This window comes from Pelodiscus sinensis, chromosome 5 (genome assembly GCF_052426305.1).
Source record: "Pelodiscus sinensis isolate ZL-2025 chromosome 5, ASM5242630v1, whole genome shotgun sequence".
Lineage (NCBI taxonomy): Eukaryota > Metazoa > Chordata > Testudines > Trionychidae > Pelodiscus > Pelodiscus sinensis.
This window is the reverse complement of record NC_143056.1, coordinates 132,160,914-132,231,805: the sequence shown is the minus strand read 5'-3', so window position 1 is coordinate 132,231,805 and position 70,892 is coordinate 132,160,914. Positions and strand designations below refer to the sequence as shown.

Sequence of the window (70,892 nt, the reverse complement as noted above, 5' to 3'; positions counted from 1 at the left end):
CTTCAATGGAGCTGTGCTGATTAACACCGCCTGGAGATCTGGCCAATGACTCCAGTGGAGACACATTCATGTACACAGGCACGGATTTTAGTCTAATGGGCAGTGTCGTTGTTATGGTTACACCATTAAGTATCTCTGTCCATGTCCATCAGACATAGCACAGGGCAGAGAGGCCATGAGCATCCTCAGTAGACACAGACTGAGGACTGTCGCAGGTTTAAGGAGGCCCAATTTCCCTATGTGACATCACTACAAGCCAGGGGAGAATGCACATTCTCTTTTCTCAACCTCAACAAGGTTGCTAGGCAAGGATAAAAGGAAACTCTCCATGTGGGAGGCTGGGTAGGTAGGGCCCATCTCTATTTCAGGAACTACCAAAACTTGGGACCAGTAGGAAAAGAATTGCTATGTGCAATGCTGTCATGATTATGAGGGTTAGCCAGCAGCCTGGGGATTAAGGGGTTAACTACACCTAGCCAGGTGGAGTGACCAGTAGGAATGTAGGTGGGACTTTCAAACTGGGACAAAGGAATTTGGGTTTTTTTCCTTTCTCCCTTTTGTCTCTCTGGGTGTGTTCTCTGCAGCTACAGAGAGGGACAAGCATGTCTCTCTCTTTTCAAGACACCATTCTTCATTTTCTGTAAGTAGGGTAAAGTTTAGGTAGTTTCATTAGGCTTTATTGTTTTAAGGGTTGGGTATGGGATCTGAGATCTGGCACTGTTTAAAAGATGTGGCTTTTGGCTTTTCTTTGTAACTAAGTTCTAGGCCCATGGAGTTTCTCCAGGAGTATATTTTGTTACCGTCCTATCTAGTCATTATACTTGCAACAGGAATATTGTTGTAATAATAAAAGTTCTTTCTTTTCTTTTTATTAACCTGGAATTGTGTGCCCTGATTTTTATTTTAGGGGTGAGATTTCCCAAATGATCTTTCCCCTGATTTCTTTATCAACATTTGGGTGGTGGCAGCGGAAGTTTTGTTCCCAAGATCTAGGTTTTTAAGATTTTGGGGGAAGTTTTATACCAAAGCCTGGTAGATAAGGCTTTGGGGTACCTAAGCTTTACCCTACTTACAGAAAATGAAGAATGGTGTCTTGGAAAGAGAGAAACATGCTTGTCCCTCTCTGTAGCTGCAGAGAACACACCCAGGGTATGTCTACACTACCCCGCTAGTTCGAACTAGTGGGGGTAATGTAGTCATCCGCAGTTGCAAATGAAGCCCGGGATTTGAATTTCCCGGGCTTCATTTGCATGAAGCCGTCCAGCGCCATTTTTAAATGCCGGCTAGTTCGAACCCCGTGCCGCGCGGCTACATGCAGCATTGAGTAGCTAGTTCGGATTAGGCTTCCTAATCCGAACTAGCTGTACTCCTCGTGGAAGCCTAATCCGAACTAGCTACTCCGTGCCGCGTGTAGCCGCGCGGCACGGGGTTCGAACTAGCCGGCATTTAAAAATGGCACCGGCCGGCTTTATGCAAATGAAGCCCGGGAAATTCAAATCCCGGGCTTCATTTGCAACTGCGGATGACTACATTACCCCCGCTAGTTCGAACTAGCGGGGTAGTGTAGACATACCCCCAGAGAGACAAAAGGGAGAAAGGAAAAAAACCCAAATTCCTTTGTCCCAGTTTGAAAGTCCCACCTACATTCCTACTGGTCACTCCACCTGGCTAGGTGTAGTTAACCCCTTAATCCCCAGGCTGCTGGCTAACCCTCATAATCATGACAAATGCACAGAAGCTGCCGGTGTTAGAACTGGGTGATGAAATCCCTGGCTATGAAGAATCCTATACTGGAAAGATCCCAGTTTCGAGGGGCAGAGAAATTGAATTGTCCCCTCTTTCATAGAATTCTCTCTCTCATGCAAAGACACTTCAGCAAGAGAGGAGACCATCATGTAGCGTAGGGGTGGAGTCCAGTCTAGGAGCCGGGAACATGGCCAAAAATGTTGCAATATGGTATCTGATAGACTCCTGTGGCATTTGTGAGCCAAACTTATGTTTTTGGACAAAAGCATTTGGTCTTCACAAACCAAAAAACAAACTGTTTCTTTGTTGATCAGTTTGACTCACTGAATAACACGGGAGGCAAGAGTGGGACAAATTAATCCCCAGGGCCTGAGTCACTCTGAAGGTGTCTTTGGTTCCCTGAGCACATTAATTGGATGTGATGACCTCCTGAGAGTCTGTATTCCCACTTGCTTCAGCAAGCTTCTCCCATAAATCACAAATCTCAGTATAAAACTTCCCACATGCTCCAGGCAGTTTCTTTCTCTTTTCAGTCATACACCCGTACAGAAACCACGGTGGTCAGCAGCTATGGAACTCAAGAACGTCAGCATCACAAATTTCAGCCTGAGCTCTTACCAAATGAGCTAAAGGATTTAAAAAAAACCTTTGGTTGGACAAAAGGGGGCAATTACATTGTCACAGAATCCAGTTCTTTCCTTGGGTTTTCCTACCAACTAAAGAAAATGCCATTTTCAGATGTTGAGACTCATAATTAGGACTGTGAACCAACTTTTCCTCAATCCGAAACGCCGAGCCACAGAGCTCCCCTTGCCCAAAGAGACGATAGAGACTGATATACATTTGTTCTCACCCCTTCTTGAGCTAAGGAATAATCTCATCACACTGAGACGGTTTTCACCTTGATTCTCTCACAAGTCATTGTATGCTGCTCGGATAAATGAACAGAAGAGTCTGTGTGTGGAGGGCGCGATTGACCTGTGTGTCTATGTATGTGTATGGAAGGCATTGTATGGAACACCTAGACTGACCAGCTGGGAACATCAGTCTTTCTCTGTGCTCGTACTGGTATCCATTGTGAACCCGGACTCCTTTTTCTTCACTTATTTAAATCACAGAGATTGGATAAGTTGCCTGAGCCATCGCCAGACCATTTTACTGTAGCTGCCTGATTTCGGCTCAGAGGAGATGGAAGAGGGAAATCTCTCAGAGGGAAATCTCTCAGAGGTTACTGAATTCATTCTCACAGGACTGACAGATCGTCCAGAGCTTCAGCACCCCCTGTTTCTTTTGTTCCTACTCATTTATGTTGTCACCGTGGTGGGAAATGGGGGGATGGTCTTGTTAATCACGACTGACCCCCGACTCCACACCCCCATGTACTTTTTCCTCAGGAGTTTATCTTTCTGTGATTTCTGCTATTCTTTTGTAATTTCCCCAAGGATGCTGGCAAATTTCTTAGCTGATAGGAAAAGTATTTCTTACACTGCCTGTGCTTTGCAAATGTATTTCGATATCGCTTTTCAAGAAACTGAGTGTCTCCTGCTGGCTGTGATGGCCTATGACCGTTATGTGGCCATCTGTAACCCATTGCTCTATATGGTCACCATGTCCAGGCAGCGTTGTAACCTACTGATGGCTGCATGCTATGCTGTGGCATTGGTAGACGCAATCATTAACACATATTTTATATTCCGGCTGTCATTCTGCCACTCCAACATCATCAATCATTTCTACTGCGACATGCCCCCACTGCTGGCGCTCTCCTGCTCTGACACCAGCAGCAGTGAGATTGTAATGTTTGCATCCACGTGCTACATTATAGTGACCAGTGTTGTCATCATCCTCCTGTCTTATGTCTGTATCCTCGCCAGCATCCTGAAGATCCGCTCTGCTGAAGGCCAGCGCAAAACCTTCTCCACCTGCACTTCCCACTTGACCGCAGTGATCATGTTTCATGGCACCCTCCTTTTCATGTATTTACGACCCAGCTCCAGCTATTCCATGGGCATAGACAAAATAGCCTCAGTGTTCTACACGTTGGTGATCCCCCTGTTAAATCCCCTCATCTACAGCCTAAGGAACAGGGAGGTGAAGGGGGCCCTAAGGAAATCCATGAATAAACTCCTAAGCAATTCTTGAATCTTTTTTTCTTAGTCCCCTTGTTGCTGTAGGATTGGTTTTATGATGTCATTGCAAGAGTGAAATGTGTGCTTTCTACAGTTGTATCAAAGGGAGGTTTGCACATCCTCTTAGCTCTTTCTGTGCTCTGTGTGTTAGTTATAGAGATTGTTTGTGTCCATGCACAAGGAGAAGAAAGGTGATTTCCTCCACAATGTCCTTTTTTGTAAGGTAAGGGCACAGCAAAACAAGTAAGAGCCAGGGTAACATTTCCAAGAGACAGCATGGTGTGGATGCCTACTTTGCATAGTGTTCTCTTTTCCCAACTAAATGAACCCACATCTTTCAGTCTTCTCTAATACTGACAATGTGAGAAATAGATTCTGGAGGCACTGATTTCAAAGCCCTTTCTATATCTTGGAACTAAGGGTACATCTAAACTACATGGCTCTGTTGACGGAGCCATGTAGATTTGTTTGTTTGGCAAAGGGAAATGAAGCCACGATTTAAATAATCGCGGCTTCATTTAAATTTAAATGGCTGCCCCGCTCTGCCGATCAGCTGTTTGTCAGCAGATCGAGGCAGTCTGGATGCTCCCCTGTCGGCATGAAAGCCCTTTATCGACCTCCCCAGTAAACCTCATCCTACGAGGCATAACGGGGAGGTCAATAAAGGGCTTTCAGGTCAGCCCAGGAGCGTCCAGACTAGCGCACTGAGCCGACAAACAGCTGATCAGCTGTTTGTCGGCTCAGCGCAGCAGGCATTTAAATTTAAATGAAGCCGCAATTATTTAAATCGCGGCTTCATTTCCCTCTGCAGATCAGCCTAATCTACATGGCTCCATCGACGGAGCCATGTAGTTTAGACACACCCTAAGTGGCCAGGGGATTGGACCCTCAGAATTCCCAGACAGAGTGATCTTAACTTCTATAGGCAACATTAATGAATTGACGAGAGGCTCCCATATTTGTTGACGCTCACAGTAAAGTAGATAAAGCAAAATGCAGGACAATGTAGCACTTTAAAGACTAACAAGATGGTTTATTAGATGATGAGCTTTCGTGGGCCAGACCCACTTCCTCAGATCAAGGTTTGATCTGAGGAAGTGGGTCTGGCCCACGAAAGATCATCATCTAATAAACCATCTTGTTAATCTTTAAAGTGCTACATTGTCCTGCATTTTGCTTCAGCTACCCCAGACTAACACGGCTACATCTCTACCAGTAAAGTAGATAGATACTTCACTCCCGATGTTCCATGTAATTCCATGCACTGTAAATACAGTGTTTTTAAAATGACTTTATGTTTTGCAATTACTGTTTCATTTTCCACATTCCTTGATGAAAAATTAACATATTTTGAAACAACAACAACAATGTACAATCTGTAATTGCCTCTTCTCATTCCAACTGTTTGGAAAAGCATTTTTCAAAGCACTACTAATGCAGAGCATATATGGACAAATGTAAAATAATGGATATTCAATTCTTTCAGCCTAACTCAAGAAGTATAGTCTTCCTCCTTTTTTCCCTGCTCTTGGCATCAATACCATCTGAAGGAAATGGAGAGGCATATTGGAACGGGGGAGGATTCTGGTTCAAAGGCACAAGCCTGCAAGACTGGAAAAGGAGGTGGTGAGATAAATCTTTGCTTTGAATTAATTTAGTCTCTTCAGTTAGGTGTTACTGACATTTTACCTTTTATTTCTTTGTAACCAGTTCAGATCTTTATGTCTTATTATTGGTAATCACTGAAAATCTTTCTTTCTGTAGTCAATAAATGTGTTGGATCATTTTATCAAAGCCACTTTGTTTTGGTATCAAAGTCTTTAGGAACCTCTACCTGGGACCAGGATTTCCACCTGTCATTTTCTGTCAATAAAAAGACAGACTTTACGCACACTGGTGATCTCCAGGAGGGCGCTGGACATACAGGACACACAATCTATTGGGCATAGCTGTGCCCTGTGACCTAGAGGTTAGTGCTTTGTGTGGTTGTATTGAAAAGCAGCATGTGATACCCTTGTTCCAGAACCTCCTAGAGGTAGACCCCAGAGCCTTAGTTATGTGTTATTTTCATAGCCCAGGTGTCCTCCCGCAAGGTGCTAGCAGACACATTAGGAGAGAAGAAAGCCATCTCCTCCTCTGTCTATGAGACTCCACTCTGGTTTCCCAGTACATTAGTGGTGGTACAGTGACTGCTGTTTCTCTGTCCCTTCAGAGGCAGTGAAGAGAGAGGGAGAGGGACCTCGGGATATCCGGTCCTTCCATTTATACTCCTGTCCTCCCTTTCAGTCACATTACCAGCTAGATACCAGTGACAAAATGTCTATGTGAATGGATCTTTATGGCTCCTTTTTCCTCATATTTTTGAGCTTCTTTTATTTCCCTTCTACCACAATGATGCTATTTTCTGCTTCAATACAGAATTCACACATTCCTTGGTTTCAGACAGACCTGTTTTCTGACAACAGTTTGTAACATGAGTTAATAATAGCATACAGTATCCTCGTTTTTCCTCACATACCGTATTGCCACTCGTGATTTCTCAGGATGATACCAATAAACCAATTATAGTTTTCAGATGATATATTCCCAGGGGGATTTTTAAAAGATCTCAACAACAACAACAACAAACTCAAAGTTTTCACACAAAGAAATTAAGCCCCTCCACAGGCTTCGCCCTCTGAAACACAAGACACAAACACATCAGCCATTGAAATTTTTGACCCCTAAAATGTGAGAGGCCCACTGCATGTATAGCACAACAAAAATTTCTAGCCACGACCATAAATTTGTCTAGGTAGCACAATCATTGCTAATTTGTGGAAACGGCTCTTGATTTGAACGACCCTTCAAATTCCATTGAAATGTGATAATATCCTATCGCAATAAAACTCTTCATTCCCATCCTCGCGCCTCAAAGGAAACACAGCAATAGCTCATAGCATGTTCAATCTGCCTTTCACTTGGAACATCCCCCAGGTAGCCAGCTGTGGAGTGTGCCAGGCAGGAGTTAACCTGCATTAGAATCTTGTTCAATTCTGGTCTGATCTCTGTGAGGTCTAGATCTAGTCCCAAATCCCAGAAAAAGCCCTTCCAAGGGTGCCTAGGACAGGGGTCAAATTCAGCAGAGCCAGGGCTCTTGCATCAATGACATTTGCTAAATTTGAGGTCCCTCTGCTCTTGTTCTGTAATGGTTTGTCTACACAGCAAAGTTATTTTGAAATAACAGCCCTTATTTTGAAATAACTTTACTAGTATCTACTCAGCCAAACCGCTATTTTGAAATGCATGTTGTGTGGAGACGCGTTATTTTGAAATAACTTATTTCGAATTAACTATTTTGAAATAAGATATTTTGAAATAACGCTGTAGTGTAGCTATACCCTCAGGGAAGAACACAGCCCTTCAGCAAGGGGAAAGGTTTAAACAAGTAAATATTCCCCTCTCCGAACCCTCACTGGGATTTGTTGAGGACTGAAGACGGTTTCAGTGAAGTTGTACTGCCTAGTGCAATGGCCCTAGAGGGCAGGGGCATGAAGAGCGTTTTCTCTTCCCTAGCATGACCAGATTGCTGGAGAAGGACAGGTGCTTGCTGCTAGCACAGACTCCAATGGACCCATTTACTTATTTATTGGGCAGTAACAGCAGGGCACCCTCCTCTCCCAAACACCCCTTCTGGTTCGGTGTCTCTACACTTTAAAGCAGTGGTCTCCAATCTTTTTATACCCAAGATCACTTTTTAAATGACAGACCAAGCCAAGAGCTACTGCCCTGCCCTTCCTTGAAGCCCCGCCCTCTCTATTCTCCTCCTCTCCATCACTTGCTATCCCCAATCCTTATACTGCTACTTTAAAAAAAATCCCACCATTCCTCACAGCTCTTCACCTGTGCTGTTGCTCGGTGAGTAGCTGCTCCTCAAATGAGGAAATCTAATGTAAATGTACTGCACAGGTGCACAGTTCAGAGAGGGCTCAAGAGCTACTCTTAGAGCCTCTGAGATCTACCGGTAGATCACGATCTACTGGTTGGTGACCACTGCTTTAAAGAATCCCTGCCCTGCTATCGGGCCGTACCCCAGGGAATCCTACCTGGAGGAAGTGGTTTTGCCTTTCCAGCTTCCTTCTGACCCTAGCTCTAGCCACAACCATAATCAGTTGGGCCACTAAGTATTTAACAACCCTTTTACCCCATCTAATTGTAGGCCACTCTCTCAGTGGCCTGACTGTCTCTTCAAATCCTGGCACAGGAACCCTAGGAACAGCAGCCACACAGCACCATGTCCCTTTAACCAAACTGCGTCAGGTTCCTGGCCTACTGCACCATGTACCCAAACTTCACTGATGCTTCATCTTTACCTCAAGGCAAATGGAGGTTGAGGCCCAGCAGCCAGCCAGGAATGCCTGCTCACTCCCCCAGTTCTGCCAGCACTGAGCTGTCCATGGTGCTAAAGTTTGTTTTAGGCATCCAGGAGTTCAAAGGCACGAGGCTGATTTATACCACGTGAGGTTCTAGACTGGGGTGGGAAACCTTCTTTGGACCGGGAGCCACAGAAAATCAGTCGGGGGCCACACACAAATTAAAAGCAAAAAAAAACCACCTCACTGTGGCCCCCAATTGAGGAGACACCCCACATTTCCCTCGGACATCAGAGCCTTGCGGGGGAGGCCAGGATAGTAGGTTTTGTGTGCTCCAGTCCTCAGGGGTGCCGCTGCATGCAACCCTCAGACCTGAGCTCCCCCATGTCTGTTCTACACCATTGACATCTATGACTCTATGTCAAGTTACAGAGATTTTCCATTGATTCCTGATTTTTAATACAACCGTCTGAGAACACACAACATTGGACCTCACCCTCTAATTACAGGTAGAACATCTCAATTAGAAACCCACCCAGCCTTGATTTGGTAAGTGGTATTAAATCCACCATGACTCTTGGCCTGTTTCCCTGTTCGTGGTTGAAAACATGGTCAGGTTCAAAGCCATTGAAGACGTGGCCCTTTGGCTACAATGGGGCTGTCCTGATTCACACCAACTGGAGATCTGGCCAATGACTCCAATGGAGAGACATCCATGTACACTGGCAGGGGACCTGGTCTAATGAGCAGCGTCTGTGCGATGGTTTCACTACTGAGCATGTCTGTCCACATCCACCAGACCTAGCTCAGTGCGGAGAAGGGCTGAGCTTCCGCAGAGGGCACAAGCTGAACAATGTAGAAATTCTAAGGAGGCCCTGTTGGCCTGTGTAACATCACTACATCACATTCTCTTTTTTCCTACCTCAACAAGGCTGCTGGGCAGGGCCAAGTGGCTACTTTTGGGAAAATCTCCATGTGAGAGGTTGGACAGACAGGGCTCAGCTGTATTTCAGTAACTGCCAAACCCTGGGAAGTGAAGGAAGAGAATTGCTATGTGCAATTCCCAGGAGCGGCCAGTGTTATAAGTAGCACATCTCACAAGATGAGATCCAGGAAGGATACTGTACAGGCCAGATGCCAGCAGTGATGGGTGGAGGAACTGAATTTTCCCCTCTTCCATGGAGATATCTTTTCTTTGGAAAGTGTCAGCTTTCCACCAACTTATCAATCTCGCTTCCTCCCCAAGCCACTGTTGTGGGACACAGGTGATGTTCCAGGGCAGTTCAGCAAGAGGGAAGGCCATCATTCAGCATAGGTCATGCAGTGCAGTCTGGGAGCCTGAACCTAGCCACAGTATGGGGGGATGTGATATCACAAGGACCCCTCTCATATTTCTGAACTGAACAACTAAGTATGGACAAACCACAAAACACATTTTCCATTTTTGTTCCGATTTACTTAATGGAACGGATCACAGCTCCACCTTCCTGGACCGGAACATAATGGGATGCCATAGATCCCTAGCCTCGAAGTAGATAAATCTGACACAATTTGCATCATTTTGTAACAAGAGGAGGAAAGAGTAGGCCAAATTAATCCCAAGGGCATGCGTTACCCCCATGATGGCTTTGGTTCCCTGAGCTCATTAATGAGGTGTTGTGTCTCCCTGGGCTCGGGTTTTCCCAGGTGCTTAAGGAATAATGTTCCATAGATCGCAGATCTCACTATAAAACTTCCTGAACGCGACAGTTTCTGTCAATGGGGAAACACCACACATCTGTCTCTTCACAGGAGGTACGTTCCCTTGTCCTACAACACAGCCACACACCCATAGAGAAACCAGGGTAATTGGCAGCTATTGAATTGAAGATCCCCTGCACTAAATACCTGAGCCCAGATCCAACCCTTCAAACTAAATGAAAAACCTCAGTGTTTGAAAAAACAGACAATTAGAATGTCACTAAAGGAAGCGCTTTCTCTGGGCTTTCCTAGGACTAAAGAGGGTGCCATTTTTAGGTGCCAAAAAGTGTCATGAGCACAACAGAAAAGCTTTACCCCAAACTCACATTCCGAACCACAGAACTTCCCTTTCCTAAAGAGGGCAAACAGATTGGCACACATTAATCTCACCCTTTTGAGCTAAGCAAGAATCTCATCCCACTCAGATGGTTTCACCCTGATTCTCCTTCAGCGGAGTCACAATTCACTGTTTGCTGCTTGAATTAGTGAACAGGAAAGTTCATGTGTGTGGTACGATTAACATGCGTATCCTTGTATTTGTACAGTGTGTGCATTGAATGGAAGACCTGGAATGATCAACTGGGAACATCTGGCTCTTTAGACTAAGCCCTTCTTTCAGGTCATACTGGTACCCATTTTTCATCACTTCATTACAGAGAAGGGACTGGTTTACAGAGCCATTCATCTCCCCACATCCCTGTTGCTGCCTGATCTCAGCTCAGAGGAGATGGAAGAGGGAAATCACTCGGAGGTGACTGAGTTCATTCTCTCAGGACTGACAGATCGTCCGGAGCTGCAGGTCCCCCTATTTCTGTTGTCCTTACTGATTCATATTATCACCCTGGTGGGGAATGGGGGGATGATCTTCTTAATCAAGATTGACCCCCGACTCCACACCCCCATGTACTTTTTCCTTGGCAATTTGTCTTTCTGTGATCTCTGCTATTCCTTGACAATTGCCCCCAAGATGCTGCAGAATTTCTTAGCCAAGATGAAAAGCATTTCTCGCACTGCCTGCGCTGTGCAAATGTATTTATGTTTCTTTTTTCAAGATGTTGAGTGTCTCTTGCTGGCTGTGATGGCATATGACCGTTATGTGGCCATCTGTAACCCGCTGCTCTATACGGTCACTATGTCCAGGAGGCTTTGTAACCTGCTGGTGGCTGGGGTGAATGGGGTGTCATTGGCGGATGCAACAACAAGCACGTACTATACTTTCCGGCTGTCATTCTGCCACTCAAACGTCATCAATCATTTCTTCTGTGACACCCCCCCACTGCTGGCGCTCTCCTGCACTGACACCCGCATCAATGAGATTGTGATGTTTGCCTCTATGTGCTACACTGTAGTCACCAGCATTGTGATCATTCTCCTCTCTTATGTCTGTATCATCTCCACCATCTTCCGGATCCGCTCTGCCGAGGGTCGCCGCAAAGCCTTCTCCACCTGCACATCCCACTTGACTGCAGTTGGCATGTTTCATGGCACCCTCCTCTTTATGTATTTCCGACCCACCTCCAGTTATTCCATGGACACCGACAAAATAACCTCAGTGTTCTACACGCTTGTGATCCCCATGTTGAACCCCCTCGTCTATAGCCTGAGGAACAGGGAAGTGAAGGGCACCCTGAAGAAAGCAAAGAATAAACTCAGAAGGATTTCTTGAATCTTTTTACTCAGTCCAAACTTTTCTTGGCACTGGGGTTGGTTTTATGATTAGCGGCAAATGTGAATTGCATGATTTTTATAGCTGAACCAAAGGTAGTTTGTGCACCCTCCTGATACTCTGTGGCTCTTCATGTGCTCTGTGGGGTAGATGTACAGATTGTCACTTGGTTTCTGTCCATGTGCAAGGAGAAAAATGTGATTTCCATCACAATGAGCATTATTGTAAGTTAAGAGCACAGCAAACTATGAGAGAGCACAGTGTGGGTGCCTACTCTGTGACAGTCTGCACTGAACCGAATAGACAATAGCATGGAAATGGTGAGTTAAATACCAGTTAAAAAGAAATGTAATCATACAGACATCAGATAATTATACCACATCAGCCGGTTCGCTACATGTTCTAGCTCGCTCTGAGATTCATAGAATCATAGAACTGAAAGAGGTCATCCTGTTCAGGTACCTGACCTCAGGGCAGAACCAACCACTAATTTGACCTTCCCCAACAGGTGTTCATCTCATCTGCTTTTAAAGATGTCCAGAGATGGAGATTCCACAACCTCCTCCCAGGCCATTTATTCCCATGTTTCACTACTGTTACAATGTTGAAGGTTTTCGTAATTGCCGACCTAAATGTCCCTTGCTACAATTTAAGCCCATTGCTTTTTGTCCTGTCATTGGAGACATTACCGTAATATTTCTCCTTCTTCTTTGTAACACCCTTTCACTTATTTGAAATCTATTCCCATGTCCCCTCTCAGACTTCTCTTCTCCAGACTAAATGAACCCTGTACTTTCAGTCTGCCCGCACTGGTCATATTTTCTAGACCTTTTCTCACTTGTGTTACCCTTTGCCAGACTATTCAAATTTGTCCACAGCTTTCCTGAATGTGGTGCCCAGAACTGGACAACATCCTCCAGTTCCGTCATAATCAGCAAGGAGTAGAGTGGAAGCATTGCCTCTTGTATCTTGCTTACAGCACTCCTGCTAAGACATCCCTGAATATTGTGGGGTTTCTTGCATCAGTTTCACACTGTTGACTCATATATAGCCTGTGGTTCACTACGAATCCTTGATCCCTTTCTGCAGTACTCCTTCCTGGACAGTAATTTCCCATTTTGTGTGTGTGTAACTGATTGTTCCTTCCTGCAGGAGCACTTTGCATTTGTCGATATTAAACAAAACTAGTCTCCGAACTGATCCCTAACTGGGAGACATTTATGGATAGTGCCCTTTGTTCTCTCCTGGATCTTTCTCAGTGACTGTCAATGCCAATCCTGCAAGTCTATCTATGTTACACCACTTCACGCAGATATAACTCAGTGTGATTTAAAGAGAGAGCACCCCGTGATGTATTAATGGGAGGGTCGCGTAACAGAAGTAGTGTAAATTCAAACACCTGACAGCATCATTGTAGATCAGTCTTGATAAGAATCCGTGACATAACATAGACTCTGAGGAAGGGAAGTACAGACGTTGATGGGCATGTGCTCTCCCATTGACTAAGCACGTTTTCAACATGCTGGTTAATAAATGCTGCTTCGTTTATCCCAGCGGTCTCGATTTAGCCAGTGGTGTAGATATGGCCTCTGTCTCCCCTGTCTGAGCTTTTGCATTGTGAATAAAACACAGGAAGAATCAAAGGATGAAAAAAAGTAGAATGATTCTGTAGACTGGTTGCTAGGGGAACCCCTCTACACAGTGAGGGTATGTCTACACTACCATCCTAATTCGAACTAGGGTGGTTAATGTAGGCAATCGAAGTTGCAAATGAAGCCCGGGTTTTGAATTTCCCGGGCTTCATTTGCATCTTGACGGGTGTCGCCATTTTTAAATCCTGGTTAGTTCGGACTCCGTGCTCACGGCTACACGCGGCATGGACTAGGTAGTTCGGATTAGGCTTCCTATTCCGAACTACCTGTACTCCACCGTGGAACAAGGTGGACAGGTAGTTCGGAATAGGAAGCCTAATCCGAACTACCTAGTCTGTGCCGCGTGTAGCCGCGGGCACGGAGTCCGAACTAGCCGGGATTTAAAAATGGCGTCGCCCGGCAAGATGCAAATGAAGCCCGGGAAATTCAAATCCCGGGCTTCATTTGCAACTTCGGTTGCCTACATTAACCACCCTAGTTCGAACTAGGGTGGTAGTGTAGACATACCCTGAGATGCTTAACTTCATGGCTATGTCTAGACTGGCATGATTTTCCGCAAATGCTTTTAACGGAGAAGTTTTTCCATTAAAAGCATTTGCGAAAAAGAGCATCTAGATTGGCATGGACGCTTTTCCGCAAAAGCACTTTTTGCGGAAAAGCGTCCATGCCAATCTAGACCCGGTTTTGCACAAGAAAGCCCCGATTGCCATTTTTGCCATCGGGGCTTTTTTGCGCAAGAGTTTTCAGCTGTCTACACTGGGCCTTTTGCGCAAAAACATTTCCGGAAAAGGGCTTTTGCCCGAACGGGAGCAGCATAGCATTTCCGCAAGAACACTGACAATCTTACATGAGATCGTCAGTGTTCTTGCAGAAATTCAAGCGGCCAGTGTAGACAGCTGGCAAGATTTTCTGCAAAAGCAGCTGCTTTTGCGGAAAAACTTGCTGATCTAGACGCAGCCATGTGTTTATTTCAATGGCTATTTAATTAGGTAGAAGAACTTTGGAAGAAGAGTTTGAGAGAGTCTCAGAGCTGAATAGCAGCTTGCTCCTTGGCTGGGATTCTTTCGGGAAATACAGGAAACCCAACCTCACATCTGTGCCCAGCACTCGACAGAAGCAGGAAGTGAATCTTTATTGGCCACCTCAGAGGTGAACTTCCCAATACTAGGCAAAAAATTACAAAGGGATGATGAAACCCCCACCACCTCCTACCTTTGGCTGCTTTGTGACCTAAATCTTCTCCCCTCCTCCCATACACACTCCATGATTTTGGGGCAAAGCTATTCTAAAATTTGTCACACATCTGTGGGTATGTCTACACTAGCTCATTAATTCGAGCTAGGTAGGCAAATGAGGCAACCAGAGTTGCAAATGAAGCCCGGGATATAAATATCACATTACCAGCTGGTTACCAGGAGACAAAATGTCTATGTCAAAGGAGCTTTATGGTTCCCTTTTCCTCATATTTTTGAGCTTCCTTTATTTCCGTTCCTCCTCGATGACGCTATTTACTGTTTTGATACAGAATTCACCACAGCACACATTGCTTACGTTCAGACAGACCTGTTTGCCGACTTCCGTTTGTAACATATGTTAATAACAGCATACAGTGTCCTCTTCTAACCTCACATACCATATTGCCACTCGTGATTTATCAGGGTGATACTGATAAACAAATTATGAGTTTTCAGGTGATACATTTACAGGTCTATTTATAAAAGACCTCAAAAGAAAAAAGTAAAACACAAAGACTTCACACCAAGAAATCAAGCCCCTCCACAGGCTACGTCCTCTGAAATATAAGACAAAAAACCACATCAGCCATTGAAATATGACACACAAAATGCGAGAGGTCTACTGCCTGTGTAGCGCACCAAAAAGTTGTAGCCACACCCATAATAACCTTGTCGAGACAGCACAATCATAACCAATTTGTGGGAATGCTCCTTGATTGCTCCTTGCGGATGGGTGGGCTCCCCTCGTGTGGACTCCCATGGTCAAAATCCCCCCACGGAGCCACTTATCAGGGTCTGCATGGCCCCATGGCTGGAGTCTGAATCCCAGATCCCCCTCTTATGGGGTTAGTGTGGCTCAGCAGTCTAAGTCCCTATAGAGCTCCCCCTCCCCTCTAATAAGGGTCACTATGGTCCAGAGGCCCAGTCTTAGTAACACTCCCCTCTAATGGGGTAAGTATGGCCCTGGGGCCTAGTCCATGTGGCACTCTCTTCTGTTGGGGTAAATATGGCCCAGATGCTAGTCCTTGTGGTGCCCCTCTATCAGGGTCAATATGGCCCTGTGATCAGGTCAGTGAAGTTCTCCCTTCTATTGGGGTAAATACATCCTGGATGCCTAGTCCACAGGTTTCAGGAGCTACCTCTACATAGGAGCACTGCCAAGAAGGCTCGGTCCACTGCTTGCTCAGCGAGGGCTCCTGCTCCGAAACACGCTGAGAATCCAGAGTTTCAACTCCCCACACTGGGCCACTTCCTACCACCCCGCGTGTCTCCCCGTTGCTGTACCCCTGGAACGTCTCTTGGACTGTGGCAGCAACGATGGCAGGGGCGGCTGCATTTCCTCCTCCAGCTCTGGAGTATGATCAGCAGGTCCTTCCCCTGCTGCGAGCCACCCCGAGTGAGCTGACTCAGGGCTCTTTATACTCCAGCTCACCAGTGAGCATGCCCGGCAAGGCCATGGGGGAGGGGTGCTTTCAGCCAGCTGGGCCCAGCCCACAGTCTGTTCTACAGTGCAGGGCTGAGGCGCCCCATCACACCCCTCAAAACCCTTTCAATTCCATGGGAAGGTGATAGTATCCTATTGCCATGAAATACTTCACTCGCACCTGTCCCGCCTCCAAGAAATACACAGCAATGTCGCATTGCGTGTTTAATCTGCCTCCCAATTGGAATGTCCCCTGGGGATTTAGCTGTGGAGTGGGCCAGGCAGAAATTAACCTGGATTAGAATCCTGTTCAATTCTGGTCTGATCTCTCTGAGGTCTGGATCTAGCTCCAGATCCCAGACAGCTCATGAAAAAGCCCTTCCAAAGGTGCCAAGCACAGGGGTCAAATTCAGCAGAGCCAGGGCTCTTCCGTCAATGACAGTTGCTAAATTTGACGTCCCTCTGCTCTTGTTCTGTAAGGGTATGTCTACACTTGCTCCATAGGTCGGACTAGGGATGCAAATGGAACATACCAAAATTGCTAATGAAGCATGGGATTTAAATATCCTGTGCTTAATTAGCATATTCGCAGCCAGCCGCCATTTTGGATTCGGGATATTGCAAAATTAGTTGCCCCATGTAGATGCGTTATTCTGAGAGAAAACCCTTCTCTTGGAATAACTGTTATTCCTCATGCAATGATCAGCTTTCCACTAACTTATCAAACTCGCCTCCTCCCCAAGCCATGGCTGTGGAACACTGGTGATGTTCCAGAGCTGTTCAGCAAGAGGAGAGGCAATCATGCAGCATAGGGCATGGAGTGCAGTCTGGGAGACTGACCCAAGCCAGAGGATGGGGGGACGTGGTATCACAGGGACCCCTCTGGTATTTCTGAGCTGAACTAAGTTTGGTCTCTACAAACAACAATGCACACTTTCTATTTTTGTCCAGATTTAGTTAGTACCCTTCTTGAACAGGATGTCATGTATCCCTAGCCTCAACTCAATAACTCTGACACAAATGGCATCATTTAATAACAATAGGAGGAAGGAGTGGACCAAATTAATTTCCAGGGCATGAATTATCCCAATGGTGGCTTTGTTTCCCTGAGCTCGTTAATGAGATGTTGTGTTTCTCTAGGCTCAGGTATTCCCAGTTGTTACAGGAATAATGTTCTGTAGATCACAGACCTCAGTATAAAACGTCATGGATGCTCCCGATGGGCAGTTTCTGTTGAGGGGGGAAACACCACCACATCTATCTCTTCTCAGCAGGTACGTGCTGTTCTCCTACATCAGAGCCACACATCCATAGAGACACCAGGGAGATCAGTAAGTTTTGAACTGAAGATCCCCAGCACTAAATACCTGAGCCCAGATCCTACCCCTCAAAAACTAAAGGAAAAAGCTCTGCGTTTGGAAAAAGAGGCAATTATAAAGTCTCTGAAGATAGCGCTTTCTCTGGGATTTCCTATAGACTACAGAATGTGCCATTTTTAGGTGACAAAAAGTGTCATGGGCACAGAACACAAGCTTTATCCCAAACTGAGATGCCAAGGTACAGAGCTCCGCTTGCCTAAAGAAGGGAGGGAAATTGACACTCATTAATCTCGGATTAGTGAACAGGAGTGTTTGTGTGTTTGTCATGGTTAACCTGCATGTCCTTGTATGTGTACAGTGTACACACTGCATGGAACAACTGGAATGACAAGCTGTGAACATCTGGCTTTGTGGACTAAGCCCTTCTTTCAGGTCACACTGGCATCCATTTTTTGTCACTTACTTCAGTACACAGAAGGAACCCGTGTACAGAGCCGTCTACCTGCCCACCTCCCTGCAGCTGCCTGATCTCTGCTCAGCAGAGATGGAAGAGGGAAATCACTCGGTGGTGACTGAGTTCATTCTCTCAGGACTGACAGATCGTCTGGAGCTTCAGGTCCCCCTGTTTGTGTTGTTCCTACTGATTTATGTGGTCACCCTGGTGTGGAATGGGGGGATGATCTTGTTAATCATGACTGATTCCCGACTCCACACCCCCATGTACTTTTTCCTTGGCAATTTGTCTTTCTGTGATTTCTGCTATTCCTCCACAATTGCCCCCAAGATGCTGCAGAATTTCTTAGCCGAGAGGAAAAGCATTTCTTTCATCGGCTGTGCTGTGCAAATGCATGTCTTCATCGCTTTGGCAGATGCTGAGTGTCTCTTGCTGGCTGTGATGGCGTATGACCGTTATGTGGCCATCTGTAACCCGCTGCTCTATACGGTCACCATGTCCAGGTGGCTTTGTAACCTGCTGGTGGCTGGGGTGTATGGAGTATCGTTGGCGGATGCAACGACAAGCACGTATTATACATTCCGGCTGTCATTCTGCCACTCCAACGTCCTCAATCATTTCTTCTGCGACACCCCCCCGCTGCTGGCGCTCTCCTGCTCTGACACCCAAATCAATGAGATTGTGCTGTTTGCCTCCATGTGCTACACTACAGTGATCAGTATTGTGATCATCCTCCTTTCCTATGTCTGTATCATCTCCACCATCCTGCAAATCCGCTCTGCCGAGGGTCGGCGCAAAGCCTTCTCCACCTGCACTTCTCACTTGACTGCAGTGGCCATGTTTTATAGCACTCTCCTTTTTATGTATTTCCGACCCACCTCTAGCTATTCCATGGACACCGACAAAATAACCTCACTCTTTTACACACTGGCGATCCCCGTCTTGAACCCTCTCGTCTACAGCCTGAGGAACACGGAGGTGAAGGGCGCCCTGAGGAAAGCAATGAATAAACTCCAAAGAATTTCTTGAATATTTTAAACTCATTCCAAAGTTTTCTTGTCAGTAGGCTTGGTTTTATGATCTTGGTGAAAGAGGGAAGTGTGTGATTTTTATAGCTGAAACAAAGCATGTTTGCATTCTCTCCTGATACTCTGTGACTCTTTATGTGCACTGTAGGGTAGATGTAGAGATTGTCAGTTGTCAAAGTAGATGTCAGAGACTGTGTTCATGCTTAAGGAGGAGAAAGTTGATTTCCATCACAATGAACTTATTTGTTTTGCTGTGCCCTAAGCTTACAATAAAGAGCAACGGTAACATTCCCAAGAGAGAGCGTGGTGAGGGTGCCTACTTTGTGACAGTCTGCACTCAGCTGAATAGATTATAGCAACGGCCAACTTGGAGGGAAGAGTTGAGCAAAAAAAAAAGAAAAAGTGAGTGAACCTGATACACACCCTTTCACTTATTGGAAATCTATTCCCATGTCCCCTCTCAGCCTTCTCTTCTTCAGAGTAAATGAACCCCGTACTTTCAGTCTGTCCACACAGGTCATGTTTTCTAGTCTGTTCATCACTTTGTTACCCTTTGGTGAACTATTCAAATTTGTCCACAGCTTTACTGAATGTGGTGCCCAGAACTGGACAACATACTCCAGTTCCGTCATGATCAGCAAGGAGTAGAGCGGAAGCATTGCCTCTTGTATCTTGCTTACAGCACTCCTGCTAACACATCCCTGAATAATGTATGGTTTCTTGAATCAGTTTCACACTGTTGACTTATATATAGCCTGTGGGCCATTATGACTCCTAGATCCCTTTCTGCAGTACTCCTTTCTGGACAGTAGTTTCCCATTTTGTGTGTGTGTAACTGATTGTTCCTTCCTACGGGAGCATTTTCCATTTGTCGATATTAAACGGAACTGGTCTCCGAACTGATTCCTCACTGAGAGACATTTCTGGGTACTGCCCTTTATTCTGTCCTGGATCTTTCTCAGTGACTGTCAATGCCAATCCTGCAAGTCTATCTAAGTCGTACCACTTCACACATATAACTCAGCTTGATTTAAAGAGTGCACCCCATGCTGTATTAGTGGGAGGGTTGCCTAACAAAAGTAGTGCAAATTCAATCTACTGTCACTATCATTGTAGACCAGCTTCAATATGAATCTGTGACGAAACACAGACTCTGAGGGAAGGGAAGTACAGACATTGATGGGTAAGTGCTCTCCCATTGATTAAGCACATTTTTAACATGCCGGTGGTCTCAATTTAGCCAGTGGTGTAGATATGGCCTCAGTCTCCCCTGTTGGAGCAATTGCGTTGTGAATAAAACATGGAAAGAATCAAAGGACAAAGAAAAGGAGAATGATTCTGTAGAGTAGTTACCATGGGAACCCATCGAGACAGTGAGATGCTCAACTTGCTGTGTTTATTCCAATGGCTATTTTATTAGGTAGAACAACTTTGGAAGGAGAGTTTGAAAGCCTCTCAAAGGTGAATAGCAGCTTGCTCTCTAGCTGGGATTCTTTGGGAAATACAGGAAACCCAAGTGCATATCTGTTCCCAGCACTCAAGAAAAGCAGGAAATGAATCTTTATTGGCCACTTCAGAGGTGAACTTCCCAATACTGGGCAAAAGGGATGATGGAACCCCCACCACCTCCTACCTTTGGCTGCTTTGTGACCTAAATCTTCTCCCCTCCTCCTGTACACATTCCATAGTTTTGGGGCAACGCTATTCTAGAATTTGCAACATGTCTATGAATAGTTTCAGGTCAACCAATACTGCATTTCTTTTAACAGTACATAATTCCCTAATAAGAAATTCACCCATTTCTAGAGTCTTTTACATGCTGGTTATAGCGCCTAATGTTGACAATCTGAAAATATGTTATGGAGACATTCATTTCAAGTCCATTTCTATAACTTGGAACAAAAGGACTAAGGGATTGGACGCTCAGAACTCCCAGAATGGGTGATCTTAGCTTCTACAGGCAACATTAATGAATTGATAAGGTGCTCCTATATTTGTTGATGCTCACAGTAAAATAGATAGATACTTCACTCCCAAGCTTCCATATAATTCAATGTACTGTAAATACAACATTTTTTAAATGACCATACTTTTTTTGTAATGTTCTTTTTATTTTCCACGTTCGTTGATGAAAAATTAACGTATTTCTTTTAGAATGCAGGGATTGTTTGAAACAACAGCAATTATTTCCCTAGGAGAATGGTGAAGTACTGGGATGAGTTACCGAAGGAGGAGGTAGCATATCCATCCATAGAGGTTTTTATGTCCTGGGTTGACAAAGCCCTGGCTGGGATCACGGATTTGGGGTTGATCGTGTTTTGAGCAGATGACTGGACTCAATGATTCCTGAGCTCTCTTCCAGACCTAGGATTCTATAATTCTGTGACACCACTCTGGTTTCTCAGTATGTTAAAGGTGGTGTAGTGACTGCTGTTTCTCCACCCTTCAGAGGCAGTAAAGAGAGAGGGAGAAGGGCTTCAGGATATCCAGTCCTTTCTTTTATAGTTCTGGCCCCTCTTTCAGACACATTACCAGCTGCTTACCAGGAGACAAAATGTCTATGTCAAAGGAGCTTTATGGCTCCTTTTTCCTCATATTTTTGAGCTTCCTTTATTTCCCTTCATCCTCAATGATGCTATATAGTGCCTTGATACAGAATTTACCACAGCACCCATTCCTTGCTTTAGACAGACCTGTTTGCCGACAACGGTTTGTAATGTGAGTTAATAATAGCATACAGTGTCCTCTTTTAACCACACATACCATATTGGAACATATGATTGCTTAGGATGATACCAATAAACAAAATATGAATTTTCAGATAATACATTGCCAGGCATATTTTTAAAGACCTGAAAAGAAAAAAATAAAATGCAAAGACTTCACACCAAGAAATCAAGCCCCTCCACAGGCTACACCCTTTGATATACAAAACAAGAACACATCATCCATTGAAATATATGACATAAAAAATGTGAGAGGACCACTGCCTGTACAGCACACCAAAAAGTTGTAGCCACATCCATAACCTTGTTATGGCAGCACAATCATAACCAATTTGTGGGAACAGCCCCTCGATTGCACAATAAAACCCTCTGAATTCCATGGGAATATGAAGGTATCATATTGCCATGAAATTCTTCATTCCCACCCTTCCCAACTCCAAAGAAACACACAGCAATGGTATGTTTCATCTGCCTCCCAAATGAAACATCTCGTGGGGATCCAGCTGTGGAGTGGGCCGGGCAGGAGTCAATCTGGATTAGAATCCTGTTCAATTCTGGTCTGATCTCTGAGAGGTCTGGATCTAACTGCAAATCCCAGATGTTTCATGAAAAAGTCCTTCCAAGGGTGCCTAGGACAGGGGTCAAATTCAGCAAAGCCAGAGATCTTGCATCAATGACACTTACTAAATTTGACATCCCCCCAGCTCTTGTTCTGTAAGGGAAGAACACAGCCTTTCAGGAATGGGAGATGTTTAAATATTCCCCTCTCCAAACCCTCACAGGCATTTGTTGAGGAATGAAGAAGGTTTCACGGATTCCTCACCACCTGGTGCAACATCTCTAGAGAGTAGGGACTTGAAGAGCATTTTCTCTTCTCTAGCATGACCAGATTGCTGGAGCAGAATAAGTGGTTGCTGCTAGCACAATCGCCAATGGACCCGTTTATTTATTTATTGGGCTGTAACAGCAGGGCACCTATGTCTCCCAAACACCCCTTCTGGTTGGGTGTCTCTAGGCTTTAAAGAGTCTCTGCCCTGCAATTGGGCTATACCCCAGAGAATCCTACCTGGAGGCAATATGTTTGCCTTGCCAGCTTCTCCAGTTGGGTCACTACGTATGACAGATCCCCTTGACCACTGTCTAATTCTAGGCCTATTCCTCATTGTCCCAAACACTACTCCAAATACCAGCCCAGGGACCTTGGGAACAGCAGCCACACAGCACCATGTCCCTTTAACTAAAGTGCTTCAATTGCTTGGGCTACTGCACTGTGTCCCCAGACTTCACTGATGCTTCACCTTTACCTCAGGGCTAATGGAGGTTAAGGCCCCACAGCCAGCCAGGAGTGGCTGCTCACTCCCCCAGTTCTGCCAGCACTGAGGTCTGTAGTGCTAAAGTTTGTTTTAGCCAGGCAGGAGTTCAAAGGCACGTCGCTGATTTACACCATGTGAGGTTCTGGAGGAGGATGGGGAACCTTCTTTGGGTCAGAAGCCACTGGCCCATAGAAAAATCAGTCAAGGGCCAAACACAAGTCAGAAGCAGGAAAAAAATCTCACAGTTGCCCCCCTTTGAGAAGGAGAGAAATACTCCCCATATTCTCATACATCAGAGCCTAGGTGGGCCCAGCATAGTCAATTTTTTGTTTGCTCCAGCCCTCAGGGGAGAAAATGGAGTGTGTGGGGGGGTTAGCAGCAGCATGATCTTCCCAATGTTGGGGATCTTAAGCTACAGAGGTCGGATCCAGGCAAGCCAAGGTTTTGTGTTCACTCCCTAAGGGTGTGAAGCCTAATCCGAACTAGCTACTCCGTGCCGCGTTTAGCCGCGCGGCATGGGGTTTGAACTAGCCGGGATTTAAAAATGGCGGCGCCCGGCTTATGCAAATGAAACCCGGGAAATTCAAATCCCGGGCTTCATTTGCAAGTGCGGTATGCCTACATTACCCTCCTAGTTCGAATTAGGAGGGTAGTGTAGACATACCCTAAGTCTTGCCCGCACTGAGCTGTCCATGGTGCTGCACCAGCCAGGGATCTAGACCATCAGCATCAATAAAGCTCTGTCACCTTAAATCACCTGGGTTAGTGGGTTGACTTCAATTAAGTGAGGAAGAATTTCATGGATTTGTGATTTCTAGTATGAGATTCTGGGACCACACAACATAGAACCTCACGCAGTAGTTACAGCTGGATCTTCTCATTTAGAAACCCATCGAGGCTTGATTTCAAGGGGTAAGTGGAATTAAATCCACCATGTCTCTTGGCCTGTCCCACTGCTCATGGTTGAAAATGAGCTCAGGTTCACAGCCACTGAAGATCTGCCCCTTTCGCATCAACCTGAGCTGTGCTGATTCATACGACTGGGGGATCTGCCGAAGGACTCCAATGGAGAGATCTCCATGTACCCAGGCAGGAGATCTGGTCTAATGGGCAATGTCTGTCTGATGGTTACACCACTGAGCACGTCTATCCATGTCCACCAGACCTACCACAGTATGGAAAGGCCCTGAGCTTCCTCAGTGGGCACAAGCTGAGCAATGCAGCAGGTCTAAAGCAGTCCTGTCGGCTTGTGTGACATCACTACAAAACACGGAACAATCCACATTCTCTTTTTTCCTATCTTAACAAGGCTGCTGGGCAGGGCCCAGTGGCTGCTGCTGGGAACATCTCCATGTGAGAGGTTGGGCAGGCAGGGCTCAACTGTATTTCAGCACCTGCCAAACCCTGGGAAGTGAAGGAAGAGAATTGCTATGTGCAATGCCTAGGAGCGACCACTGTCGTAAGTAGCCCATCTTACTAGATGAGATCCAGGAAGGACCCTGTACAGGACAGATCCCAGCACTGAACGGCACAGGAATTGACTTTCGCCCTTTTCTATGGAGTCAGCTTTCCATCAACTTATCAAACTCACTTCCTCCCCAAGCCACAGCTGTGGGACTCTGCTGATCTTCCAAAGCAGTTCAGCAAGAGGGGAGACCATCATGAGGCATAGGGGATGAAGTGCAGTCTGAAAGCCTGGCCCAAGCCAGATAATGGGGGGGATGTTGTATCATAGGGACCCCGCTGGTATTTCTGAGCTGAACAACCAAATTTGGCCTTCACAAAAAACAAAACACATATTCTATTTTTGTTCAGATTTACTTAGCACCCATCTGGAATGGAAAGAAGTGGGGTGCTATAGATCCCTAGCCTTGTACTCAATAGCTCTGACACACATTGCATCATTTAATAACAAGAGGAGTAAGGAATGGGCCAAATTAATCCCCAGGTCATGAGTTACCCCCATGGTGGCTTTAGTTCCCTGAGCTCATTAAAGAGCTGTTGGGTCTCTCTGAGCTCAGGTATTCCCATGTGCCTCAGGAATAATGTTCCATAAGTCGCAGAGCTCAGTATAAAATTTCCTGAATGTGCCAAACTTGTCGTTTCTGTCTATGGGGAAACACCACCATGTGTGTCTCATCTCTGCAGGTACGTGCTGTTTTTCTGCACCACAGCCAGCCACCCACGCATTGAAAGATGGAGGGGAGAGATAACTCAGTGGTTTGAGCATTGGCCTGCTAAAGCCAGTGTTGTGAGTTCAATCCTTGAGCAGGCTATTTCAGAATCTAGGGCAAATCTGTCAGGGATACTAGGCCTGCTTTGAGGGCAGAGGACTGGATTCAATGACCTCTAAAGGTCCCTTGAAGTTGTAATGTTCTGTGATCGGCAGGTATTGAATTAAATTGAAGATCCCCAGTGCTAAATACTTGAGCCCAGATCCAACCCCTCAAACTAAAGTCTAAAAACCTCTATGCCTGGAAAAACAGGCAATTACAAAGTCACTGAAAATAGTGCTTTCCTACAGACTGAAGTACACAGCACTCAAGCTTTACCCCAAACAGAAATGCCAAGCCACGGAGCTCTCCTTGTCTAAAGAGGGCAGAGAGACTGACACACATTAATCTCACTCCTTCTTCAGATAAGCAATAAACTCATCTGGCTGAGATGATTTTCACCCTGATTCTCCTACAGTGGAGTTACAACTCACTGTTTCCGGATTAAAGAAAAAGAGTCATGGTTAATCTGCATATCCTTTTATTTGTACAGTGTGTGCATTCTATGGAATACCTGGAATGACCAGCTATGACCATCTGTCTCTGTGCACAGGGCAAACTGATACCCATATTTCATCACTTACTTCAGTACAGAGAAGGGACAGGTGTACAGAGCCATCCACTTGCCCACATCCCTGTTGCTGTCTGATCTCAGCTCAGAGGAGATGGAAGGGGGAAATCACTCGGTGGTGACTGAGTTCATTCTCACAGGACTGACAGATCGTCCGGAACTGCAGGTCCCCCTGTTTGTGTTGTTCCTACTGATTTTTGTTATCACCCTGTTGTGGAATGGGGGGCTGATCATTTTAATCATGAGTGACCCCCGACTTCACACCCCGATGTACTTTTTCCTTGGCAATTTATCTTTCTGTGATTTTTGCTATTCCTCGACAATTGTCCCCAAGATGATGCAGGATTTCTTAGCAGAGAGGAACAGCATTTCTTTCACTGCCTGCGCTGTGCAAATGTTTTTATATTTCTTTTTGCAAGATGCTGAGTGTCTCTTGCTGGCTGTGATGGCGTATGACCGTTATGTGGCCATCTGTAACCCGCTGCTCTATACGGTCATCATGTCCAGGCGGCGTTGTAACCTCCTCGTGGCTGGGGTGTATGGAGTGGCTTTGGCAGATGCAACAACAGGCATATACCATACATTTCAGCACTCATTCTGCCGCTCCAACATCATCAATACTTTCTTTTGTGACACCCCTCCACTTCTGGTGCTCTCCTGCTCTGACACGCGCATCAATGAGATTGTGATGTATGCCTCCATGTGCTACACTGTAGTGAGCAGTGTTGTGACCATCCTCCTCTCCTATGTCTGTATCATCTCCACCATCCTGCGGATCCGCTCTGCTGAGGGCCGGCGCAAAACCTTCTCCACCTGCACTTCTCACTTGACTGCTGTGGGCATGTTTCATGGCACTCTCCTTTTTACGTATTTCCGACCCAGCTCCAGCTATTCCATGGACATTGACAAAATAACCTCACTGATCTACACAGTGGTGATCCCATTAATGAACCCCCTCATCTACAGCCTGAGGAACAGGGAGGTGAAGGGCGCTCTGAAGAAAGCAATGAATAAACTCAAAAGGATTTCTTGAGTATTTTCAGCTCAGTCCAGGCATTTCTTGGCACTGGGGTTTGTTTTATGATTAGTTGCAAGTTTGAAGTGTGTGATTTTTATCGCTGAACCAAAGAGAATTCTTCCACCCTCCTAATACTCTGTGGTTCTTTATGTGCTCTGGGGGGTAGTAGTAGAGATTGTGCATGGACACAAACCAAGTGACAAGGAGGACAAAGGTGATTTCCATCACTTTAAACTTTATTGTAAATTAAAGGCACAGCAAAACAAGTAAGAGCGAGGGTAACATTCCCAAGAGAGAGTACAGTGTGGGTGCCTGATCTGTGAGAGTCTGCACTAACCCAAATAAACAATAGTGTGGAAATGGTGAGTTTTCTCCACAACATCATTTAAAAATAAAGTTCAGTCATGTCAGACACCAGATAATTATACCCCATCAACAGGAAAGCTTCAAGTTCTTCCTCACTCCTACATTCATAGACTCATAAAAGTGGAAGAGGTCATCTAGTCCAGCTGCCTGCACTCAGGGCAGGACCTAGCATTAACTAGACTTTTCCCAACAGCTGTTTGTCTCACCTATTCTTACAAATCTCTAGAGATGGAGATTCCACAACCCCCTTATGCCATTTATTCCCATGTTTAGCTACTGTGACAATGGTGATGTTTTTCCTAATGGCAAATCTAAACATTCCTTCCTACAATTTAAGCCCATTGCTTCTTCTCCTGTCATTGGATGTTAAGGAAATTAATGTTTTTTACTTCTTCGTAACACCCTTTTACACACTTGAAATCTTTTCCCATGTCCCCTCTTAGCGTTCTTTTCTCAGAACTAAATGAACCCAGTTCTTTCAGTCTGCCCTCACGGGTTATGTTTTCTAGATCTTTCATCATGTTTGTTACCCTTTGCAGGACTATTCAAACTTGTCCACAGATTTCTTGAATGCGGTGCCCAGAACTGGACAACATACTGCAGTTGTGTCATAATCTGCCTGGAGTAGAGCGGAAGCATTGCCTCTTGTATCTTGCTTACAGCACTCCTCCTAACACATCCCAGAATAATGTGGGGTTTTTTGCATCAGTTTCACACTTTTGACTCATATATAGCCTGTGGACCACTATAACCCCTAGATCCCTTTCTGCAGTGTTCCTTCCTGGACAGGAATTTCCCATTTTGCGTGTGTGTAACTGACTGTTCCTTCCTATGGAACACTTTGTATTTGTTCTAATTAGACATCATCCTATTTACCTATAGTCATTTAGACAGTTTGCCAGAATCACTTTGAATTTTCATTTTACCCTTCAAGACATTTGGAACTTCTCCCAGCTGGGTGTCATCCATAACCTTTATCGAGGGACTCTCTATGCCAGTATCAGTGGCACTGATGACAATATTAAACAGAACCAAACTCAGAACTGATCCCTCCCTGTGAGACATTTCTGGACACTGCCCTTTATTTCATCCTGGATCTTTCTCAGCGACATTCAATGCCAGTGCTATAAGTCTATTTACATTACACCTCTTCATGTGGCTATAACTCACTTGGACTTACAACAGACTCCACCCCACACTGTGTTAATGGGAGGGTTTCATAACAGAAGTAGTGCAAATTCAATCACCTGACAGCATCAGTGTAAACCAGCCCAGATGAGAATTCATGATGGAACACAGACTCTGAGGGAAGGATCATACAGCCATTGATGGGTAAGTGCTCTCCCATTGACTAAGTACATCTTCAACATGCTGGCAAAATAAATACTGGTTCATTTATCACAGCGGTCTCCATGTAGCTAGTAGTGTAACTCTGTCCCCAATCTCCCCTGCAGGAGCTCTTGCATTGTGAATAAAACACCGAAAGAATCACAGAGTCAAAAAAAGGAGAATGATACTATAGACTGGTTATAGGAGAACCCATCTAGACAATGAGATGCTCAACTTCATGTTTTTATTCCATTGGCTATTTAATTAGTTGAGCAACTTTGGAAAGAGAGATTGTGAGTATCTCTGAGCTGAATAGCAGATTGTTCCCTGGCCCAGAAAACTGGAAAGCTGAGCGCACATCTTTGAAGCATGAAGTGAATCTTTATCGCTAACCTCAGAAGTGAACATCCTCATATTGGGCCAAAAAATGAAAGAAAGAGAACTCTCCCACCACCACCCACTACGTTTTGCTGCTTTAAATCTCCCTCTCAACACACATTCTAGATACATCTGGACTACTGGCTTTTTTTGACAGAGACTTTGTCGACAGATGCTGTCAACAAAGCCTCTGTTGAAAAAGAGCATCTAAACTACAACCAGTTCTGTCAAAAAAGAAAGCCGCTTTTTTGAAAGAGAGTGTAGACCCTCTTTTTCCAAAAAGCACAGTTTGATTGCAATAGCGACCAAACTCTGTCAAAAAAAGGCGTTATTCCTCGTAAAATGAGATTTACCGCCATTGTCAAAACATTAAGTTGACAGAACACGGTGGTAGTGCAGACGCAGGTGTAGTTTAGTCGACAAAAGTCCACTTTTGTCTACAAAACTGTGTAGTCTAGACACACCCTTCATGGTTTTGGGACAAAGCTATAATAGAATTTGAAACACATGTATGAATCATTTCAGGTCAACCAAAGCTGCATTGCTTTTAACTATAAATTATTATTTCAGAAGAAATTCACCCATTTCCAGAGTCTTTTGCATCATGATTGTTCTACCTCATGTTCACAATCTAAAGCACTGATTTCAAGGCCCTTTCTATATCTTTAAACTAAAGGACTAAGGCAGTAGACACTCAGAACTCCTAACCTGGATGATCTTAGCTTCTGTAGACAACATTACTGAATTGATAAGGTGCTCCCATATTTGCTAATGATCATAGTACTGGTAGATAAACACTTCACTCCTGAACTTCTATATAATCCAGTTACAATAAGTACACCATTTTTAAAATGACCATGCCTTTGCAACTCTATTTTTATTTTCCACATTTATTGATAAAAGCAACACATTTCTTTTAGAATACAGGAAGTGTTTGAAATTGAAAAAATCTTAGGGTCTGTAGAAAGGGGAATTGCCTCTTTTCATTTCAACAGTTCAGAAGCAGCAGTCTCAAAAGGAGTGTCTAGTTCATGGTACACCTGGGCAAATATAAAAATGTGGCTCTTAAATTCTTTCTGCCTCCCTTTCCAATATAGGAACAATGGAGTAAAATCTACAGTTACAAAAGGGACAAATCCGCCCCCCAGTTTTATACAGTTGTGCAACATTCTTCAGATTCACCATATAGGTCTCACACATGGGCCGATGAGGTCTCTCACAGATGCCAGTCCTAAATTTTTAACTATTCAGGGGAACTTAGTGGATTCCCTATTTGAAGACACACTGCAAATGCTGTATGCTGAATCAGCTTATCCCTTATTTTACTGGCACTTCAAACATGAGGCCTGTCTCCTGCAATGGACACTTTCACCTTGAACCCATTTGCTGCTGCTTAAATTAAAGTCAGTAACGACCAGTTAACAGAACAGACAGGAAATGATTTCTGCATGATGGCAGTCTTTGTGCATTACAAGCCATATTTTAAAACGACATCAGACTAAAAATAAAATGCAAAGACCTCACAAAAGGAAATCGAGCCCCTCCAGAGGCTACACTCTCCAAATACAAGACAAAACTACATCAACCATCAAAATATATGACACCAAAATGTGAGAGGCTCACTGTGAGGCATACTAAAAAGCTGTAGCCACACCCAAAGCCCTGTGTAATCGGCAGCACAAGCAGAACACATTTCACGTGAACAACCCCTAGAGTGCACAGTCACATCCTTCAAATTCTATGGGCATGTGAAAGGATTCTATCACCATGAAACTTTTCATTCCCACCCCTCCCACTACCAAAAAGGACAAAGCAATGGCTCCTAGTCCACCTAACTGGAATAAAACCTGGGGATCCAGCGGTGGAGTGGGCCACAAAGGAGTTCAGTTCTGCTCTGGATTGGGCTCCAAATCCCAGACAGCTCATGAAAAAGCCCTTCCAAGGATGCCAAGGACAGGGATCAAACTCAGCAGAGCCAGGGCTCTTCCATCAGTGACACTTGCTAAATTTGAGGTCCCTCTGCTCTTGTTCTGTAAGGGAAGAACACAGCCCTTCAGCAAGGGGAGAGGTTTAAACAAGTAAATATTCCCCTCTCCAAATCCTCAGTGGCATTTCTAAGGAACAAAGAAGGTTTCAGTGAAGCCCCGACCTCATGTGCAACATCCCAAGAGGGAAGGGGCATGAAGAACATTTTCTCTCCCTAGCATGACCAGATTGCTGGAGAGGGACGAGTGGTTGCTGCTAGCACAACCGCCAAAGTCCCCAGCCTTCACTGATGCTTCTCCTTTACCTCAGAGCCAATGTAGGTTCAGGCCCAGAAGCCAGCCTGGAACACTTGCTCTCTCCCCCAGTTCTGCCAGTGCTTAGCTGTCCATGGTGCTGAAGTTTCTTTTCATCAGCCAGGAGTTCAGTGGCTCTACAGTGATTTACATCAGGTGAGGTTCTAGGAGACCACTAACTTAAATGACATTATGTCAAGTTACACAGATTTTCTGAAGGTTCCTGATTTCTATTAGGTGCTTCTGAAAACATATGACATGGAATCGAGTAATTGCAGCTGGCACATCTATTTTAGAAACTCTTTCAGTCTTGAAGAGGAAAGGGTAGCAGTATCAAATCCACCATGTCTCTTGGCCTGTTCCTCTACTCTTGGTTGAAAACGTGCTCAGGTTCACAGCCATTGAAAACCTGGCCCCTTGGCTACAGCGGAGGTGTGTGAATTTACACTGAGTGGGGATCTGGTCAAGGACTCCAATAAAGAGACCTCCAGGCACACAGGCAGGGGACCTGGTCTAATGGGCAGTGCTCATGTGATGGTTACTCCATTGAGCTTGTCTATCCACGTCCATCAGACCTAGCACAATGCTCACATGCCGTGAGTATCCTCAGTGCGCACAAGCTAAGGACTGAACCAGGTCTAAGGAGGCCCTAAGGTACTGCCCGATGTCCCCATCCTTCTTTGACACTTCATCTTTACCTCAGGGCAAAGATAGAACCAGGCCCCACAGCCAGCCAGGAGTGGCTGCTCACTCCCCCAGTTCTGCCAGCACTGAGCTGTCCGTGGTGCTGAAGTTTCTTTTCACCAGCCAGGAGTTCAGTGGCACTACACTGAGGACTCATCTAGACTACGCTATAGTGTTGAAAGAGGATATGCAGATTCCATGGGAATTTGCATATCCTCTTCTGATCTCACTTTTGGAAGTGGAGCTTTCGAAAGTAAAAGTAGTCAAGACACGGTTTTCTCACCCCTCATACCCTTTTCCACTTTTCCACTTTTGACACTTTAGCATAGTCTAGATGAGCACTGATTTACACCAGGTGAGGTTCTAGATGACCATTGATGGACAGTCAGTCAACTCATCAATTCCTACCCTCCTCCCCCACTGCCTCTATCAGATGGAGGCAGCAAAGGGAGGCAAGAGAGGGCACTTCAAAGCGGCAGTGCCACACAGCTGAGCCCAGGATCAGCTGTGTGGGCGCTGCCACGCATGGAGCCCACGGTCAGCTGGGGTCTCTGCAGCTGATCCCGGGTTCTGCTGAATGTTGCAGGGAAGCTAGGATCAGCTGGGGAGGCCCCATCTGACCCCAGATTGTGTGGCATTTCAAATCAGCAGTGCAGCATGGAGCCTGGAGTGAGCGGGGGACTCTGCCCCTATCTTGTACATTTCAAAGCTGGGACTCATGTGCAGCCCAGAGTCACCGGGACTTCCCTCTGGCCCTGGGATGCATGCGGAGTTCCTCATTCCTCCTTTGAAATATACTAGATCCTCAGTGGGGGTTCTTGTACATTTCAAAGGAAGAATGTGGAAGTGCCTATTGACAACTGTGAATTAGCATATGTAACCCGCGGGTAATACACGTTTTTACAAACCCCCTCCCCCCCGCGGGTTATACATGTCCGCTGGGTATACAAGTTTATTTTTACTTGCCTGCACTGTGCTGTCCATTCCCTCTGCCCGGAGGAGGGTGGGTTGCACCTGACTGCAGCTGTGCAGAGCCTGGGTGCGAGTGTGGCTTCCCTCCCACAAGCCAGCCAGCTCGCCTGTGCTGCACTCTCTCTTCCTCCCACTCAGAGATGCAGTTTATCCTGGTATGTGCAATTACCTTAAAGTAGTGTATATAACCCATGGGTTATACACGTCTGTGAGTTATCTAAAACTTTTTTTACACGTTCAGGAAAAAAACACGGGTTATGCATGGGTGCAGGTTATACATGAATGCGGGTTATATACACTAATTTATGGTAGTCAAAATCCCATCAACTACTTTACTAGTCAATTAACCATTCCTTAACATCCTAACTGAGAACACACGACATGGAAAGTCACCCACTAATTACAGCTGGCACGTCTATTTTTGAATCCCATCTAGGCTTGATGTGAAAGGGTAAATCCGCTGTCTCTTGAGCTGTTCCCCCACTCGTGGTTGAAAACGTGCTCAGGGTCACAGCCATTGAAAATCTGGCCCTTTGGCTACAATGGAACTGTGCAGATTTATGCCAACAGGGGATCTGGCCAATGGAGAGACATCCATGTACACAGGCAGGGGACCGGGTCTAATGCGCAGAGTCCATGTGATGGTTATATCAATGAGCTTGTCTATCCACCGCCACCAGACCTAGCTCAGTGCAGAGAAGCTCTGAGCATCCTCAGTGGGCACAAGCTGAGCAATGTAGCATGTCTAGGTAGGACCTCTCAGCCTGTGTGACATCACTACAAAACACAGGAGAATCCACATTCTCTTTTTTCTACCTTAGCAAGGCTGCTGGGCAGGGTCAAGTGGCCGCTTCTGGAAACATCACCATGTGAGAGGTTGGGCAGGCAGAGCTAAGCTGTATTTCAGCAACTGCCAAACCCTGGGAAGTGAAGGAAGAGAATTGCTATGTGCAATGCCCAGGAGCAGCCAGAGTTATAAATAGCCCATCTCACAAGGTGTGATCCAAGAAGCATCCTGTACAGGATAGATCCCAGCACTGAAGGGCACAGAAATTGAATTGTCCCCTGTTCTGTGGAGTTATCTTTTCCATGGAAAGTATCAGCTTTCCACCAACTTATCAAGCTTGCCTACTCCCCAAACCATGGCTGTGGAACTGGTGATGTTCCAGGGCAGTTCAGCAAGAAGGGAGATCCTCATGTGGCAGAGGGCATGCAGTGCAGTCTGGAAGTCCAGCCCTAGCCAGAGAATGGGGGATGTGAAATCAGCGACCTGGCTGGTATTTCTGGCCTCCACCACTAACAAAACACCTTTTCCATTTTTGTTCAGATTTACTTAGCATCCTTCTGAAACAGAAAGGAATAGGATGCCATAGATCCCTAGCCTCGAAGTCGATAAATCTGACACAAATTGCATCATTTAATAACAATAGAAGGAAAGAGTGGGCCAAATCAATCCCCAGGCATGAGTTACCCCAGTGGTGGCTTTGGTTCACTGAGCTTACTAATGAGGTGTTGTGTTTCTCTGGGCTTGGGTATTCCCAGAATACTTCAGGAGTAATGTTCCATAGATCACAGATCTCGGTATAAAACTTCCTGAATGCACCAGACTGGCAGCTTCTGTTGATATGGAAACACCTCCACATCTGTCTCTTCTCAGCAGGAATGTGCTGTTGTCCTACATCACAGCCACACACCGAGAGACACCAGGGTGATCGGTAGATATTAAATTGAAGATCGCCATTGCTAAATACCTGAGTCCAGATACAACCCCTCAATCTAAAGGAAAAACTTCTGTGTTTGGATAAAAGTCAATTACAAAGTCACTGAAGATAATGCTTTCTCTGCGCTTTCCTACAGACTAAAGATAATGTCATTTTCAGATGGCAAGAAGCTTAATGAGCACAGCACAAAAGCTTCACCCCAAACTGAGATGAGATGCCAATCCACAGAGCTCCCCTTTCCTAAAGAGGGCTGAGAGATTGGCACTCATTAACTCTCACTCCTTCTTGAGTTAAGCAATAATCTCTCACAGCAGAGTCACAAGTCACTGTTTGCTGCCCGGAGTAGTGGATGGGAGTGTTCCTGTGGGTGGTATGGTTAACCTGTGTGTCCTTCTACGTGTATAGTATGTGCATTCTACGGAACAACTAGAATGACCACATGAGAACATCTGGCTCTGTGAACTAAGCCCTTCTTTTTGGTCATACTGGCATCCATTTTTTGTCACTTATGTGGGTACAGAGAAAGAATATGTGTACATAGCCATCCACCTGCCCACTTCCTTGTCGCTGCCTGATCTTGGCTCAGAAGAGATGGAAGAGGGAAATCACTCCGTGGTGACTGATTTCATTCTCTCGGGACTAACAGATCGTCCAGAGCTGCAGGTCCCCCTGTTTGTGTTGTTCCTGCTGATTTATGTTATCAGCCTGGTGGGAAATGGGGGGATGATCTTGTTAATAAAGATTGACCCCCGACTCCACACCCCCATGTACTTTTTCCTTGGCAATTTGTCTTTCTGTGATCTTTGCTATTCCACAGTGATTGCCCCTAAAATGTTGCTGAATTTCTTAGCTGAGAGGAAAAGCATTTCTTATTCTTTCTGTGTTGTGCAAATGTATTTGTGTATCTTTTTTCAAGATATTGAGTGTCTCTTGCTGGCTGTGATGGCCTATGACCGTTATGTGGCCATCTGTAACCCGCTGCTCTATACAATCACCATGTCTGGGAGGCTTTGTAACCTGCTGGTGGCTGGACTCTATGGGGTAGGGTTGGTGGATGCAACAACAAACGCATACTATACATTCCGGCTGTCATTCTGCCGCTCCAACATCATCAACCATTTCTTCTGTGACATTCCTCCACTGCTGGCGCTCTCCTGCTCTGACACCCACAACAGTGAGATTGTGCTGTTTGCCTTTGCATGCTTTGTTATTGTGAGTAGCGTAGTGACTGTCCTCCTCTCCTACGTCTGTATCATCTCCACCATCCTGCGGATCCACTCTGCTGAGGGCCGACGCAAAGCCTTCTCCACCTGCACTTGTCACCTGACTGCGGTGGTCCTGTTTCATGGCACCCTCCTTTTTATGTATTTACGACCCACCTCCAGCTATTCCATGGACACAGATAAAATAGCCTCAGTGTTTTATACACTGGTGATCCCCATGTTGAACCCCCTCATCTACAGCCTGAGGAACAGAGAAGTGAAGGACGCTGTGAGGAAAACAATGAATAAACTTCTCACCCCATCTTGAATCATTGAATCTCAGTGCTGGTTTATTGATAAGGAGAGGAAGCAAGTGAATTAATATCCCAGCCCATTGCAGTGTCTTTTCACAGAGCCTGGGGTGGTATATTTCATTATTATTATTCATGTGTTTGTATTCTAACAAGTCCTGCTGGCCCCAGTTGAGATCTTGGCTTCCTTAAGATATTGCCACAGAAAGATCTTTTCACTGGGAAAGAGGAGGAGCCTTAAATCTCCCATTTCTCTATAGTGGGGTTAGTTTTATTATGTAGTGCCAAGTGTGAAGTGTAAAATGTGTATGACTAAGGGAATTTTCACTCCCTTCTGAAACTCTGACTCCCTTTCTGTGCTTTGTGGAGTTACTACAGAGATTGTCTTCTTGTTTTCGTCCATGGACAAGGTGGAAAAAGATGTTTTCTATCACACTGGCCTTTATTTTAAGTTAAGGGAATACCAGAAGAAGCAGGAGCAAGGATATCGTTTCCAAAGGACAGCATGTTGTGAGTTCATCCTCTTTGACACTGGCCCTTGAATTTCCGGAAAAGCAACGATGCTCTACTGTACAAAATCAGCCGCTATTCCGGAAAAACTACTCTGCTCCCGCTCCAGCCTGCCAATGTAGATGCTCCTTTTCCGGAAAAACTGAAAACAGAATAGTATTCCGTTTTAAGCATTTCCGGAAATTCATGCCAGTGTAGACACAGCCTGTTTGTCTAGAAATGGATGACAGGAGAGGGATCACATAACGATTACCTGTTCTGTTCATTCCCTCTGGGGCATCTGGTATTGGCCACTGTCGGCAGACAGGATACTGGGCTAGATGGACCTTTGGTCTGACCCAGTCTTGCTGTTCTTATGAGATATGAGACCTAGTGCTGTGTCTGGTAAACCCGTAGAGGATGGTTATGATTTAGTCAGACAAGATGGGATTCAGAGACCTAGGACATCTTGTATTGGTGTAATTCCTTCCCTCCGTGGTCTCTTCTATCTTAATGTTACCTGTTTTCGGGCACCGACTTCCTACCCCATTACTTACGAGCATCCACACAGCAATTGCATTATTTTGAAAGAAAATTGAAATAACGAAGGGCTTTTTCTGACATTGGTAAACCTCATTCTATGAAGAATAACACCTCTTTCAAAAAAGCTCTTTTGGAAGGGGGTATGTGGACGCTCCGCTGCTGCTATGTCAAAATACCTCCTCCGAAGAGCCATTCTAAAGTTATTCTTCCCCAGTGTCTCCTGGGGCTCTGAATCAAGATGGCACTTCCACATCTTGAATAGCACCGCATTTCAAGAAAGATGTGGAGAAATTGGAGAGGGTCCAGAGAAGAGCAACAAGAATTATACCTAGACATTAGTAAGGCGTTTGATACGGTCTCGCATAATATTCTTATCAATAAACTAGGCAAATACAACTTAGATGGGGCTACTATAAGGTGGGTGCATAACTGACTGGATAACTGTACTCAGAGAGTAGTTATTAATAGTTCTCAATCCTGCTGGAAAGGTATAACAAGTGGAGTTCTGCAGGGGTCTGTTCTGGGACCGGCTCTGTTCAATATCTTCATCAACGATTTAGATATTGGCTTAGAAAGTAAGCTTATTAAGTTTGCAGATGATACCAAGCAGGGAGGGGTTGTGACTAATCTGGAGAATAGGGTCATAATTCAAAATGACCTGGACAAATTGGAGGAATGGTCTGAGATAAATAGGATGAAGTTTAATACCGACAAATGCAAAGTGCTCCACTTAGGAAGGAACAATCAGTTTCACACATACAGAATGGGAAGCGACAGTCTGGGAAGGAGTACGGCAGAAAGGGATCTAGGGGTTATAGTGGACCACAAGTTAAATATGAGTCAGCAGTGTGATGCTGTTGCAAAGAAAGCAAATATGATTCTGGGATGTATTAACAGGTGTGTTGTGAGCAAGACACGAGAAGTCATTCTTTTGCTCTACTCTGCGCTGGTTAGGCCTCAATTGGAGTATTGTGTCCAGTTCTGGGCACCGCATTTCAAGAAAGATGTGGAGAAATTGGAGAGGGTCCAGAGAAGAGCAACAGGAATGATTAAAGATCTAGAGAACATGACCTATGAGGGAAGGCTGAAGGAATCGGGTTTGTTTAGTTTAGAAAAGAGAAGATTGAGGGGGGACATGATAGAAGTTTTCAGGTATCTAAAAGGGTATCACAAGGAGGAAGGAGAAAACTTGTTTATCTTGGCCTCTGAGGATAGACCAAGAAGCAATTGGCTTAAACTGCAGCAAGGGAGGTTTAGGTTGGACATTAGGAAAAAGTTCCTAATTGTCAGGGTGGTCAAACACTGGAATAAATTGCCCAGGGAGGTTGTGGAATCTCTATCTCTGGAAATATTTAAGAGTAGGTTAGATAAATGTCTATCAGGGATGGTCTAGACAATATTGGGTCCTGTCATGGGGACAGGGGACTGGATTCGATGACCTGTCGAGGTCCCTGCCAGCCCTAGTATTCTTTGATTCTATAATTCTATGACTATGGGAGCCTGCTTTGGACTCATTTTGAGGCTTCCCTGTAGTGTGGAGGCTCTTTTTTGAAATAAACTATTCCAGAAGATATCTTCCACAATAGCTTTTTCCGAAATAAGCTTGCAGTGCAGTCGTACCCTTAGATGGCATTACAGATGTTCTTTTTGGGGAAAGAGAAAAGTTAGTGGAAATGGGCCGGAACTGCCGTTATTGCTGATGTTTCTAAAGTCCAATTCTCTTTTCTTGAAAACAAAACAAGTCAAACACGCGTAAAAGAAAAAAATAGAAAATGCAGCTTTTGTTGCTGGGGTTGACTCTGACTTTCAGCCTCACTGCTAGAAAAACACAGGAACGGCTCATGGGTCTGTGAGCTCATTCTGAGACCTGACAAACTCATACCAGCATCAGGCTGTTCAGACATCTAAGGGTGTGTCTAGACTACCTAGTTTTGTCGACAAAAGTGGACTTTTGTCGACAAAACTATACCAGCGTCTACACTACCGCTGAGTTCTGTCGACATAACGTCGACAGAACTCAGCAGTTTTGTCGACGCTGGTAAACCTCATTTTACGAGGCATAACGCCTTCTGTCGACAGAACTCTGTCAACAGAAGGTGTTATTGCCTGTAACACTGCGTCCAGACTACGGAGTTCTGTCGACAAAGCAGCTTGCTTTGTCGACAGAACACAATGTGTCTGGACGCTCTTTGTCGACGGAAGTTTTGTCGACAATATCTGTCGACAAAACTTCCGTCGACAAAACGCGGTAGTCTAGACGTACCCTAAGGGCCTTTCTGATCACCGTGTTGCAAAAAACACATAGTAGAGCAGTGTTGCAAAAATTCATAATCTTGCCCATATAAAGTAGGAGAGAGATAGGAAAGACGCTGTTAGTGGCTCGGCAGGCCGAGAAAGGTTTGCATGAGCCAGAAAAACGCCATTTCTTCCTCATCATCATTCTTTATTAATGGTAAATGTCACCACATACTTGTTGACTGCCATTACTCATTTCATTTCCTTCTTTCACTCCTTCCAGGAGCAGCCATAAGATTTTATAATAGAGCGATATGCAAATAAGCCCTCATCGTTCTCATAGAACACTAGAACTGGAAGGGACCTCAAGCAGGGCCGGCCCGACCATGAGGCGGCCACCTCAGGTGCCACACTGTTGGGGGCACCACTAGGACCCAGAGTTTAGAAAACGGTGTTTGCTGCTAGTGCATATGCATTCTCTTTGCTCTAGATGCACAGAGATGGTGGAGTGCTCTGCTGGAGGAAGGAGGGCACAAGAGACCTTTCAAAGTTTTGGCCCAAGCAAGGGGACATGGGGGTGTCATTTGAGCTCCCCACCTCAGGTGCAAAATGTTGAGGGCCGGCCCTGATCTCAAGAGATCATCAAATCCAGTCCCCTGCCCTCAGGGCACGACCAAGCACGGGTATAGACCATCCCTGACAGGTGTCTGTCTAACCTGCTCTTAAATATCTCCAGTGATGGAGATTCTAAAACCTCTTTAGGCAACTTATTCCAGTGTTTAACCACCCTGACAGGCGGGAAGTTTTTCCTAATGTCCAACCTAAACCTCCCTTGCTGCAGTTTAAGCCCATTGCTTCTTGTCCTATTCTCAGAGGCCAAGGAGAACAATTTTTCTCTCTCTTCTTTGTGGCACCCTTTTATCTACTTGAAAACCACTATCATGGCCCCTCTCGGTCTTCTCTTTTCCAAACTAAACAAGCCCAGTTCTTTCAGTCTTCTCTCATCGCTCCTGTTTCCTAGACCTTTAATCATTTTTGTTGCTCTTCTCTGGACCTTCTCCAATTTCACCACATCTTTCTTGAAATGTGGTGCTCAGACTGGACACAATACTCCAATTGAGGCCTAATCAGTGCAGAGTAGAGCAGAAGAATGATTTCCCATGTCTTGCTCACAACACTCCTATTAATGCCTCCCATAATCATGTTTGCTTTTTTGCAACAGTCTCACACTGTTGACTCATGTTTAGCTTGTGGTCCACTTTGACTCCTAGATCCCTTTCTGCATATTCTGTTCCACTTTCTGGAGGAATGAAAAAGCGGTGGATAGCAGGCAGAAAGTAAATAAAAATGATTCTCAGGACCCACTCTGATGCAGAGGTGTCATTGGCTTTTCCTTTGGGATGCTGTTTGTGCACATAGAATTCTGGTTTCCATCCTCTGACCAGGAGGAACTTTTAAAAATCATTAAAAAAAAATTAAGAAAAGAAAGAAAAGTGACCTAGAGCTGAAAACCACGGTGTTCCTTTGCCTGACACATCATGTGCCTGCGCTCGTGGGCTTTGGGCTAGATTAGAACATCCTGCTTTGCAAGGTATGTCCTACTCTCCAATCCCCTCCTCCCTGGATTGGAAATGACGATGTAAAAGGAGATTTCTCAGAGGATTAGCCATGTTAGTCTTTAACTTTGAAAACAAGTAGTCCTGTGGCACCTTATGGTACGTCTACACAGCAGTGTTCTTTTGGAATAACTGATGTTATTCCAAAATCACATAATCCACATCTACATTACAATGTTGAGCTGGATGACTTCTTACTCTGACTCCTGTAACTCTCATTTTATGAGGAGGAAGGGAAGTTGGAGGAACAGTTCTTTCTCAAACTTCCTGCTGTGTAGAGTGCCAAAGGCAGAAATAAGCTATTTCGACATAAGCTATACAATTGATGTAGTTGAAGTTGCATAGCTTATTTTGGCTTTAGCCCTGTTGTGTAGACGTGCCCTTAGAGACTAAGCAAGATATATACCATATCGTGTGCTTTCATGGGCAAAACCCACTTCCTCAGGTGTGTGTCAAGACTACAGGGTTTTGTCTACAAAAGTGGACTTTTGTCAACAAAACTATACCTGCATCTATGCTACCACCGAGTTCTGTCGACATAATGTCGACAGAATTTGACAGTTTTGTCAACGACAGTAAACCTCATTCTACGAGGAATAATGCCTTTTGCTGACAGAGTTCTGTCAACAAAAGGCGTTATTGTATCTACACTGTCCTTTGCGTCTACACTCTCATGTCAACAAAGTGGCCTGCTTTTTTGACAGAACTGGATATAGTCTACATGCTCTTTGTCGACAGAAGCTTTGTCGACAGTATGGGTGTGTCTAGACTACAGGGTTTTGTCGACAAAAGTGGACTTTTGTCGACAAAACTATACCTGCGTCCACACTGCCTTTGAGTTATGTCAACATAACGTTGACAAAACTCAGCAGTTTTGTCGATGTATGTAAACCTCACTCTACGAGGAATAACGCCTTTTGTTGACAGAGTTCTGTCGATAGAAGGCATTATTGCATCTACACTGTCCTTTGCGTCCACACTGTTATGTTGAGAAAGTGGCTTGCTTTGTCGACAGAACTGGATGTAGTCTAGACGCTCTTTGTCGACAGAAGCTTTGTCGACAGTATGTGTCGACAAAACTTCTGTCGACAAAACCCTGTAGTCTAGACATACCCTATCTGTTGACAAAGCCTCTGTCAACAAAAGCCTGTAGTCTAGGGCTGTGTCTACACTGGCAAGTTTTTCCGCAAAATCATCTTATTTTGTGGAAAAACTTGCCAGCTGTCTACACTGGCTGCTTGAATTTCCGGAAAAGCACTGATGATCTCCTGTAAAATCATCAGTGCTTTTCCGGAAATACTATGCTGCTCCCGTTCAGGCAAAAGTTTTTTTCCAAAAGACTTTTGCGCAAAAGGGCCAGTGTAGACAGCATAGTATTGTTTTCCGCAAAAAAGCCCCGATTGCGAAAATGGCGATCAGGGCTTTTTTGCAGAAAACCGGGTCTAGATTGGCCATGGATGCTTTTCTGCAAAAAGTGCTTTTGCAGAAAAGCATCCTGCCAATCTAGACGTGCTTTTCCGAAAATGCTTTTAACGGAAAACTTTTCCGTTAAAAGCATTTTTGGAAATTCATGCCAGTGTAGACGTAGTCTAGATGTACCCGAGATGAACTGGAGAGGAATAACTAAAGCTGAGCTAATTATAACAAAAAAGGTACCTGTCAATTGTAGGACTGGTGCTAATGAGGCTAATCAAGTGTGCTGGAAGTGTCCCCCTACTTAGCTTTTGATGTAACAATGAAGTGTTCAAGGTAGAGGGGACTGGCTTTATAAAGGGACATCCAGTTAATGTCTTCGTTCAAGTCCAGGAAAACAGTGTCAAATTTGCAGATGAATACCAATCCCGCACTCTCTCCCTGTAAAACTTGAGCCATTCCCTTTCCCCTAAACTATCTTCATTAAAGTCCTTATTCTGTATCCCTGCTAACCCCCATTGCTCTTCAATTAAATTTCTGCTTTAATCCTGTGGCACACAACACAACACATCAGGGGGAAGAGAGAGACTTTCTTTAACTTGATATTACTGTTAAGGAAATACTGAGGTATGGGGCAGTTTAAGTGACATGCCCATTTTATAGCAGAGCAGAGGAATAAACTCAGCACTGCTGAGTCTCAGTCCCATAGAACACCTGCCCTCCATAGGTCAGGGAGAGATGGATTAAAACATTCCATTCCAACCCAAAAGAATCTGTAATGCTGTGACCCGAAATCTTTACAGAAATACACATCAGGTCAAATTTAATGCCCCAGACCAAAACACATGCCTGCCTCAATACCCCTTACACCTGCTAAGTATCCATGTCTGTTGCTCTCATTGTATCTCATTGGCTGAGCTGGTCTCCTCCTTGTTCTGCACTTCCTCACTAGTGACTCTTTGCCATCAAGAGATTGACTGAGCAAGGACTTTGGCGTCTATGGCTCTCCTCAGAGCCTCTTTCACGTCCTTGTTTCGCAGGCTGTAGATCAGGGGGTTGAGCACAGGGATCACGATGGTGTAGAAGACAGAGATGTATTTGTCCGAGGTGGGTGAGTACCAGGAGCTGGGGCGGGAGTAGATGAAGAGCAAAGTCCCCTCGTAGATGATGACAGACGTCAGGTGGGAGGCACAGGTGGAGAAGGTTTTGCGCCTGGCTTCCGCGGAGCGCATCCTCAGGACGGAGATGACAATGAAGAGGTAGGAGATGAGGATGATGATGGCAGAGATGATTTCCACGGAGCTGCCATAGGTGTAGAGCAGAAGCTCATTGAGGGAGGTGTCGGAGCATGAGAGCTTGAGGAGCAGAGGGAGGTCACAAAAGAAGTGGTTGATGACGTTGGGTCCACAGAAGGACAGTCTGAAGGCAAAGCAGGTGTGCACCAGCGCGCTCAGTGTGCCCCCTATGTAGGACAGAGCCACCAGCAGCATGCAGACCCTGGGGGACATGATGACCGTATAGAGCAGAGGGTTACAGATGGCCACATACCGGTCATAGGCCATGGTGGCCAGGATGAAAGACTCCGTGTCAGCGAAGGTGCAGAAGAAGTAAAACTGCAGCCCACAGCCGGCGTACGAAATGGCCTGTCTGTCCAACAGGAAGTTGGCCAGCATCTTCGGCACGATGACGGAGGAGTAGCAGAGATCGACAAAGGACAAGTTACTGAGGAAGAAGTACATGGGGGTGTGAAGGCGGGGATGAGCCCGGATCAGCACCATCAGCCCGATGTTCCCGAGCAGGATCATCCCGTACAGCGCTGTGAAGGTGAGGAAGAGGACCATCTGAATCGAAGGGGGGCTGGGGAACCCCAGGAGTATGAATTCCGTCACGGCGGTGCCATTGGTGGGAAGCATCTCCTAGTGATGACTCCTTTCTTGTAGGCAGAGAGAAGCTGGGCCGTATGGGCTGAGCAGACGTGGAAAGCTGGTAAAAGGCATTGAAGGCTCCCCGGCATCAGTGAGAAGAAACAATAGAGCCTGTGAAGATTTGACCACATGCCCAGTTAATTATTCCCATCTAACAGAAACTCGCTGTGCCAGATCTTATGATTTCTACCAGCCGAACATAAGTATGGCCATAGTGGGTCAGACCAACGGTCCATCCTGCCCAGTATCCTGTCTGCCGACAGTGGCCAATATCAGATGCCCCAGAGGGAGGGAACACAACAGGGAATGCTCACGTGATCTCTCTCCTGTCGCCCATTTCCAGACAAACAGAGGCTAGGGACACCATTCCATCCATTTTGGGGAGAGGGGCCCTGGCCCGCCTTCAACTCCAAGCCAACCAGACTCCTCGACACACCCTGCAGCCCAGCTTGATCCCTCTAGACCCTCTTTTCTCCCCTTTCCCCAGACAAAAGGTGCCTCTTAGTCTCACTTTCCTCCCAGGGTCAGGTTATAAGGAGCCTGGCTATGGCAACATGATGGGCAGTGCATATTCCCTCCACATATTCCTTCCTACCCAAACTGGCTAATAGCCATTGATGGACCTAACCTCCATGAATCTATCGAGTTCTTTTTTGAGCCCTGTAAAAGTCCTGGTCTTCACCACATCCTCTGGCAAGGAGTTCCACAGGTTGACTGTGTGCTGAATGAAGTAACCACTGAAGTCAGTGTTGCTATGTCAGTTTGCACCATCTGAGTCTCTGGTCCTAGGTTGCTTTCTTTCCCACTATAAAGATAAAGGACTGGGATACTCTGATGGTGCAAATCTGCCTCGCAGCCCTGAAGTCAATGGAGCTGTGCTAACGGACATGGTATGACGAAACCGTATCTAGTTGGGCGGGATTTCACGGTAGACACTGACCACTCTCCCCTGACCTGGCTGCACCAGATGAAAAGGGCCATCGCCACGCTGCTGAGGTGGAGTCTGCTTCTGCAGGATTACGACCTGGAGGTGGGTCTGTGTGAAGGGGAGGGCTAACGTCACAGCTGATGCTTTATCCCGGAGCAGCGGGTCTGAATGTCCGCAGGCCCCTGGCCGAACGACCCTGCTCAGTTGGGTCTGGAAGCAGGGAGAGTGTTGAGGAAGTGGGGATCGACTTCACTTTGTTTGCTTTGCTGCGTAATGTGTGATTTCTACTGTCCTGTGGTAACCCCGTGTGCGTACCTCAGTTTCCCTGGGCGCTGAACCACTATCTAGATGGAGAGGGGGGATTTCGGTGACTCACAGAGGCAATATGCACCGCCCAGCAGGACCTAACCTCCATGAATCTATCGAGCTCCTTTTTGAACCCTGTTAAAGTCCTGGTCTTCACCACATCCTCTGGCAAGGAGTTCCACAGGTTGACTGTGTGCTGAATGAAGTAACCACTGAAGGGAATACGCACCGCCCATCGTGTTGCAATAGCCAGGCTGCAATAGCCAGCTCCCTGTATCCTGACCCTGGGAGGAAGTTGAGATTGAGACACACCTTTGGCCTGGGGAAAGGGGACAAAAGAGGAGCTAGAGGGATCAAGCCAGTCTTCAGGGTGTGTGGGGGAGGCTGGCTGGCTTGAGGCTGAAGGGGGACCCTGGCCCCTCTCCCCGAGATGGATGGTGCCTGCTGCTCCCGGTGCCTGTGCTGACAGGCCTGAGCTACGCTGTGTCCCTGTGGACCAATAAACCTTCTGTTCTACCTGCCAGTGGAAAGTCACGTCCAGCTGCAGATGGGGGGCCGGGCCCGGTGGCTCCCCACCCCTCAGTGACACATGGGCTAGATGGATATTCCTCCATGATAATGATACAAGCATCTCCGTCCCAGCTGGCATGGGGCTCATCCCTTAAACCCACATGACAGCCTCTCTCTGGACTCGCAGCCACCAGAGCAACCAAGGAACAGACTGCCGCCTGGGGAAGGGCTTCATCTCAAACCCTTCTTGGGATTCAGGAGTCTTTTGGAGCACAACCGATTCCTCTCCCTATCCTGTCTTGATGGTTTAACATGGGGGGGGGGGGAACCTAAGTCCCCATGACCGGATGCGGCCCTTGGATTGTCTGGATCTGGCCCCCAAAGCTTAGGCCCCCCCCCCCAGCATTGGGGAGCCCTTGCTGGCACTCCAGTCCCCTCCCTGCAGCCCACAGCCCCTGACTGATTTATCTCTGGGTCAGCAGCTCCTGACCCAAAACATTCCCCACCCCGGTTTAACAAAAAAGGAACCAAGGGGAAAAAAAGGGGGGGGGGAAAGATGTGAATGGAATGTTAGTGTTGCCAAGAGTTTTCTATAAAAGACTCTCTCTCTCTGCCTAGTGATAAAAGACGTGATGTACATGCTCTGCGGAGATGTTGTCGCTTGCTGTAGCGGTAACTTTTTCGGCACCTGACTTTTAACATGAATAACCGTCCCAGTGCCTGAGCATGGCTGCTTTCCCCCTTACTGAATAATAAAACAATAATAAAAATATAAGAATGATTAATCAAGCAAATCTCTCTAGCACAAGCTGCAGCTATTGGCGACATTAGGTTTAGTGCGCACGTATAATGGAAAGAGTATTCATATTTCCCTCTGCTAGCTGCCAGCTTAGATACCATTGGGATGGTCTTAAATACAGGAGATGGTGTAGGGTTTTCAAAAGTGTTAAGTGAGTTTCAGAGATGCTTGGGATCCTAAATCACCTATGTGCCACCTTAGATAGATAGATAGATAGATAGATAGATAGATAGATAGATAGATAGATAGATAGATAGATAGATAGATAGATAGATAGATAGATAGATAGAAGGAGTGGGTGGGGATAGATAAATAGATAGAACTAATTCTGTCTATCCCCACCCACCCCCTCTATCTATCTATCTATCTATCTATCTATCTATCTATCTATCTATCTATCTATCTATCTATCTATCTATCTATCCTTCCCTGTTTTAGGTTAGGACAAAATGAGACAGGAAACACTGTATTTAGTTCACTTGAAGCAGCTGTTACTATTCTACTCTGAAAAGGACCTGGTTTGGACTTCAGTTGTGCTAATGTCGTACTCAGATAAAGTAAATCCTACTTCCTTTTAGGGGACGTAGCTAATGGTATACTAGTGTCTAGTAACCACTGGGTGGATACATCATCTGGGCTGTTCATATGGGAACCCGCGTGTCCAGAAAACAACATTGTTTCAGTTTTCTGCACAAAGCATCGTATCCTCAAACATACCTGTGCCTGCGATTCTTCCTGACTCCAGAATCTGTTGCAGTTAGCAAGGAGATTACGTGTATGTATATATGTAACACTTCTGGGATTTGGGGGCAGAACCCAGGTGAGATAGGACAGCACCTGTTCTCAGGGGTGCACACTACAAGCAATTAAACTGCATCAGTGCTGTTTGTGCGGGACAAGAGGTATTATTACTTTTTAAAAGGATTTTTAAGTCTGCCTATTACCATCATTTCAACATAAAAAGTGGCCCAGGGAATTCAATTGCCCCGGTAGACAGCAAAGAGAGTTCTTCATGTGAGAATAATGCAACTTGCCTGATGCAATAGGATACCATTTACATAGGCTTGTGTATATTTTTATTTGGCAAATGTTGCCCAATGCCAATTTCCCCCACCATGTCATCATTGAAAAAAAATGATTGACATTTACAGATAGGCAAAGTAAGAAAAAATATTGCTTGAGGACTTGCTGTATGGCTCTAGCATTTTGTGTATTTTGACGTATGCTGCGGGCAGCCTGTGTTGTAATGGTTATATTGGATGAGTCTCAATGACTAGTCATTACATAACTATTGTGTAAGTTTACTCATCTGGAGGGACAGCCGCATGTGCCGTCGGAAAAGTTGCTGGGTTGCAAGGAACTGAGCTAGGTTTCTCCTTCCAATACTCTACGGCTTTCGGAGCTACTGTATTTCCTTCCTCCTCTTCCTCTCCATCCCCTTTCCCAGCTCACCCAGCTGGCTTTTCTCAGAGAGGAGGAAGAAGTAGACATTGCTCCAGCTTCTTGACACTGATCTGAGCCATAAATCAGCCCCAACTGTTGGCCATAGGGTTAGAGGGAGTCACAATCAAGGAAAGGAAAGTTGGACCATTGTAGGAAGAAAGCAGGAAAGGCCCAAACTGGGAGCTACAGACAGACAGTGGGGAAGGAAAAGTGAGACTGAGGGCAAGAGGAAGGAGAAAATAGAGGAGCAAGCAGGGTAAATGACAGCCTTGTGGGCCATGGACCTCTGGACGTCCAGGCACAGTTATGGTGTTGATTTGTTATTTGACCATACGGGAGCCCCATGACATTGGTGTCTCAGGTTCCCCATCTATCTAGATGCATGAAAACCCCCTAAAAAGCTTTAGAGGGAGCTAATGGACTTAGAATCACAGAAGAGGAGCATTGGAAGAGACCTCAAGAGGCAACTAGTCCAACCCCCTGCCAAAAGTAGGGCCAATAACCTCAGCCAGGGCTTTGTCAGGCCTCTACTTAAAAAAACCTCTAGGGATGGAGAGTCCACTACCTCCCTAGGGAGGGAACCCATCCCGGTGCTTCCCCACCCTTCTAGGGAAAGAATTTGTCCTAATATCCAACCTAGACGTCCCCCACTGAAACTTGAGACCATTGCTCCTTGTTCTGCCATCTGCCACCACTGAGAACAGCCTCTCTCCAGCCTCTTTGGACCCCCTGCAGGGAGATGAAGGCTGCTCTCAAATCCCCCCTCACTCTTCTCTTCTGCAGACGAAATAAGCCCAAATGCCTCAGCCTCTCCTCATCAGTCATGTGCCTCCGCCCCCTAATCATTTTCATTGCTGGACTCTCTCCAGTGAGATGGAGCAGAATTTTAGGAGGCATAAAGGTATATAGGCCTATAATGTTGGTGAATTTCTTAATGGGGAGGAACCACGTTTCCTACCTTGGCTGTGCTGCACAGAGGTTTTTTCCTTTATCCACTCTGGGGCTGTGTGTCTAAACTACATGGCTCCGTCAATGGACCCATGTAGATTAGGCTGATCAGCAGGGGGAAATGAAGCCGCGATTTAAATAATCGCGGCTTCATTTAAATTTAAATAGCTGCCACGCTGAGCCGACAAACAGCTGATCAGCTGTTTGTCGGCTCAGTGTGCTAGTCTCGATGCTCCCGCGCCGACCTGAAAGCCCTTTATCGACCTCCCCGTTATGCCTCGTAGGATGAGGTTTACCGGGGAAGTCAATAAAGGGCTTTCATGTCGACAGGGGAGCGTGCAGACTGCCCCGATCTGCCGACAAACAGCTGATCGGCAGAGCGGGGCAGCCATTTAAATTTAAATGAAGCCGCGATTATTTAAATCGCGGCTTCATTTCCCTTTGCTGAACAAACAAATCTACATGGCTCCGTCGACGGAGCCATGTAGTCTAGACGTACCCTGGAAGCACAGAAGCCTCCTGCAGGCCATGATGGCCTGTGAGTGTTACATGGCCATCTGCAACCCACTGCTGTATACGGCTGAGGCATATCCCAGACCTCGAAAAGTCTATGGGAATGTGAGGTCGGGAGTTGCCCTTTATGAACACGATCATCCCAAGCTTCCCCACTAAGATAACAAGATGCTTTGCTAAAAACACTGCCAAGCATGGAGCCTTCCTCTTTCATCGCTGGGGTGTGATTTTCCTCGTGCGTGTCTGTATACACAGGCATGGCCTGGGGATATAAAGGTGGAATACAATGAGTAGGACAGAACTGAAAGGGAAATTTGTAAGAAACACGCAATTGGTTTCCCTTTGATTGCCACTTTTCAGCAGCAGAATGCCCTTTGCAACCACTGCTTCCAGTCCACTTGCTTCCTGGTTTCCTCCATATTTTACATAAGAATGGCCATACTGGGTTAGACCAAAGGTCCATCTAGCCCAGTGTCCTGTCTGCCGACAGTGGCCAATGACAGGTGCCCCAGAGAGGGGAACAGAACAGGGAATCATCAGGTGATCCCTCCCATCACCCATTCGCAGCTTCTCACAAACAGAGGCTGGGGACACCATCCCTACCCATCCTGGCTAATAGCCATTGCTGGACCCTGTTAAAGTCGTGGCCTTCACAACTTCCTTTGGCAAGGAGTTCCACAAGTTAACTGTGCCTTGTGAAGAAATATTTCCTTTTGTTTGTTTTAAACCTACTACCTATTAATTTATTTCTTCTTCGTACTGCCTGTCTCTGATCCTTCCCCTTCCAGATCCCCAAGAATCCGTCTCCATGACCTCCACACTGCTACCCCACCTATTACCTCTAGCTCCAATCTTTGGAGAACCTACTCTCTAAACCCCCTCTGCTCTTCACCCTTGGATCCCTGATAACATCTGTTCCCCAAACCCACACTCCTCCACCTCCCACTACACTAAGTTCTCCTCCTCTGCCTTGTTGGGTGACCTGAACATCCAAAGTATCTTATATCAACATAGCTCCATTTCTCAATCAAATTTACAAACTCTCCAAAAATGAAAAGCAAATGAATGTGGCAAGACCTCTTCATTTATTTCTTCATTTGCGTTCATTTTTTTCCATCATGCAAGGCAAAGTAAAGTCACTTCACATCAATACCCATGAGGACACACAACTATCAGTCCGGCCCTAGGAGATGAAGGGGGGTGTCCAGGAACAAGGTGATCCTCTCAGGATGTCCATAACTCTTGCTCCCTGGAACAGAGGTCGTCTGTAGGTTCTAGAGGCCAACCAACTTCTGGTCCATAAATGGCCTCTTCAGATTCCAGGGGTTGGTGTAGACAAGGGTACTGGGAATGGCAAAAACAAACACTGGAAAATAGGAAAGCGGGTCCTGGGGAAATAATGGTGTTTGGGGGAAAGTCTTGCAACTGTTTCTTTAACTACACAGGGGAATGAGTGTTGCAATGTAGAGCTGGATAAAGCTCCCCTCTCTCATCCAACCAGGACTAGCCCAGCAAAACCTCCCTCCTCCCTGTTAATAGGGGGACAAGATGGAGGCCAACCTGCATGTCAACCTCCCCATGACCTGTCCTGTCCCGCAGGTAACAGGACTAAGTTTGAAAGGAGCCAGCTGGGAGACGCTGACTGAGAGCTCCAGCGGATCAGACCAGCACCCGAAGGAGCACTGTGGAACTCCTCAGTGATGGGAGAAAGAGCTTTTTTGCGCCATCACTTCAATGCTTCAGCTGTAACGCTCCAGCATCCCTAGTGTCAGTATGCCCTGCGTGTCTGTTCCTCTTTCAGGCTCATGGGTGTCCGAGTCAGAACTACAACAATGGCTGCCCGTCGCAGGGAGCCATAGCCTGTAATACCTCTAAGGCTGGTATAGGGGGCTCTGTCTGTGAGGTGGAGTGTTTTCCAGATAAGGGCGTGTAAATTAATAATCTTCCCCTGCTCGCTCCACCCATTGCAGTGAAAGATCAGCCAATGGGCTGACTGGTGCTCAGGCCTGCTACTCCACCCACTGCAGCAAAAACCAACCTATGGGGTGATAAGTTCACAGGCAATAAAACAGGCAGGCAGCCCCTCTCTCACGGGGGATTCGCATCGAGTGAACGCCTGGCCTGATCACCCAGACGCCTTGCACCCCCCGCTCTCGAGTCTTACTGAGCGTACTCCGAGTTGGTCGACCCGAGTGGAGACAGTTTATGAGCATGCGACCGGTATTTGTGTTCCTGCTGTCTCCAGAACTGGTATAACCCCCTCCCCCCCCGCCATCAACCCTATCCTAATTGATTTTTTAGTTGTCCTTATTGCTTGTCAAGTGATAGTGGCTAAAAAGTTACTACGTTAGTTTATAAATAGTTGTGGTTTAGGGTTTTTACTGTTTCCTTGTATAAAGTTGTGTAAATAATCAGCCCTATGGACAATACCAGTGTTAATTCGACTGTTCCTAACCCCTGGGCAGTTATTGGGAATTATTGTGATTTAGAAAAGCCTCAGGGAATTGTTTTGTGTTGTCTGGCAATCTGTTTAATTTTTGTTCTGATGATTGTCTGGAGTCATCAAAATAAAATCAGTTTGTGCTTTTTGAAACCCCCAGTTGTGGTCTCATCCTTTCCGGCATCCCTTCGAACCTCGTGTATTACGGGGACTGACAATGGGGAACTCAATTTCCTAGCACGTGAAACTGAAATTCAGCAAGAGTGACTCATTTGCCTCTGTCTGACCTGCACCAGCAGTTGCGTGCGCGCTGGAGAGAAAAACATCAACATCTGAGAGAAAAGGAGTTTCATTTTGACCCCAAGTTCCTGCTTCCAACTGAGATAAGGCTGAATTAGTGGTGTGTGTTAAATGATAAGACAGAGGTTCTCCAAACATTCTGTGCTTCCTTTCTATTGTCATCTGCCTGTTATGGGATGGGACTGTCCTCTGGGGATGTGGCTTTTCTATATTAAGAAAAACTCCTTCACCATCTGCACCCGCAGGCTGGCTGTCATTGACTGCACTTAGCTCATTTGCTAGTTAAATTCTTTTGTTATTTTACCCTTTTGCCTAGATCAGTAGTTTCAGCTTGTGAATCTGATCTGTGAATCTCCAGGGATCCACACCTCAAAAAAGATATTTTGGCCTTGGAAAGGGTTCAGAAAAGGGCAACTAAAATGATTAGGGGTTTGGAACGGGTCCCATATGAAGAGAGGTTAAAGCTATTGGGACTTTTCAGTTTAGAAAAGAGGAGACTGAGGGGGGATATGATAGAGGTCTATAAAATCATGAGTGGTGTGGAGAGGGCTGATAAAGAAAAGTTATTTATTAGTTCCCTAAATAGAAGAACTAGAGGACACCAAATGAAATTAATGGGTAGCAGGTTTAAAACTAATAAAAGAAAGTTCTTTTTCACACAGCGTGTAGTCAACCTGTGGAACTCCTTGCCAGAGGAGGCGGTGAAGGCTAGGACTATACCAGAGTTTAAAGACAAGCTAGATAATTTAATGGAGGTTAGGTCCATAAAAGGCTATTAGCCAGGGGATAAAATGGTGTCCTTGGCCTCTGTTTGTCAGAGGCTGGAGAGGGATGGCAGGAGACAAATCGCTTGATCATTGTCTTCGGTCCACCCTCTCTTGGGCCCCTGGTGCTGACCACTGTCAGCAGACAGGATACTGGGCTAGATGGACCTTTGGTCTGACCCAGTACGGCCATTCTTATGTTCTTATGTTCACAGACTATATCCAAGGAGTCCATGAAAAGTTGTCATGACCCTACAACAGGAGTTTTCTACTCGGGATCTGTGAATCCCTGGAGGTACGCAGATGAGGGCTTAGTAGTCCATGAAAAGTTGTCAAAACCACAATATAGAGGTTTTTAAACCTGTGTTCTGTGCATCGCTGGGGTCCACAGACTATGTATAAGATTCCAAAGGGGTCCGCACTCTCATTTGTAATATTGTCGGAGCCCACAAATGAAAAAAATTGGGAACCATGTTCATTGCCGTGGTGGTTGTTGTCGGCACAATGCTTTACTTTGGGGGAGTTTATACGGACAACACCAGCCAGTATCTCCTGATGTCTGTCAGCACTGAGAGGTGTCTGTCTGTCCTTTTGTGCTGAATGTCACCACCCAAAGTACATGTCTGGCTACTTCCCATTGTGGGTCCTCTCCTCCTGGTTCCTCAAACTGTAGATATCCTTCTGCCACTCTAAAATGACGTGCCTCCTGATGAACACGCTTACCTGCCTCTTGTATCTTCGGGTTCTCACCCTCCTGGTGTTTCTGTCACTATTCACTGAGTTCTCATGTAACTTCCTGTGACATCGTCCTGCCAAACTTTGTCGAACTAGCCTGCTCTCTGACCTCTTCTGGCTCATCTTCTACTTTCTCAGGAGGATCACACCGTTGCTCAGGCAAATATAATTGGTTCTAATTTCCACGTGGCTAATGGGATGATCTGCCCAAATTGCAGCAACAGCCCCATCATATACTTCCTAGTCAGGAACCAGGGGATGACACAGGGAGTCTATTAAGGTTGTGCTCCGGGCAATTTTTGTGATTGAAATGGAACCAACAGAGAGGGGGGTTGCTGTAGCCTGGGAGAGGGGTATAATAGAACGTCCGTGGGTATAATAAGTCCTGTGGCACCTTATAGACTAACAGATGTATTGGAGCATAAGCTTTCGTGGGCAAAGATAAAGAAGTGGGTCTTTGCCCACAAAAGCTTATGCTCCAATACACCTGTTAGTCTATAAGGTGCCACAGGACTCCTTGTCGGTTTTGCAGATCCAGACTAACACGGCAACCCCTCTGATACTTGTGGGTATAATAGAATGTCTGTGGGTAGAATAGAATTTCTGTCGGTAAGGCTCGCCCATCTGACTAAAAGGTTCTAGGTTTTGTCCTCCGTACCCCAGGTCACATATGATTATACATCTGGGCTGTGTCTACACTACATGCCTCTGTCGGCAGAGGCATGTAGATTAGGGTTGTAGGCAAAGGTAAATGAAGCCGCGATTTAAATGATCGCGGCTTCATTTACATTTACATGGCTGCCGCGCTGAGCCGACAAACAGCTGATCAGCTGTTTGTCGGCTCACCCCTAGTCTGGACGTTCCCCCTGTCGACATCAAAGCCCTTTGTCGGCAGCCCCGTTATTCCTCGTGGAATGAGGTTTACCGGGGCTGCCGACAAAGGGCTTTGATGTGGACAGGGGGAACGTCCAGACTAGCGCGCGAGCCGACAAACAGCTGATCAGCTGTTTGTCGGCTCAGCGCGGCAGCCATTTAAATGTAAATGAAGCTGCGATCATTTAAATCGCGGCTTCATTTACCTTTGCTGAATAAACAAATCTACATGCCTCTGCCGACAGAGGCATGTAGTGTAGACGTACCCCTGGAGGCAGTTCTGGGGGTCCACAACAGCAGCCACACTCACAACGAGGATAGTACCAGATCACAAGAAGTTTTATGATGACAGGCGTTAAAATGGCAAACAGGACAAAGCACACAGCCATGACAACACACATTGATTGAATCACCTCTGAGGGTAACATTAATACAAATGGGTATATAGAGTGCGCTTATCTAAATGTACAGAGAGAATTACCTCAAATAAAAACTCATACTCATATCCCCTTCTCCCAAAGACCGAGAGTGGAAAGACCTATCTCCCTCCACCTGTGGGACTTTGGTGCTGGGTGGAGAAGGAAACTTAGCAGCAGAGACTTAGAATGAATAAATAGAGTAAAGCAAAGAGCTTACATAAAGCAATACTTGACGTGGAAAAGATAGATATGTCTTGAGCCCCGAGTGTTCTTATTCTCACAGCTTTGATCCCTCTTTTTGATTCATTACTGCCCAGCCTTTGATAACCAAAGCCGGAGCACAGCACTCTAAGATTTTGTGGGCGCACACACTTGATTGGATGATGCTATTGGGACATCTTTTGAATATGCATGAATATCAGCTTCCACCTTGGATACGGTCCTGGCCATGGAAAAAGTGAGAGTTTTGTGGTTAGGTGCAACAAGGCGTAGTTCCTTAATTCAAGAGGACGGTTTGGGTGTGTCTAGACTACATCCCTCTTGCAACAGAGGGATGTAAATTAGGCACTTCGAAATTGCAAAGGAAGCCAGGATTTAAATATCCCACACTTCATTTGCATAATCACGTCATGGTGCTCTTTTGAAAAAGTGCCTAATTACATCCCTCTGTCGAAAGAGGGATGTCGTCTAGACTCACCCTTTGCTAGGTCTGGCATATCCATCTGTGTACTGACCCAACTGACGATTTCACCACAGGGTCTTCTGTCGTTTCTAAAAAGATATTAGGAGCAATAATTTTCTAGAAGATACATTAAGCCTTTCTTATCCCATTGTGCTACTGCAAAAGCCAACTCATACAGGATACATTCAATCCTGCAGGCCTTGCATTACAAGCATCCCTACTGAAATATATGAAAAAGGATAGGATAGGGAAAGACCTAGTCTGGCAGGCTACAATGGAGTGGACAAGACTGTTTGAATCCCCCGTTTCCCAGTGCTCAGCCTAGGAGGTCCTCCCAAAGAAAGGGATGGGAGGGTCTTTGCAGTCACACTATTCCGTTTTCAGTTTTTCCGGAAAAGGAGCGTCTACATTGGCAGGCTGCTTTTCCGGAAAAGCCCTTTTTCCGGAAAAGCGTCTGTGGCCAATGTAGACGCGCTTTTCCAGAAAAGAGCCCCGATCGCTGTTTTCGCGATCGGGGCTTTTTTTCCGGAAAAGACTACTGGGCTGTCTACACTGGCCCTTTTCCGGAACAGTGTTCTGGAATAAGGACTTATGCCCGAGCGGGAGCAGAATAGTTTTTCCGGAATAGCGGCTGATTTTGTACAGTAGAGCATCGTTGCTTTTCCGGAAATTCAAGGGCCAGTGTAGACAGCTCGCAGTTTATTCCAGAAAAGCGGCTGATTTTCCGGAATAAGTGGCTCAGTGTAGACACAGCCTATGTGTCTGGAGCTAAGGAGCTGGTGGTCCCAAGAAGGAAAAACACTTGGGAGGTCTCATTTCCCTGCATGGCTGAGGATATAATGACTGTTTCTGCCACATAGTTATGGCTGCACATCCCTTGGACATGGGAAGAGGATGTCTCCCATGACCGTGAGGAATGCTGTCTCTCTGCAACGTCCCCCCAACCAGCCAGGTTCTCTGATGTTAGCAGTAGATGGGTGGAGTTGGGGTTGGTTCTTTGCTACGTTCTCAATTTGCTCAGCAACGGAAAGTGAAACACCAGCTGGTAGCTCACAAGGTCAGAAGCTCTCTGACTAGCTCTGGAATTTCCTTTTTTTTGAAGAGTTGATGGTCTTGATTTTTCAAGTGGCTGTTTCTTTCTTTAGGAAAATGACGGTCAATTTTCTTTGCTACTTTAGTTGCTTCTTCTCGTTAGGCAAAGCCCTGATGCCAACTTTATGAGGCCGTTTAGCAACACAGAGATGACACAGTGGTGGAAAGATTGCTGTATCTGACTACCTCTTGTGACTATGGCATTTGGTAGCTAGGACTTAGGGCTGGATTGACTTGTTGGACAGGAAAGCAGAGGGTTGTTGTGTGTCTCCTAATAACAATTGCTCTGTTGCGAAACACTCAAGGAATTGATTCTGCATGGAGCAGCTGATAAGAAGGAAGGAATTTCTCTCACGGCTGTGCTGCCCTTCGGCTTCTGCAAAACCGTTGTTCAAACCTCAGAGTGCCAGAAGGAAGGTGAGCATTTCATGTGTGTGTGTGGGGAGGCGGATTATCCTATATTGCTGCTATCTGTAATTTTCTGTATTTCCTTTCTTTTCCAAAACTCTGCCCTCAGTTCCAATATCCAGCCCTCTGCTATTCCAGATCCAGGCTTTGCCCCTTGCTTTACCAATGTGTTTTAATGCTGACTTAAAGACTCCCTCCTACTATGGGCCCCTTGGACTCCTTGCCTCTTCCGCTCCCACAGTCTCTCAGTCCTGAACTGTAGCCCCTCTTTATGACAATCCTGATCTGCCACAATACACACAGGCTGGCAGACCACCTCACTCCCAGTATTCATAGGCTGTGTCTAGACTGGCATGATTTTCCGGAAATGCTTTTAATGGAAAAGTTTTCCGTTAAAAGCATTTTCAGAACAGAGCGTCTAGATTGGCAAGGACACTTTTCTGCAAAATCACTTTTCGCGGAAAAGCGTCCGTGCCAATCTAGACGTGCTTTTCCGCAAAAAAGCCCCAATCGCCATTTTCACGATCAGGGCTTTTTTGCGGAAAACAAATCTGAATTGTCTACGTGGGCCCTTTTGCACAAAAGCTTTGCACAAAAAGGATTTTTGACTGAACGGGAGCAGAATAGTATTTCCGCAAGAAGCACTAATTTCTTACAGTAGGAAGTCAGTGCTTTTGCGGAAATTCAAGTGGCCCGTGTAGACAGCTCGCAAGTTTTTCCGGAAAAGCGGCTGATTTTCCAGAAAAACTGGGCAGTCTAGACACAGCCATAGTGTTCCCTGTAACCTGAGCACTTGTGTGGCCACCCAGGATAGATTCAAACTCTGCCCAGCTGATCAGCAGAGCACCCACAGTCAGCTGCTTATGTGTCTATTGGTGGTGCACATCCACACCTGCCTTGGTGCATGTAACAAAATTTATTCCACTTGTGGATGGAAAACATTAGAGGGAATATCTCACCTCAAAAAAGATATTTTGGCCTTGGAAAGGGTTCAGAAAAGAGCATTGAAAATGATCAGGGGTTTGGAACGGGTCTCATATGAGGAGAGGCTAAAGCGACTGGGACTTTTCAGTTTGGAAAAGAGGAGACTGAGGGGGGATATGATAAAGGTATAAAGTCATGAGTGGTGTGGAGAAGGTGAATAAAGAAAAGTTATTTATTAGTTCCCATAATATAAGGACTAGAGGACACCAAATGAAATTAATGGGTAGCAGGTTTAAAACTAATAAAAGAAAGTTCTTCACACTGCGCACAATCAACCTGTGGAACTCCTTGCCAGAGGAGGCTGTGAAGGCTAGAACTATAACAGAGTTTAAAGAGAAGCTGGATAAATTCATGGAGGTTAGGTCCATAAAAGGCTATTAGCCAGGGGGTAGGAATGGTGTCTCTGGCCTCTGTTTGTAAGAGCCTGGAGATGGATGGCACGAGACAAATCGCTTGATCATTGTCTTCGGTCCACCCCCTCTGGGGCACCTGGTGCTGGCCACTCTCGACAGACAGGCTACTGGGCTAGATGAACCTTTGGTCTGAGTCAGTACGGCCGTTCTTATGTTCTTATGTAGGGAATAATGCTTGGGATTGCTGTCTCTGACATTTATTTTATCTTTTGCCCTGAGGTTTCCAAAGAAGAAAGACCTATCTAGTACCCTCCTCACTAAAAATCCCCTATCCTCTCCCCTCTGTATTTATTTACAAATCCCCTAATTCCTCTCCTTTGTTTTAATCTCCATGTGACTTTCCAATAAATGCTCATTGGAATCTGGATATTTTAGCTCAGGAGTGGAGGGTGGGGCTGGAATTACTGGCAAATCTGAGTTCCCACCATGACTCGGAGTCACTCATACACGTCCTGTTTATTTCTATTAGCAGGTGTGTTTACACAAGCGAGATAACGAGGGAGCTGGAAATTATCAGGCTGCAGCAGCGGTTTCAATATGACTGAGCTTATCACGGCATCCCCGACGGTGGGACAGATCAGCCTGCCTTCCTGTCTATTTGTTAACGAGTCCAGTGGCTCTAATGACACAGACCTGGATCAGGACAGGTGTTTCATTCCTATCCTCGTGCTCAACTCTGTTTCTCTGTTCGTTTGCCTGTTTGGGCTGGCAGGGAACGGGGTGGTTCTTTTGCTCCTCGGCTTCTGGATGAAGAAGAACCCCTTCACCATCTACCTCCTCAACCTGGCCATCGCTGACTTTGGTTTCCTCCTGTGCATGGTGGTCTTCTTGGTTATTATCCTCTTAAATGTACCCGGGGACATTCATGGAGGGTTTGCTGCCAGAGAGACAATCCAGTGGGTGGCGCTGTTTATATACAACACCGGTCTCTATCTCCTGACGGCCATCAGCGTTCACAGGTGCCTGTCTGTCCTTTTCCCTCTCTGGTACCGATGTCACCGGCCGCAAAACTTGTCTCCCACGGTTTGCACCCTGCTCTGGGCTCTCTCCGTCTTGGTGACCGGCCTGGAGTGCTATTTCTGCATCACCCGTGACAACTGTTCCAAAATGACCATATTCAGCTGCGTCTTAAGCTTCCTGGTTTTCTCTCCACTCATGGTGCTGTCCAGCGTAACGCTGTTCATCAAAGTCCGGTATTGCTCACAGCGACACCAACCAACAAAGCTCTATGTCATCATTATGGTCACCGTCCTTTTCTTCCTCGTGTTAGCCCTTCCACTCCGGGTCATTGTGCTAATGGCCCTCCTTAGTCACACCGCGATACACCTCCTTGTCAAGAATTTAGTGATCCTACTGCCCTGTCTTAACAGCAGCATCAACCCCTTCATTTACTTCTTAGTCGGGAAACACGGGAGACGGCAAGTGAGGGAGTCTCTCAAGGAGGTTTTCCAGAGAATCTTCAAGGAGGAGGCTGATCCACAAGAGAAAAGGCCCACCAAACGCACCCAAGAACCAGCCACTGAGAAGCCTTCAGAACATGGGTGAGGCCTGACAGATCTTCAGCACTCCCGGGGCTGCCCTTGCAAACACATTTCCAATTAACACAGCAGCGCTTTAATATATGAGACACTGGGGCATGATTTTCCGGAAATGCTTTTAAATGAAAAGTTTTCCGTTAAAAGCATTTTCGGAACAGAGTGTCTAGATTGACACGGATGCTTTTCCGCAAAAGCACTTATTGCGGTAAAGCATCCATGCCAATCTAGACACGCTTTTCCGCAAAAAAGCCCCAATCGCCATTTTCGCAATCGGGGCTTTTTGGCAGAAAACAAATCTGAGCTGTCTACACTGGCCCTTTTGTGCAAAAGTTTTGTGCAAAAGGACTTTTGCCTGAACGGGAGCAGCATAGTATTTCTGCAAGAAGCACTGATTTCTTACAGTAGGAAGTCAGAGCTTTTGTGGAAATTCAAGCGGCCAGTGTAGACAGCTGGCAAGTTTTTCCGAAAAAGCGGCTGATTTTCTGGAAAAACTGGCCAGTCTAGACACAGCCAGAGAGAAGGACTAAAATCCCCACAAAATAATTTTCTTCATTGGAAAACGGGGTTTTGGCAACAATCAAAAATTTCTCAGGCCCAAATTTTCAGCACCCACAAAAGGGATGGGTTTGAAATTGTTTTTTTTTTTTTCATTTCAACATTTTGTAACTGTTTTCCCATGAGCAAAGGAAGGGAGGAAAACTTTTCACTGTGTTATTGTCTGTTTACTTTTCACTGGTTACATTGTAAAAGTAATTAAAAGTTACTTCATCTTCTTCCTTTTTTTCACCCGGTTGCATTTCTGCATGGGCAGGATAATCATACTATGAGCCAGGAGGGGTTAGGGTGGGTGTCCCTAGCCTCTGCTTGTCAGAAGCTGGGAGTAGATGAGAGGGGATGATTCCCCCTGGGGCACCTGGCACAGGTCTCTATGGGTGTGTCTAGACTACAGGGTTTTGTCGACAAACGTGGACTTTTGTCGACAAAACTACACCTGCATCTACACTACCGCTGAGTTCTGTCGACATAACGTCGACAGAACTCAGCAGTTTTGTCAACGCTGGTAAACCTCATTTTATGAGGAATAACGCCTTTTGTTGACAGAGTTCTGTCGATAGAAGGCGTTATTGCATCTACACTGTCCTTTGCATCTACACTGCCACGTCGACAAAGCAGCTTGCTTTGTTGACAGAACTGAATGTAGTCTAGACGCTGTTTGTCGACAGAAGCTTTGTCTCCAGTATCCCAAAATAGCGCTGCAGTGTAGACATAGCCTGAGAGACTACAGCTGGGTTTTGTGTAAGATCCCTCTAATTACTAAAAGTGGAAATTATAATAACCTTTTCAAGGCGTCCTTCACCTCCTTGTTCCTCAGGCTGTAGATCAGGGGGTTCAACATGGGGATCACCACTGTGTAAAACACTGAGACCACTTTGTCCCGGTCCAGTGAGTAGCTGGATATCGGCCTCACATACATAAAGACTGTGGTGCCATAGAATATCATGACAGCCATCAGGTGGGAGGCACAGGTGGAGAAGGCTTTGCGTCTGCCCCCAGAGGAGCGGATCCTCAGGATGGTGGAGATGATATAGACATAGGAGACCAGGATCTCCACCGAGGTGAAGATGCCGTGAAATGTACCAAAGGTGTAAAGCACTAACTCATTGCTGTAGGTCTCAGAGCAGGAGAGTTGTATTAGCGGTGGGATATCACAGAAGTAATGATTGATGACTTTGGAGTTGCAGAAGGACAGCCGAAAGGTGGAGATAGTTTGTGCTAGTGCATGAACAAAGCCAATCAGATAGGAGCCACTCACCAGCTGGGCACAGACTCTGCGGGACATGATAACTGTATAAAGCAGGGGGTTACAGATGGCCACATAACGGTCATAGGCCATCACGGCCAACAGGAGACATTCAACACTCGCTGTGAGCACAAAACAGAACAGTTGTGTGACACAGCCACTGAAGGAAATAGCTCTCCTCTCACTTAGGAAATCCACCAGCATCTTGGGGGTGATGGTTGAGGAGTAGCAGAAATCCACGAATTCCAAATTACTGAGGAAATAGTACATAGGGGTGTGGAGCCGGGAGTCGACCCTGATCAACACGATCATCCCAAGGTTCCCCACCAGGGTGACTAGGTACATCACTAAGAAGAGCAGAAAGCAGATGGCCTTCATCTCTGGACTTTCTGTGAGTCCCGAGAGGAGAAACTCAGTCACCAAGGTTTGATTTCCCCCAGTCATTTTGTCAGTACACAGGCGTTATCTGCTGATTGGCTCTTGCTGGTTGGCCGAAGGGACAACTGTTGACCTCTGATTTATCGTCTAGATCACCAAGTACTTAAATGGACCTCATTAGCAGAATATTTAACCACTTCAAATTCTTCAATGAATTTATCCTCCAGCAACCCTGTGGAGTAGGGCAGATTTTAGTTAGTTAGTTAGTTAGTTAGTTAGTTAGTTAGTTAGTTAGTTAAAATATTTTTACCCCACCTCTATTTAAAATATTTGAGGGGGCTAACAAAATGTTTAAAATACTATATATATATAAAGTAAAATACAGGATTCCAAGGAGGAGGGGGGGGGGAGGACACATGAAACCTGCTAAAACACCTCAAGAGGAGAGACACACACCCACACAACTCAACACCAATAAAAGCCCGGGTAGAAAGGGTGGCCTTGGTCTGGAGTGGAAACAGCACTAACGTTGGTGCCAGGCAAATGTTCTTGGGGACAGAATTCCACAGCCTAGGAGCAAAAGCTCCACGTAGATGTCAACCTTATTTCCATAAGTGGAGGAACATGGAGCAGAACCTCCCAGCTGACCTCAGTTCACGGGCAGGTTTGTATAGAAGACAGTCCTTCAAATGCGCCCATCCCAGCCCATATACGGCTATATAAGTCATAACTAACACTTTGAATTGTGCCCAGAAACATACTGGAAGCCAGTGCAGCTGCTGGAGCACCAGCATAATGTGCTCTATATAACGAGTATTAGTTAAAACAGATGGGAAACTGAGGCACAGCATCGCTAGATGACTTGTCCAAGGTCACACACAGTGACTGTGGAAGAGTTGGGGCTCGCTCCCTGCTCTCTTGAGGCTCAAGAAAGCAACCTGACCCACTAGAACATAGTTTTCTCTCAACCTGCCCAACGGAGCGATTCAACCTCGGTGAGAGAGACTCACTAAGCATCATCCCTGTGCGTCCCAGCCTCTCCACCCTAAGCAGCTGCAGTTAGATGCATTCAGCAGTGAGCACTTTGAGCCAAATGTTCACAAAGGGTCATGGCCAGCTTCCTCCTGAAACAGATCATCTCAGCATTAACTCAAAGCCCTGAGCATTTTGGGTCAGATTTTCAATGGTATTAGATGTTGGAAGATTCAGACAGTTACCATGAACATAAGAATGGCCACACTGGGTGAGACCAAAGGTCCATCCAGCCCAGTACTCTATCTGCTGACAGTGGCCAATGCCAGGTGCCCCAGAGGGAGTGAATCGAACAGGTAATCAAGCGATCTCTCCCCCGCCATCCATCTCCACCCTCTGACAAACATAGGCCAGGGACACCATTCCTTACCCATACTGGCTAATAGCCATGTACATAACCTCCATGAACTTATCTAGTGCTCTTTTATACCTTATTATAGTCCTAGCCTTCACAACCTCCTCAGGCAAGGAGTTCCACAGGTTAACGATGCGCTGTGTGAAGAAGAACTTCCTTTTATTTGTTTTAAACCTGCTGCCCATTAGTTTCATTTGGTGGCCCCTAGTTCTTATATTATGGGAACAAGTAAATAACTTTTCCTTATTCATGTTCTCCACACCACTCATGATTGTATAGACCTCTATCCTATCCCCCCCTTAGTCTCCTCTTTTCCAAGCTGAAAAGTCCCAGTCTCGTTAATCTCTCCTCATATGCGACCCATTCCAAACCCCTAATCATTTTAGTTGCCCTTCTCTGAACCTTTTCTAATGCCAGTATATCTTTTTTGAGTGAGGAGACCACATCTGTAGGCAGTATTCCAGATTTTCAAAATTAAGATTTTCAAAAATTTCCATGTACTTAAAACAGCTGAAGTCCATCATTTTGTTTGAAAGTTGGATACCTACATGCTTCTGAAAATTCTCAGAGGGGTCACCATGTTAGTCTGTAACTTTAAAAGCAAGTAGTGGTGCTGTGGTACCTTAGGCCATGTCTACACCAGGAAATTATTTCAAATTTACTAAATTTGACGTACAGACTCCTGATTTTACTCGGAGGTGGTGCAGGAGGTCTCCCATAAGCCAATTAGTTCAAATTAGTGGCACTGGAGCATCTACATTAATGTTGCTTCGAACTTACATGTTCGGAATTAGTGTTATTAGTACAGAGTTTAAATTCCGTATCCCGTTATTTTGGAATAATAGGCTTGTTAGTGTGGACACACTGCTTACTAACTTGAAATTGGGGAGTTATTCCAGACTAAGGTCTTAGTGCAGACCAGGGCTCAGAGAGTAACAAAAATATATATAGTGTCATGAGCTTTCATGGACAAAACCCACTTCCTCAGATGAGCTGGAGCGGAATAACAGAAACCCAGTAATTTATAATGGAAAAAGAAAGAGGAAAAAAATACTTTCAGAAAGGAGAAAAAGGAGGGGCAGAGATCCATAGACCATTCTCCTTGATAGCTGGGAAGCTATTAGAGCATGTTTCTAAAACATTCAACAGAGCAATAGAGAATGTTTATAAAACATTCAATTTGCAAGTACCTGGAGGATTAAGGAATAACCTCTAGCAGCCCGCATGGATTTGCTAAAAACAATGTGTGCCAAACAAGCTTGATTTCCTTCTTTGACAAGGTAATGGGTTTGATGGACAGGGTATAATTCAGAGAATATAAATGACCTGGAATTTAGGGAAGTTTCTGACACAGAACTGTATGATATTCTGATAAATAAGTTGGAGAAATGCAGGTTTGGTAAAATGAGCATTCAGCGAACATATAATCGGTTAAACAACTGCAAACAAAAAGTAACTACTAATGGAATGATGCTCAATTGGAAGAAGATCCCCAGTGGGGTTTCACAAAGATCTGTTCTGGGTCTAGTGTTATTTAACATCTTTCTTAATGACAGAGGTGTAGGAATAGAAAGCAAACTGATCAAATCAGCAGATGACGCTAAACTGGAAGGAGGTGAGAGGTTGCCGACACTTTGGAGGATGGAGCTTAAATTCAAAGGGATCATGACAAATTGGGGAACGGGGCTGTGGACAAGAACATTCAACAAAGAGAAATGTAACGTGCCACAATTAGGGAAGAAATATCAAATGCACAAATATAAAATGAGGATAGGTCACTGGCTTGGCAGCAGCATGGCTGAGGAAGATCCGGTAGTTGTGGTGGATCACAATCTCAACAAGAGACAACAGTGCAACTTTGTTGCAAACACGGGAAATGCTGTTTTGGGTTGTGTTAGCAGACAAAGAGAGTGACAGTACCCCTCTTCTCCACACTGGTCAGCCCTCGGCTGGAGTACTGTGTCCAATTTTGCTCACCTGTGTATGAAAAGGATGTAGAGCAACTGGAAAGGTCCCAGAGGTGAGTGACAAAGCTGATCAAGGGGGAACACAAGCCATATCATCAAAGGCTAAAGGAATTAGGTGTGTTTAGTTTGGACAAGAAGATTAGAAGGGGACATGACAGCAGTGCTACAAACACTTGAAACATTCCCATACAAAAAGACGGAGAAAAGTCGTTCTTTGTGGCCCCAGAGGGCAGGACAAGCTGCAATGGGTTTAAACTACAGCAGAGCACATTTCAATTAAATCTCAATTTAAAAGACTGGCAGGTCACTGGAACAGACACGGAGGGAGGTTGTGGGAGCTCCTTGATGGGAGGTTTACAAAATCTAGAATGATTCAAACACAACAAAACCTTCTTAGTAGGGGGTTAAACCAGATGGCCTTTGTGGTCCCTTCTGCTCCTATGGGTCTATGAAACTGTGACCCTCTGTCCATCTCCAATCGAAAAAAGCATTTTCGGTTAAGCTGGTTCACTAAACACATGATCTTTAATGGACTTACCATCAACCGCTGGCCATCTAGTCCTCAGGCTGGAGATTACTTGCTTTTTCTAAGACACCAAAATGAATTATTGAGACTCTTTGTGCCAAGAATCAAGGATCTTCCTCAGATATTGCTACTAAGTTGAACATCACATCCGGCCTCAGAAGTTGCAATCCTTTAACACGGGTCTGTCATTAACCTACATACCAGGCAGGCTTCCCACTTCCCTTAAATGTTTTGCATCATCTAAGTAAGAATTTTTGACAATAATGTCGCTACCAAAACTTTGGGACCGTGTGTACTGTAAAAGTTTTTCCCTGCCAGAATGTTCTAAACAGCTAAGCCAAGTGTCTTTGAGGGAGCCGTTTCACTGCAACGCCGTTGTCTTGCTCTCAGGTCCGACAACTGTTTTCCTCGTCTTCCATTAGTCTGTGCAGAGGTTCTGAAACATTCTCCCGTGCGGAGGATCTTAAACCTTCACAATGGGGGAGCCAATCTTAATTGTCTCATGGGCACGCCCCCTCCTGTCCAATAATATCCCTGCAGCGGCTACACCAATTGCCTGTGTGGAAAAGCAACATTTGTGAAGTATCCTAAGTGTTTTTAGCTGAATTTGTATGCAGTTTAGGAGCTGGAAACAAAGGGGATCCACATTATCTCCACAGTCTGGCCGGCAGTTCACTCATTGTCCGTAGATTACAGCCTGTGTTTCACAGAAGACCTGCTACATTTCACTGGTGCTTACAGCTGTTCCCGGTCCTAGGTGAAGTGCACCATCGCTTTAGTTTACTACCTAGGGGCAGGTCTACACTGCACACTTACCCCAGGTAAGTGGGACTCGGACTTGAGGACTTGGTGGGTATGTCTACATAGCAGCATTATTTCGGCATAACATCCGTTATTCCAAAATAACTATAAGAACATAAGAACGGCCATATTGGGTCAGACCAAAGGTCCATCTAGCCCAGTAGCCTGCCTGCTGACAGTGGCCAGCACCAGGTGCCCCAGGGGGGTGGACCGAAGACAATGATCAAGCGATTTGTCTTGTGCCATCCATCTCCAGCCTCTGACAAACAGAGGCCAGGGACACCATTTCTATCCCCTGGCTAATAGCCTTTTATGAACCTAACCTCCATGAATTTATCCAGCTTGTCTTTAAACTCTGTTATAGTCCTAGCCTTCACAGCCTCCTCTGGCAAGGAGTTCCACAGGTTAACTATGCGCTGTGTGAAGAAGAACTTTCTTTTATTAGTTTTAAACCTGCTACCCATTAATTTCACTAGGCGAGTGTCTACACAGCTGGCCTGTTATTTCGAAATAATTTTGAAATAACGGGCGGCTTATTTCGGTGTTTGTAAACCTCGTTCCATGAGAAATAACGCCTCTTTCAAAAGAGCTATTTGGGAATGGCAGTAGTGTGGCCGCTCCACTGTTGCTATTTTGAAATAGCTTCTCCCCAGAGCCATTCAAACTAATTACTCCCCAGTGCTTCCTGAGGCCCTAAATCGAGATAGCACATCCACATTAAGGGAGCCTGTCTTGGACTAATTTTCAGGCCTTCCCTGTAGTGTAGATGTGCTATTTCAAAATACTCTATTTCGGAGTGTTTCTTTCGGAACAGCTTATTCCAAAATAATCGTGCAGTGTAGACGTAGCTGGTGTTCAATGATCCTTTGCTTGATCATTCACATCTGGGTTTAGAATTGCAGGACTCAGACCTCAGAGCCATGGTAGAGTACTTACCCTGCACTATGCACCCTCTTCTGTCACAGGTCCATGGCTTGAGCTGCACCCACACCCACGTCCCCATGCTAAACTGTGATCCATCACTTTAAATACTCAGGAGGGTTCTTGATGCTGCATGAAGGCTGGGGAGTTCGGCACAGAAAGTCTGAGATGTAGGCCAAGTAGCACTCAGACTGCACTGAATTATGCCCCTGTGTCTGAGGGCTTTGCTGTGTTATCATTCTGAATTCTAAGAAATAAAACACTGTATAGTGACATGTAGCAACATAAGAGCAGCCAGACTGGGTTAGACCAAAGGTCCATCTAGCCCAGTGTTCTGTTTTCCAACAGTGAGTTGTGAGTTCAATCCTTGAGGGGGCCATTTAGGGATCTGGGTCAAATCTGTCAGGGATGGTACTTGGCCTTGCCATGAGGGCAGGGGACTGGACTAGATGATCTCTCACAGTCCCTTCCAGCTCTATGAGATGGTATATCTCCATATATATAACAGTGGCCAATGCCAGGTGCCAACGCCAACAGTGTGGTCCAGGCAGCATTGAGGGCTGACGGGGGAGAGGTCACCACCAGCTTCCCAGCTCTGCCCTTTCTATCCAAGGCCCCACCCCATCCAGGGGGCTAGAGTCAAACCCCCTCAGGCCCCGATGAAATCTGTCATCAGCCCTGTTCCTATCCCTGGCCTCGCTAGCAAATGCGGTTACCAAACCGAACTGTTCTCTTATTTCCCCTGTTTCAGTGTAGAAGAAACGATTGGCCCTACACCCCTTCAGTGGCGACCATCACTCTCAGGAGAAGACAGCTATACTGTGGTGTAAGGCCCAGGGCCATATTTGCAGCAGTATGGATGATGCCCCAAACCTTCAGATGTTTTTCAGGGTATGTCTAGATTATGGCAGAGGGATGCAGATTAGGCAGGTCGACGTTGCAAATGAGGCAGGGATTTAAATATCCCGCACCTAATTTGCATAAAAATGTCCGCCGCCGTTTTTGCCGACTCAGTACTTTGGCCACAAAAAGCGGCCGTCAAAAGGGGAGTTGTCGAGAAAGAAAGCCTTTTTCGGCAGATCCCTTATGCCTCCTGCAAGGAGGTTTACAGGATGCGTCGAAAAAGGCTTTCTTTCTCGACAGATCCTTCTCAAGACAGCCACCTTTTGCTGACAAAGTGCTGAGTCGGCAAAACGCAGTGGCCATTTTTATGCAAATTAGGTGCAGGATATTTAAATCCCTGCCTCATTTGCAATGTCGACCTGCCTAATCTGCATCCCTCTGCCAACAGGGATGCCTCTCCGAGTGCCAGGGCGGGCAGGAAGAACACAATTGTCTCTGTGTCTCTGCAGGAAGTCCGTCCCTCCAAGGAGAATTGGTTTCTAACTTCAGTTGCCTTCAAGATCTGGGGCTGGAGGAGTCTCAGCAGGTGGAACGGGCGTGCTGGCGGTGGGCAGCGGCCAATCGGACAGGAAGGATTTGCGTCATTACTTAACAGCCATCGAGAATGACTTGCATGGTGATGATGCTGATTCCTGCCCTCTGAGTAGACAGTAACAACACCCAGCCAGTCACAGTCCAGGGATTTGCATAACTGGAGGTTCCTGGGAATTAAGCATTAAGTCATTCGGCAAACAGAAGCCCTTAGCTGATTAGCGTGCATGGCAGGGATTACGTGAGGAATAAATCTGCAGTCATGCAGGCTCGCTGACAGGGGAGAGCAAAGGATGCAACTGTGCTGGGATCCGGTGATTCACAAGGACACTGGCCCCACCTCCCCCTGCCTCTTGCTCCGCCCCTGCTCTTGCTCCACCCCTCCCCACCCACCTCTTCCCAGCTCTCTCCAGACCACTGCAGCCGAGGAATGGCACCGAGGGGGCTGGAACCCCCGGCCTGCACCTTCCCCACGGCCTGACACGGGTTCCTGCTGCCCTCCCGCAGTATAGAAGCTGCAGCGGCGGCTTGGCTTACGGCAAGCTGATTCCAGCTTCCCATTCTGCATAGCTGGATGGTGTACCAGAAGCCGACCTGCCTGGTCTAGTGAAGACCAGGACTTGATGCCTAATGAAACCACCTCCACCAGCGCCGGCAGCTGTGACAATCGGAGAGCACACAGTGCTGTCCTCACTAGCACTTTGGATGGTGTCACTTAAGTTCATTGAATCATAGAACACTAGAACCGGAAGGGACCTTGAGAGGTCATCGAGTCCAGTCCCCTGCCCTCATGGCAGGGGGCTGGACCATTGAGATCATCCCTGACAGGTGTCTGTCCAACCTGCTCTTAAATATCTCCATGGATGAAGATTCCACAACCTCCCCAGGCAATTTATTCCAGTGTTTAAGGGAGTGTTTTTTTCACAGTGATACCAACAAAAGTGGTAGGGTAGGCCTGGCCTAAGAGGATTCCATTCTAGCATTGTCTAATATGATACAGGTACCTGTAAGGGATGCGGGCAGAGTGGCTGATATAATTCACTGTCATGGTTGCAATGGACTAGCCTCTTTGTATTTGTTATGGGCCATAGAGAGGCCGATAGAGGCCAAGTTCCCAGATTTGAACTTTCACCCATCAACAAGTGATATGATCACTACAAGGCATGGCTGTGTCCTAGGCTTCAAAGGAGTCACTCACCATATTGATAGCCTAGGTTTAATGTAGCAATAAGAATGCAATATTATACTAGCAATATATGTGTGGGGAAGGAGAGATCCGACTGTTGACCTCAGGGTTTACTGTCTGGTTATTACAATAACGGTATCTGTAGTGACATACCATGTACTGTTTTTAAAGCACATTAACTTAATTTACTCTCATTTGGAATGGGTGCCATATGAAGAGAGATTAAAAAGACTGGGACTTTTCAGCTTAGAAAAGAGGAGAGCAAGGGGGACATGATAAAGGCTTATA

General features: G+C 45.9%; 8 protein-coding genes across 8 annotated transcripts; 6 read left to right on the top strand and 2 right to left on the bottom strand.

Moving 5' to 3' along the window:
• Positions 1-2,934: 2,934 nt before the first annotated feature.
• LOC102459424 (olfactory receptor 8U9-like) lies at positions 2,935-3,888 on the top strand. Its single transcript, XM_006111817.3, has one exon. It carries the CDS (start codon positions 2,935-2,937, stop codon positions 3,886-3,888), a length of 954 nt encoding a protein of 317 aa, XP_006111879.3.
• A 6,806-nt stretch (positions 3,889-10,694) lies between these two features.
• LOC102459669 (olfactory receptor-like protein OLF2) lies at positions 10,695-11,633 on the top strand. Its single transcript, XM_006111818.3, has one exon. It carries the CDS (start codon positions 10,695-10,697, stop codon positions 11,631-11,633), a length of 939 nt encoding a protein of 312 aa, XP_006111880.3.
• Positions 11,634-17,806: 6,173 nt separating this feature from the next.
• Positions 17,807-18,745, top strand: LOC102459902 (olfactory receptor-like protein OLF2). Its single transcript, XM_006111819.3, has one exon. The coding sequence runs from the start codon at positions 17,807-17,809 to the stop codon at positions 18,743-18,745; it is 939 nt and encodes a 312-aa protein (XP_006111881.3).
• Positions 18,746-26,126: 7,381 nt separating this feature from the next.
• LOC102460141 (olfactory receptor-like protein OLF2) lies at positions 26,127-26,660 on the top strand. The gene has a single exon (XM_006111820.3). It carries the CDS (start codon positions 26,127-26,129, stop codon positions 26,658-26,660), a length of 534 nt encoding a protein of 177 aa, XP_006111882.3.
• An 8,296-nt stretch (positions 26,661-34,956) lies between these two features.
• On the top strand, positions 34,957-35,904 carry LOC102460379 (olfactory receptor 5AR1-like). The gene has a single exon (XM_075926077.2). It carries the CDS (start codon positions 34,966-34,968, stop codon positions 35,902-35,904), a length of 939 nt encoding a protein of 312 aa, XP_075782192.2. The 5' UTR covers positions 34,957-34,965.
• A 7,244-nt stretch (positions 35,905-43,148) lies between these two features.
• On the bottom strand, positions 43,149-44,096 carry LOC102460630 (olfactory receptor 5I1-like). The gene has a single exon (XM_075928818.2). The coding sequence runs from the start codon at positions 44,094-44,096 to the stop codon at positions 43,149-43,151; it is 948 nt and encodes a 315-aa protein (XP_075784933.2).
• A 15,106-nt stretch (positions 44,097-59,202) lies between these two features.
• On the top strand, positions 59,203-60,210 carry LOC142829328 (mas-related G protein-coupled receptor member H-like). The gene has a single exon (XM_075928817.2). It carries the CDS (start codon positions 59,203-59,205, stop codon positions 60,208-60,210), a length of 1,008 nt encoding a protein of 335 aa, XP_075784932.2.
• A 1,320-nt stretch (positions 60,211-61,530) lies between these two features.
• Positions 61,531-62,448, bottom strand: LOC102456247 (olfactory receptor 8U3-like). Its single transcript, XM_006111805.5, has one exon. It carries the CDS (start codon positions 62,446-62,448, stop codon positions 61,531-61,533), a length of 918 nt encoding a protein of 305 aa, XP_006111867.4.
• Between the last annotated feature and the right edge of the window lie 8,444 nt (positions 62,449-70,892).

Excerpts from the sequence above, each read along its gene's own strand:
- LOC102459902 (XM_006111819.3), top strand. The coding sequence starts at position 17,807 with ATGGAAGAGGGAAATCACTCGGTGGTGACTGAGTTCATTCTCTCAGGA.
- LOC102460379 (XM_075926077.2), top strand. The coding sequence starts at position 34,966 with ATGGAAGAGGGAAATCACTCCGTGGTGACTGATTTCATTCTCTCGGGA.
- LOC102456247 (XM_006111805.5), bottom strand. The coding sequence starts at position 62,448 with ATGACTGGGGGAAATCAAACCTTGGTGACTGAGTTTCTCCTCTCGGGA.
- LOC142829328 (XM_075928817.2), top strand. The coding sequence starts at position 59,203 with ATGACTGAGCTTATCACGGCATCCCCGACGGTGGGACAGATCAGCCTG.
- LOC102460630 (XM_075928818.2), bottom strand. The coding sequence starts at position 44,096 with ATGCTTCCCACCAATGGCACCGCCGTGACGGAATTCATACTCCTGGGG.
- LOC102460141 (XM_006111820.3), top strand. The coding sequence starts at position 26,127 with ATGTCCAGGCGGCGTTGTAACCTCCTCGTGGCTGGGGTGTATGGAGTG.
- LOC102459669 (XM_006111818.3), top strand. The coding sequence starts at position 10,695 with ATGGAAGAGGGAAATCACTCGGAGGTGACTGAGTTCATTCTCTCAGGA.
- LOC102459424 (XM_006111817.3), top strand. The coding sequence starts at position 2,935 with ATGGAAGAGGGAAATCTCTCAGAGGGAAATCTCTCAGAGGTTACTGAA.